This window comes from Mesoplodon densirostris, chromosome 17 (genome assembly GCF_025265405.1).
Source record: "Mesoplodon densirostris isolate mMesDen1 chromosome 17, mMesDen1 primary haplotype, whole genome shotgun sequence".
Classification (NCBI taxonomy): Eukaryota; Metazoa; Chordata; class Mammalia; order Artiodactyla; family Ziphiidae; genus Mesoplodon; species Mesoplodon densirostris.
In genome coordinates this window covers 2,252,915-2,314,638 of record NC_082677.1, presented here as the reverse complement: position 1 = coordinate 2,314,638, position 61,724 = coordinate 2,252,915, and the positions used below count along the sequence as shown (strand labels likewise).

General features: G+C 40.4%; 1 protein-coding gene across 3 annotated transcripts; it reads right to left on the bottom strand.

Annotated features, from left to right (window-relative positions):
* Positions 1-1,634: 1,634 nt before the first annotated feature.
* SGCG (sarcoglycan gamma) lies at positions 1,635-46,174 on the bottom strand. 3 transcript variants are annotated; one of them, XM_060079589.1, is made up of 9 exons: positions 45,928-46,174; positions 33,908-33,995; positions 23,265-23,459; positions 22,554-22,655; positions 20,932-21,019; positions 15,004-15,123; positions 11,135-11,207; positions 4,990-5,113; positions 1,635-2,429 (listed from the first exon to the last, which is right to left on the bottom strand). In XM_060079589.1, the coding sequence occupies exons 1-9, from the start codon at positions 46,089-46,091 to the stop codon at positions 2,253-2,255; spliced, it is 1,131 nt and encodes a 376-aa protein (XP_059935572.1). In that variant the 5' UTR covers positions 46,092-46,174; the 3' UTR covers positions 1,635-2,252. The 3 variants fall into 3 exon arrangements, with proteins under 3 accessions (XP_059935572.1, XP_059935574.1, XP_059935575.1); XM_060079591.1 differs by having other exon boundaries at positions 1,635-2,426; positions 45,928-46,173; XM_060079592.1 differs by lacking the exon at positions 1,635-2,429 and adding an exon at positions 2,438-3,628.
* Positions 46,175-61,724: the final 15,550 nt, after the last annotated feature.

Genomic DNA, 61,724 nt, shown 5'->3' with positions numbered 1-61,724 from the left:
AACAACTTTAGTGATGATTCTCCATTATAGCAGAGGAGCAAAAAGATCTGATTTACACCTTTTGTTTAAAAGGTTCTATTCCCCATACTTCGTTTTTCTCGACCTCACTTTATCATCGGCGTCATTTTTTTTGACAGGTACACGCGTTCTATGAGAACCAAACTAGTTTAGAAATGTTCCATGGTGATCCTGTGTTCCATCTACATCAACTGGGCTGGAAGACTTTTTCCTTTTGCACAGACATGGTACAGGAAAGTACATAGGACACAAGAACGGCAACATTATTTACTGTGACAATAGGAACGTCAGAGCAAGAAAGCAGACATTCATTTTAAAAATCAGGACTCAACTAAATGGAAAAGGCAAATACCAACTTATAATCTAAAGCCCTCCCCCGCCCCCAGAAGCTAGGAGCATTATATTCAGAGTTGAGTTTGCCCTTAACTGCTTAGGAAACACTGTACTTTTGTTTTGTAATCTCAAGTGTTTATGACACTAGTAATTTAGAAGTCGCAGAGTTGTCAGAAGTGGGCTGCACTGTTAACACCTTGTCAAAACAGCACTGGAAATAAAGACTCACTTTTCTCTCAGTTCTGAGACTGTGGAAAGTGAAACTGAAGTTGTGTGTATAGTTATAAATCCTTTAATTAGAAAGTTGCAGTGCTGGGCTTCCCTGGTGGCGCAGTGGTTAAGAATCCCCCTGCCGATGCAGGGGACACGGGTTCGAGCCCTGGTCTGGGAAGATCCCACATGCCGCGGAGCAACTAAGCCTGTACACCACAACTACTGAGCCTGCGCTCTGGGGCCCGCGAGTCACAACTACTGAGCCTGCGTGCTGCAACTACTGAGGCCCACACGCCTAGAGCCCTGCTCCACAACAAGAGAAGCCACTGCAATAAGAAGCCTGCGCACCGCAACAAAGAGTAGCCCCCGCTCGCCGCAACTAGAGAAAGCCCGCGCGCTGCAACAAAGACCCAACGCAGCCAAAAATAAATAATAAATTAATTTTAAAAAAACCCAAAGCTGCAGTGCTGTTGGTCCCACCATGTCTTGTGCCATGTGGGGATTCTAATGCTAACAACTGGTAAACCACAAACCAAAACCGACACCCACGGCTCTGGGTGCCAAAGGGTATTTTACAGAGTGAGTGAGTGGCCTCTACAAAACCAACGTGCTCAGGGGTTCAGTGTGCCCACCAGATGCAAATACAAATCACACAGCCGACGGTGAGTGTAAGAGGCTGACTCCATGAGGTTCCACCTGGTGCCTCACCTGTCCCATCAGGTGAGCATGCCTGCGGGGCAGCTGGGAGCTCCTGCCTACTCGCGGTGTGATTCTGGTGGATGACAAACCCCTTTGGACTTTAGTTTCTCCACTTGTCAAGTGAGCACCAGCCCGTCTACGCAGGTATCAGGTAGATTGGTGCCGCGGATGGAATGAGACACAGTTCAAAGTTGTCTGAAGTTAAAACCGATGTGGAAATGCAGGGTCACAGTTTAGTTTAATTTTAACAGATACTGTGTGACCTTGTGACTTGTCTCATCTGAACCTTTTTTATCACCAGTAACTGGGGGAAAAGTAGTACCTACCTCAAAGAGTTATGCGGATTAAAGAAAGTAAGACAAACTGTGAAGTCTATGAAAAATGTAGGTTGATTTTTATTGCTCATTGACTATATAAAGAAAGCATGGTTTTGTATAATTTATTCTTCTGACTACATATTGAAAATCAAATCAACCTTAACATCCCTTCAAAACTTGAAGATTTTCTTGTGAAACCTGGCACACGTTGCATTAAAATGAAGAGAGCACTTACAGGTTTGAGCGACACAGAGGAAAACCTCACGGCACCTCAGCAGGACCACGGCTACTCTCATGGGGAGTCAGATACCCACAGCTGATATTCCACACAGCAGTTCAATATTCCACTGTAGATCGACACGTACAAGAAAGGGAAAGTCACAATGCTTCTGATGGAAATGAATCAGTCTAGTGGAATCAACACATTCTCCTGATATTCCTTTGACTTTTGTGTCTAAGGTCCACCCGCCACTTTGAGATCACGTAGTTTCATGGGAACACTTGCACTGGTATATTTTTCTTTCTGAACTCCTTTCAAAAGCAGGTCCTACTTCCTTCCCATGTGCCAACTCAGCTTTACTTTGTCGAGTTGCTCCAGGTGTGAAGGCTTGAGGTCAGCACTCCAAAGCTCACCGAAACGAGGCAGGTAGCTCTGTGGAAGATGCCCCTGGTTTAGAGGCAGATGTGACTGTTCTCGTGGCATGTGGTACCCACGCCGGCCACAGACAGGTAAAGCTTCCCATCTGGACACGCACAGATTTCGTAGAGTCCCTGCAAGCTGCTTGCGGGACCCTGAGTCCCCTGAGCCAACTTGGGTAAACATATGGTTTCAGCATCGAGCACAAGCTGCTTGGGAGAGAACGAGAGATGAAGTGGTCAAGGAGGAATGAACGCAACAAGCATGAAATTGAATGCTCAAAATGTTCCAAACAAATTCGCTGTTCCTCTGCAGAGAAAATGAAGTAGGCACCTGGCTTGACTGAAATCATATTACAATTAATCTGATTCTTTAAAAGCCTATTTCTAGTTTACATCCAGGCAGGGGATAAATAGTCCTTAGGAACTGGAGGGAAGTCATTTTTTTCTTTTACTCATTCTGCTAGGTGAGCTAGAAAACTGTACGATGCGACACTTTTATGAAGACCTTTCAGAATTATTTGACCAAAATCATACAATTCTTTGCCTGATTCACATTTACCTTGTGTTCCACTTTGACCTTCAGCTTCTCCTCCCTATTAGGATAAAGTATTGATACAAGCCACAGAAGTAGATTCATCTTAGTCATTTTAACATGTGATTGTTGGAATTTCTCCTGATTTTATTTTCCTGTGAGAGGCAATTAAATTCATCCTAATAGCTGTCAACCATTTCCCCAGCCTTTTTTTTTTTTTTTTTTTGCGGTACACGGGCCTCTCACTGCTGTGGCCTCTCCCGTTGCAGAGCACAGGCTCCAGACGCGCAGGCTCAGCGGCCATGGCTCATGGGCCCAGCCGCTCCGTGGCATGTGGGATCTTCCCAGACCAGGGCACGAACCCGTGTCCCCTGCATCGGCAGGTGGACTCTCAACCACTGTGCCACCAGGGAAGCCTTCCCCAGCTTTTAAAATATTATTTGAAACTCTACTGCCTTCTATTAAATGCAGGAAAGCAGCAGACACACAGACAACTAAAATAAGATGAAAGCCACTGGATTTTTTTGTTCCTATCGAGGTTTAGTTGAACTGAAATACAAACAAATGGCCATTTATTGAGATCTGGTAATCTGACAGCTTAAGAAAATAAGTGTGGTCACACAGAGCTGCCAAGCCTGACCAGGGCACTCACTTATCAGAAGGAATTAAACCATGTTTGGGAAGGTTCCATGTTCTTCCTCGCCAACAAGGTTGGACCCCTCCTTTGTTTTACGTGGCTCTCATCCTGTATACTCCAAGCTTTTAATAAACTGGCGTCTGCGTCTGTGTCCCCTCTCAGGATGCTGACCTCTTCATGGAAGCGGTGGGTGACAGTACACATGCGTGATAGGCAGGCTTTGCCCTGGGCTCTGGGTCACTGTCAGAGGAGGAAGTCAAGTGGGTTTTTTTTTTTTAGCGCAGAACCTATTTAGGTTATCGTCTAATGCTTTGGGTTCTGCCCAGTTCTTTGCTTTTCCCTAACTTGTTGGCTTCTCCTCTCTCCTTTTTCCTGGTTAATTGGTTAATTTTTTTCTAGTTATTTTTTTTCCTGTCCTTCCGGCAAACTCTGGTCACTGATGGTCCATATACTGCTTTCTTGTTCATCTTCTTTTGCCTTTTTGGGAGAATATTTTCTGGGAGGCCAGACATCTCTTCACTTTGAACTAGCTCCCAGTGATAAGGGGTATCAACTTCAAGTACGGGTCAGGCTGAGTGCTATTTTTAAAATGACACCGAATTCATGAAAATAAGTAATATTATTTCAAAACTAAGATCAGTATAGATTTTTTTCAAGGCAATATGCTTTCGGTACATAGTGACATTATGATTTAGTAATAAGATTCCAAAATTCCTGGCTTCCACTTTTGCATTTACCTGCTCCATGCATCAAAACTTTGTAAGTTACAACCTGCAGGGGCTTCGCCTGATGACCTTGGTTTCCCACCAGCGGGCTGCCCTCGAGGGTCCTGTGTACTCAGGAGCTGCCTTAACAACACCTCCCTCTTACTATTAAATTAGTGTCATTTCAAAGCTATCTTACCGCACTGGGGTCTCATAACCCTGTGACACTGTGAAGTAAACACTAGCTCCCGTACTTGACAACTGAGGGGGTAGGCCCAGAGAGGCCTGTTAACATCCCTGAATTCACACAGTAATTGGCAAACTGATCTCGCGCTAGAAAGGTCAAGAGCGGGGAGCCTGTACCCTGCTGCCCGTTATAGCCACAGTTCGTATCAGCGATGTTTTATTTCTGGACCTGAGGTTCCGGGTTTTTTCTTCCTGTAGCTCTTACTTTTCATATTTAATTTTCACTTACCCAGAACTTGGTGCGAGTGAGCACCCCTGGCAGTAACAGATGGCGGTTGTCACAGGTAACTCCTAGTGACAGCCCTACTGAGGGAAGTTGGATCACTAGGAAGTGGCATACTGATGTTCTCTGTAAGCTCTGAAAGTCTAGTATTTTTTCAAAGCTGAAAATAACAAGAGACTTGATAGCACAAATACCAAACAAAGCAGTCTGGATCCAACAGAGAATTATTTTAACCTTTCTTGGTCCTTCTTTCAGTGCTAAATTGTCTTTTCCTTCCTTTCACATTTTCTGTGCTATGCCTTTCATGATGTTTCTTTACAAACGACCATAAATTTACTCTGCTGATGCCTTAATGGACAAGCATGTCATCAGTGCTCAGGGGACTTGTACAACGGGAGGCCCACCCCGCCCCCATCTATTGGACTCACTGTCCCATCACTGCTGTGAAGAACGATGTCCATCTGGGAAAGGGCCTCCATTTTCCCTGCAGCAGCTTGAATATGAACGCCTTTCGGGGCGTCCATGCTGAGACTCCGTGTCGGGGATTCTAGTCTGAAATGAGGGAGAGAAACCAGGAAAAATAGCATAAAAAACAGCCACCCCCGGAATCCCCCAACAAAGGGCTTAGCATAGAAAATATAATCAGTAAGGTATATGGTATTTTCACTCATTCTTGAATGCTAACATATAGTACGTTACTCATTGATAAATCCAGAAATAAAGTGCAGTAAAGAATTTTAATTTCCCATCAATGGAGTCTATGAAATTAGCATCCTCTGAAAATAGATGCAAATATTAGACAGTCCTAGCCCTGTGCAGTAGCTTCGACGGCATGGTTGGCACTCTGGCACACCACAGCAGAAGAAAATGCTATTGGTGAACATCTCTGGAAAACTATTTTTTAGCCAAAATACAAACTTCTTCGGGAAAAAGAGAAATTTAAGGGTAACGCGTACATTTGCTAACACGTTCAGAAAATAGGATGTAAATTTGGACTCTAGGTGTTGTTTGCTTTTCTTTTCTTTTTCTTTTTTTCATTTAGGAAGATTACAGGGCAGATGCAAAGACTTCTTTTGGAAAAATACTGAATTAATGGAGTTGACAGGGTGGAGACTGGCCTCCGCTGGCGTTGTTTTTGTAAAATGTATTAGCATCTCCTTGTGATGTAGTCAAACACAGATACAGAACCAGGAACACAGGAGCAGAAAAATTCTCTTATTTGCCTCCGCCTGGAAAAGACTGAGTTTCCACCAGATGGCACAACGTGATCACTGGACAGGTTTTTCAGCTGCTCCAATCTGACTCAACCAAAAGTTGAAAGGGGGACTTCCTTGAAATGTGCAAAGATCCACAAGAAGGAGAACAGGATGGAAACCCTCCCACTGCAGGGTAACAGCAAGGTGGAGGTGGGTAAGAGACAGAAAGGGTAATGTTTAAGAGGAGAGAAGCGCCTGGTAATGAATTTGCTGCTGAGTTGACTGAGTGTTTGATCGACTTTTACAATTTTTTAAAATTGAAGTCTAGTTGATTTACAATGCTGTGTTAATTTCTGCTGTACAGCCAAGTGACTCAGTTATACATACATATATTATTTTTAATATTCCTTTCCATTATGGTTTATCATAGGATATTGAATATAGTTCCCTGTGCTATACAGTAGGGCCTTGTTTTTATCCATTCTATATATAAGTTTGCACCTGCTAATCTCAAACTCCCAATCCATCCCTCCTCCACCCCCCTCCCCCTTGGCAACCGCCAGTCTCTTCTCTATGTCTGTGAGGCTGTTTCTGTTTTGTAGATAAGTTCATTTGTGTCATATTTTAGATTCCACATATAAGTGATATATGGTTTTTGTCTTTCTTTGTCTGATTTACTTCACTTAGTATGATAATCTCTAGTTGCATCCATGTTGCTGCAAATGGCATCATTTCATTCTTTTTTATGGCTGAGTAGTATTGATTGACTTTTAAATCAGGTGGATTGTTCCCTTTGATCAGCAAGTTTCTTGTCTACCACTATTTGTTATGGAAAACAAAGCTTCCTTATGTACATCTCAGTATGTAAGATCTGATCTGTTACACATTTTAAAATATTACTTTGAGTGCGAGGAAACAGAGACATTCCTAGAATTTATCGGTCAAATTCTGTTGGGTTTAGGTGTTGGGGAAACACGCTGTATCTTCATGAGCCTGGTCTGCTGATCGCAGGCCCCTTCTGACTTTGCTAACTGCCTGCATTTCTCCTGCCAGGACTGATGAAAGAAAGGGGAGGGGAGGCAGGGGAGGGAGGTGGATGGGTGAGCAACTGCACAGGTCGGGCCTGTTTCAGGGACCCTGGTGAGGGTGAGTCTGCTTCAAAGACCAGTTCTCAAACCGCAAACGACCTCAACAGGCCCAGTGACTAGCTGTTAACGGCATTAGACTGCGATGCTCCTGGGAGAGCAACCTTCGTCCCCTTTGTGTCATTTCTATCCCTGAAGGTGAAACGTTTCAGTGCAGCACAGGTGTAGACACGTTACCCAAACGGCTGAGATTAGAATGCTCTGAGGTGCACCGCTCTGTGAACGCATTCAACAGTGGTCGGATATCAAAGAACTCACGTTCATGTGGAAAAATAAGCAACAGCAGACAGAAACGGTGAAAGGGAAAAGCTGCAAGTGTGTGTATGTGTGTGTTCTGTGTTTGTGTGTATTGTGTATGTATTCATGTGTGTATGTATGTATATGTGTGTGTTTTGGGTGTGTGTATATGTGTGTGTGTATGCATATGTATGTGTGTATATGTGTTTGTATGTGTACGTGTGTGCATGTGTGTATATATATGTATATGTATATTGTACGTGTGTACGTATGTGTACGTATGTGTATGTGTACATGTGTTTGTGTATATATGTATGTATGTGTACGTGTGTGTGTGTATGTGTGTCTGTGTGTGGCTAGCCCTACCAGACACTGAAATATCTTTTAAAGTTTATTTAAGTAACAAAGTTGGTACTTGGACCTGAATAGACAGCTGAGCAGGATAGAGTAGAAACTGCAGAAACAGACCCAGATGCACAGGGAGATCTTACATATGATAAAGGTTACATTTCAAATTGTAGTGGCAGTTACATAATAATGCAATTGCTGGCACCTGGTTGGCCAGTTGGAAGAGAGAAAATTAGACCCAGATTTTTGTATCTGTACCTCATACAAGAATAAACTCCAAATGCATCAGCGATCCAAATGTAAGAGAGAAAGCCATACAAGAAACGTGGCTGACGAGTTTCTCTTCATGTAGGGAAAGTCTTTTAATTATGGCTTAAAATCCAGAAGTCATAAAAGAAATGATTAATAAATTTCAGTATATAAACATTAAAAATTAATAGAAATATAATAGGAAAAAGGCTAATATTCTGAATATGTATATATTTTAATCCCTACAAATCCATTTTAAAAAGTAATTAAAGAAGCAAAGAGATGAAGAGTCAATTCACAGAAGAAGCAACCTTAATAACAAAATAAAAATATGAAAGATGCTTAACCACACTAGTCATCAGGGAAACAAAAAGTAAAGTAACACAATATAACACACATCAGGATGAAAACTATCATAAACTCTGACAGTGCCAAATATTGGTAAAAATGTGAGGAGAGACAAACTCTCACTGCTCATGAATTAGACATCACTGCAAGCACTCTGAGGTGTACGTTGGCCAAGTTTGGTAAAACTGAGTATGTTCATCCCCGAAACCCACACATTCTAAAACTTGGTAGAACAGAAAACCAAGCAGTGCTCTTCATGGCTGTCTTAAAAGAATTTTGAAAAACGAGGCACCCATTACATATTTTAACATCTAAATGTTTTATCATACATTTAAGTATCTGCAAAAGATGTAATTTCTTCCATATAAACATTGTTATTTTTTAAAATGAATCTAAAAATCATGGAGATTTGATACCTGCCAACCTTCAGTTGACTCCTGTGTTCCTTCTGACATACCCTCATTGTTTGGATTTTTGAGTACTTCTTACTTATTGGCTATAAGATGCTCTAAATTCACCTACCTTCCCAGTCCTAGAATGAGCCAAGGATTTCTCCAAAGAATGCTGATTCCTTTTGTTGGAGAATGGTGTGAGAAACCAAGTTCTGGCTGCCACTGATATTTTTTTTTTTTTTTTTTTTTTTTTTTTGTGGTACGCAGGCCTCCCACTGCTGCGGCCTCTCCCGTTGTGAAGCACAGGCTCCGGACGCTCAGGCTCAGCGGCCATGGCTCACAGGCCCAGCCGCTCCGCGGCACATGGGATCCTCCCAGACCGGGGCACGAACCCACATCCCCTGCATTCGCAGGCGGACTCTCAACCACTGCGCCACCAGGGAAGCCCTGCCACTGATTTTAATTACTCAATCTCTCATTCCTAGAACTTCTTTTTGTTATTTTCCAAATATTCCGTTTTCATCTTGTCTTTGCCTTACCTTTGTATTCAAGTTTTTTTTTTTTTTTCTCTTTGAGCCTTTTATTCATACCTGTTTTAAAATCTCTTTGCTTTGCTCTACTACTTGGAGTTTCAGGGGTAACTTGAAGTGGCTGCTAATTCTTCCTCATGGTAGTTCAATTCCTTATTCATTTGCCTTTTTCTTCTTCTTTTAGTAAGCTCATCTTCAGCAAGATTTTTTTTCCATCAGTGTTTTTATGCCATTAATATCTTCAGTGTAGTTTCTCTCTCTCTCTTTTTTTATCACTATTGGTTTATAGACTTGGTGCAGTTTTTAATGTTAATTAAAAACAGAGTTTCAGTTTTGCAAAATGTAAAGAATGCTGGGGATGGAGGCAGGGGATGGCTGCACAACAATAAGCGTACCTTAGACTTTTGAATGGTACACTTGAAAGTGGTTAAGATGGTAAATTTTATATTATGTGCATTTTGCCACAGTTGAAAAAAAGATATATCAACTTTTTTTGCCTATATGAATCCGTCAAGCTCTCGGTTTTATAACTTTCTTGTCTCTACTAACAGTGCACCTATTTAAAAAATGTAATGTAAATTGAAATGTTTAAGAATGCCTTTTGAGGGGCCTCCCTGGTGGCGCAGTGGTTGAGAGTCCGCCTGCCGATGCAGGGGATACGGGTTCGTGCCCCGGTCTGGGAGGATCCCATATGCCGCGGAGCGGCTGGGCCCGTGAGCCATGGCCGCTGGGCCTGCGCATCCGGAGCCTGTGCTCCGCAACGGGAGAGGCCACAACAGTGAGAGGCCCACATAACGCAAAAAGAAAAAAAAAAAAAAAAAAGAATGCCTTTTGCAAATTTCAAGCCCATATAAGACACCATCCTCTTTCACTAAAACGTGCAAATGTTTTGCCTCAGCTGATGCTCTTCAGGGAAAAACGAAGGGTTTGTGGACCACATGAATCATAACCCTATGGCATGTGACCTGAAGTGTGAGGACAAGCAGATATTCGTGGCATCTCCAAGGGAAGGAGGGCACCCCAGTCAGGTGGGACAACGTGTGTGCAAGTGTGGAGTCGGGGCCTGGCGGTGGCTCAGTTTCAGGACAGGTGAGGCAGGAGGCCCCCAGGGTGCCAACCTAGAGAGCCCCAAGGAGTCTAGGTCACAAGTCAAGTGCCCCAGTAGCATTCTGGACTTTACTCTGGCTGATGTGGAATCAATGAAACATTTAAAATAGCTGCATTTACACCCCCATGTCCATAGCAGCATTATGCACAATAGCCAAGACATGGAAGCAACCTAAATGTCCATTGACAGAGGAACGGATAAAGAAGATGCAGTACCTATAGACAATGGAATATTACTCAGCCATAAAAAAGAATGAAATAATGCCATTTGCTGCTACTTGGATGGACACAGAGATTATCATACTAAGTGAAGTAAGTCAGGAAGAGAAAGACAAATACCATATAATATCACTTATATTTTGAATCTAAAGTATACACAAATGAACTTATCTACGAAACTGAAACAGACTCACAGACATAGAGAACAGACTTGTGGTTGCCAAGGGGCAGGTAGGGTTTGGGAGGGATGGATTAGGAGGTTGGGATTAGCAGATGCCAACTATTATATATAGAATGAATAGACAATAAGGTCCTACTGTATAGCACAGGGAACTATATTCAATATCTTGTGATAAACCATATGGAAAAGAAAAAAATTCTTTTAAAGTATGTAAAGTATAAATATGTTCTGAACTGTACACTTAAAAATGGTTAAGATGATAAATTTTATATGTGTATTTTACCACAATTTTAAAAATCAGAAAAAATAAATAAAATAGCTGCATTTAGCCAAGTCCCTCAGATTTTCTGGAGGCAGGAACAGCTATTGGAACAGTACAGGCTGCACTGGGGCAGGGGCAGGGCTAGTAAAGAGCTCAGAGACAAAAGGACGGGACATACAGTAGGACTTCTAACCTCCTTTGGATTTTTGTAAGAAATGCCTTGTTATGGGCGGAAGTTCATCAGAATAAAGACAACTAATGGAATAAGAAACAACCTGGTAATATCTGCTAACGTGTTATTCTAGCACATAACCAGGTTATCTTCTATAAGAGAGTTTATACTTGAACAAAATTCTTACCTAAGGTCCTGGGTTGGGTCCGGTTTTATGAGGGGCGTCTCCACTGAATGTTCAAAAAGAGCCCCTTCAGGCCCTAAACACAAACCAAAGATGAAGCTTTTACAAAAGTAAAGTAAACAACAGCCAACAAATCGAGCATTTATACTGCATATTACAGGACACGTAGGTTCTGATCGTTGCTGAATTCGTACAGGTGTTTGAGTTGCAGGAAAAAAATAGGTATAACTGCTTTCCTGCTTTTCCAAGGATACCATGATTTCATTAGATGTCTATAACAAAATACGATTTTTAAAGCAGTTACAAATACCCAGGCTTATTTTAAAACCAGAAAGCAATATTAGCCCTCAAATTGAAAGAAATTTCAGTTGAAAACTGCATTAAGTCCATATATTTTCGGTAATAGTAATTTGATTCACTCTCTAGATTTTATGTGTAAAAATTGTATCTTGTGTCATCTGTTCTTAAGGCACATCAGGAAATTTATAGAAAAATCCAAATTTTGAATATTTAAAATTGACTTTCTAATTTGTACAAATCAGTATGTTCCCAGTTGTCTGGTTAGTCTGAGAACCTAATTATGTGCAAGACACGGTGTGGGTATTGGGTTAGGGTGCAGAGATTCGAAGGTGATATATCCTAACTTGCTTAGTACTCAGAACCCTACAAGGCAGGTATGATTATTTTCCCATTTTACTGAAGAGGAAACTGAGGAACAGAAAGGTTAATTAACTTGCCTAGAGTTACACAGCTAAGTGGCCGGCCTGTGATTTGACTTCAAAGCCCACACTTTTAACCTATGCACAGCAGGGTTATTCACAGATAAGTGCTCATCATGATTTACCTAGGTCCTTCTGCCTGGCCTAGACCACACCCTTGTCTTGGGCTCCACCAGTCAGTACAAAATGAAATTTCAAAATTACAAACCAGGGCTTCCCTGGTGGCACAATGGCTGAGAGTCTGCCTGCCAATGCAGGGGACACGGGTTCGTGCCCCAGTCTGGGAAGATCCCACATGCCGCAGAGCGGCTGGGCCCGTGAGCCATGGCCGCTGAGCCTGAGCGTCCGGAGCCTGTGCTCCGCAATGGGAGAGGCCACAACAGTGAGAGGCCCGTGTACCGCAAAAAAAAAAAAAAAAAAAAAAAAAAAAGAGAGAGAGAAATGCAAGCAATACGAGGAGAATTTAGGCTGGAAGGACAACTTAAGGAGCGCAGACCCCCAGAGGCCATCAAGGTCCTCTTATGGAAGTCTGGAGAAGTCACTGCACAAGGAAGTGACCCTTGGAATTGATGGGACCATTCACCACCACTGAAAGGTGAAAGTCAGGAAAGAAGCAGAGCTGGAGGAAAACACCGAATGAATCAGCCTGGAGACCTCCTGTGGGATCATGTATGTCCTTAGAGTTGACGCCAGTTTTAACTGGGCCTTTTGTTCCTTTCAGCTGAAGGGCTGTTAACTGATGGAGCAAGTCATCAACTGTCCACAGAGCTGCATGACTGGGTCCGGAGCCAGATGTGTCGAGCATGTGCTTGAAGGGTGTGGTGCTCTCTAAGCAGCTGCTAGAGATCCATCTTCACATCTTTAAGGGACATGGGCTCACCACCTGTGTTTACCTTCACTTCTTCTTCAGTGGCTGAAACCTTACTTTCCAGGTCCTCTTTTGTGGGTGGCTTTGTGGGTGACTCCAGAATTTCTGCGTCGTCACTTGTGACATATGTAATCCCATTTAGCTAATGAGAGAAGGATGAAGGGATTGAACTGCCTTATTGCTAGATTGTGTCTTTCCCCTTAGTGATGAGACTGGATACTCTTACAGGGCCCTGTTTTCCTTCCTAAATGTTGGGGAATGGACCCCGCCTAGCGAATCACTGCCAAGGAACTGAAGTACCCAACCATGCATCATCTTCCAGAAGCCAGTTCTGGCAACGGGATAAAATATTTTTTTTTGAAGATGACATTTTGATGCTGCTCCAACAACATGCTCTGCAACTGGGGTTAGTAAAAGAGACCTGCTGATTTTGGTCACTTGGTGACAATTCTATTTTTAGGGGGAAAAATGAGACTGCTGAAGGCCGAGATCAGTTTCAAACTGGGGTGGTGAAATTGTTTAATCTCCTCCATGAATTTGATTTTAAAATGATTTTTCAGTTTCCCCGTTGACTAGAGTATATATGGCAGCTGTTTAAGAATGGACGAGGGATTTCACGTTACTCTTTGCGTTCTTGAGACAAAGGCAACAGCAAGAAAGCACTTCTTGATGTGTGTTCAGATCAGGATGTACTGCAAGTCAGGAATCCGGAGGGGCCGCCTTAAAGAAAGACCACTGAGTCCCTTCCCTTACGCCCCATGCTCAGGGCAAGTGGCCAGAGGGACGAGTGTACAGCCAAGCATTGAATTCTCTTTCTCTGCCCCCAGAGTGACCTGGTTCTCTGTCACTTCTCACTCCTCTTTCCTTGGCTGTCAACTGCTGCTGCTTTTGCTGATCCAAGAAACTCCAAAGGCTACTTGAAATCAATCCATTTAAAACAGAGATCAAACTTTTATAGTACGTAGTGGAGAAAAGCTTGAATGGGAATTTACTTGCAAAAATTAACGTTTATAAAGGTATTCTTCTCGTATTTTATATATTTAACAAAACTTAACCATCATTGTAGCAACTATGGAATTGTATGACATAAAGAATAAATCAAGTTTTGTTTTTTGGTGCAATTTTCCCAACACAGTTGGAATTATATGATGGCTGTAGTAGTTTTCTATTTCTGTGTAAAGCCTTTGGGTTATACCAATTGGAAAGAGATAAAAGGAAACAATATGGTGGTGAAAAAAGAGTGGGTAAAGACTTGTGGGGAAGATTTCATTCTTCTAAGAGAGTATCAAAGAATTTCAAAAGAAATGCCATGAAGAAAAGTCAACAAATTCAAACTACGGTCCTTTTTCTTATCAGCCTGAAATATTCCACAGTAAACTTGCCAAAACTACAGTTTGCTTTTGCAGAAGTGCCCTCCATGGGATACTGTTTTTCTTAAGAGTTACTACAGATGAATGGATACAGAAGATGTGGTATATACACAACGGAATATTATTCAACCAGGAAAAGAAGGAAATCCTGCCATTTGCAACAACATGGATGAACCTCGAGGGAATTATGCTCAGTGAAAAAAGTCAGAGAAAGATAAGTACTATATGATCTCACTGATACGTGGAATCTAAAAAACAAACAACCACAAAACAAAAACTGAACTCACAGACGTAGGGAACAGATTGATGGTTGCAAGAAGTGAGTGTTGGGAGGTGGACAAAATGGGTGGAGGTGGTCAAAGGTACAAACTTCCAGTTATAAGACAAATCAGTCACGGGGATGTGATATATAGTATGGTGACTACAGTTACCACATATTGTGTATTTGCAAGTTGCTAAGAAAGTAGATCGTAAAAGTTCTCAGGCTTCCCTGGTGGCGCAGTGGTTGGAATCTGCCTGCCAATGCAGGGGACATGGGTTTGAGCCCTGGTCTGGGAAGATCCCACATGCCGCGGAGCAACTGGGCCTGTGCACCACAACTACTGAGCCTGCGCTCTAGAGCCTGTGCTCCACAACGAGAGAGGCCCGCGCACCACGATGAAGAGCGGCCCCCGCTCGCCACAGCTAGAGAAAGCCCTCGCGCAGAAACGAAGACCCAACACAGCCATAAAAAAAAAAAAAAAAGTTCTTGTCACAAGAAAAAAATTTTAAGTATGTGTGCTGATGGACGTTAATTAGACTTATTGTGTGGATCATTTCACAATATATACAAATATTGAATCCTTATGTTGTACACCTGAAACTCATGTTGTTTGTCAATTATGCCTTAATTAAAAATAAAGAGCTACTACATACCAGTTACTCGAAGTTTATCCGTACCAACCACAACTGCCTTTTCATCAACAGTAAACAGTGGCTTGCTGTCCTTGGAGTTGATCTGAAACTGTTGACTCTGGACCTCTACCATTTTGGGACCTAAAGAATGAATTAAAACATTTTATTATAAAGTGTGTAGTCTATGCAGTGTTAAAAGCTCTACTTTTACACATGCCATGGGACCCAGTGGTACCAAATCACTAAACATTTAAGATTTGTTACCAGTAATTTTTTTTGATTCTGTGATTAAATTTTAAGTCCTAAGCCTAAATCCATTATATTATTAAAATTAATGTAGGTCACATGTATGTTGATCTATATCAAACATATGTATGGGGCTTCCCTGGTGGCTCAGTGGGTGAGAGTCCACCTGCCGATGCAGGAGACACGGGTTCGTGCCCTGGTTCGGGAAGATCCCACATGCTGCGGAGCGGCAGGGCCCGTGAGCCATGGCCGCTGAGCCTGTGCGTCCGGAGCCTGTGCTCCACAATGGGAGAGGCCACAACAGTGAGAGGCCCGCATACTGCAAAAAAAAAAAAACAAAAAAACCCCCAAAAAAATGTATGAATGAATTATATAAAAATTAATTTTTTCAGGTTTTTAAAACTTGCCCCAAATAATATGATTCTTCTATGCAGATTACTGAAACTGGTATTCTTTTGAGTATTAACCAACGGAGGAGTTTATATTCTGAAATGTGAGATTTGTGAAAGACCATCTTATGAATGGCTTCCTTCAATGGCCAAAGTTAATGCAGACAATGAATGAGTCAAACTCGGATTCTTGTCTCTGCCCTGATCCTCACCTCCTACTCCATGGAGCAAAGAGACATCACCATGGAAACACACGCTCAAGTTCCTGCCCTTCACCTTCATCTCAGGCACTTCTGTCTTCTCCAGCCCTTCTTTCTACTTCAGGAACAGGGCATCACTTTCTCCTCCAAGCTTACTCCTTTCACATGACCTTTTTCTGTTTGTTTGTTCGTTTTTGCCATACAGCAGGTTCTTATCAGTTATCTACTTTAGACCTATTAGTGTATATACGCCAATCCCAATCTCTGACCCACTGGCTTTTAAATTACGACTGTACTCAGCAGATGTTTAATGTGTGCTTCTGTGTGCCAGGCACTGGGGACGCTGTACCTTCAGCGTGTGAGATCTTGTTCAATGTCTCTCATTGGTACACTTGGGTATCCATCATTTTATGTTTTCTGATTTCTCCATGCTTCCTGTCCTTCTAACCTTAGCAGCATAATGGATTCATCTCTCTAGAACATAGCGCTCAGCATTTGCTTAAGGAACTACAAGTGTTCCTTCATTCTTTTGTTAGTTCTATTTTCTTATCTAGAAAAGTAAGTTTATTGTGAAATGGATACTTGCAGATTTTGTGTATGTGTCCCTGTGTCCCTCACAGTACTCATTCAAGTTGATTGGTACCTGCTAGAAATTAAATAGAAGCTTTTCAACTAATACATTAATCCATTTTGGATATTGTCAGCAACATATTCTTATGTTTTTTCACTAATTTGTGCCTCAGAATCTTCCAATGATTCTTCATTTAAATGTGTGTGTGTGTGTGTGTGTGTGTGTGCACATGTTACAAAGTGGAACACATTTTTTTCTCTATGTTTTATCTCCTTTCTCTTAAGGAAGCCTGGCTTTATTTTTTGATAGTTGCCTGTATTTTTGCTCTCCTGGGCTTTCACCCAAACTCAGTTATCCTGTGATTCAGTGTCACTATTTACCTCTTCTGGGTCACTGATATATCTTACATATTTATCATACAAACACTGATTTGCATTAAGTGATGAATTTGAAGTTATTTGAGTTTAGAATCAAGAGAAAAAAACTGGACTAATTTATCCAATAAGAGTTCACTGTTTAGCTCATTGGAGATTCATATGACAATTCGAGGAGAATTTATCAAGTGAAAGTGGTTAAACTAAATGACATTTTTTCTGTAACCATTGTTTCATATACATTGATGAAATATTCAACAAATGAGTTTAGCTGCATAATTTTCATGAGTAACAAAGCTACATAAATCCTCAAATCAAAGAATATTCAGGAAAGTGAGCCTCTTCCATTCAACACAAATTTATTGTATGCTTTTATGTTCAAGGTTTTGTGCTAAGAATTGAGGCTATATAAAAGAGATGCAGTTCACAACTTATAGGATTTCATAGTCCACTGAAGAAAAAAGCATATAAGTCTAGTCCCAGGGCAATTTGATAAGTGCTGTGATACAAGCATGGACAGTGTCCAGTGAGAACCCTGACAAGGAATTCCTGTCCCTCCTGGGGGGTCAGGGATGATACCTCAGGGAAGAGGATGTCTGGGCTGACCTGGAAGAGTTCATGTTTCCCTGATGAAGGGAGAATGCGAGATTCTAGGTAGTTTTAAAACACCAAGTTTTAAAAACACTGTTTTTTAAAATTTTATTTTATTGAAGTATAATTGATTTACAATGTTGTATTAATTTCTGCTGTACAGCAAAGTGATTCAGTTATAAATATATTCTTTTTCATATTCTTCCCCCACCCCCTCGGCAACCGCAGTCTGTTCTCTATGTCTGTGAGTCTGCTTCTGTTTCATAGATAAGTTCATTTGTGTCATATTTTAGATTCCACATATAAGTGATATCATATATTTGTCTTTCTCTGTCTGACTTACTTCACTTAGTATGATAATCCCTAGCTCCATCCATGTTGCTGCAAATGGCATTATTTCCTTCTTTTTCATGACTGAGTAGTATTCCACTGTATATATATACACAATGTATATATCTATATTTTGTGTGTGTGTGTATACCACATCTTATTCATTCATCTGTCTATAGACACAGGTTGTTTCTATGTTTTGACTATTGTGAACAGTGATGCTAACCCCTTGTTTTGTACTCCTGACTTTCTTTATTGAATTTCTCTCTTCTGTTTACCTAAGAAATTTTGAGTTTGTTTCCACTCATGACCCCAAATCCCTCACAGCTGTGGCTCAGACTTATACTTGAACCCTTGTCCACTCTGGAGCACCCTGGACAGGCCATCTTCCCCCACCCCATCTCCTAGAACTCTCTCCCACACTTAAGCTGGCTTTCCAGCCCATCCCTTCCTACACAGTCTTTTATTCATTCCTCCATTCATTCATTCAACAAGTATTTATTGAATACCTCCTAAATATATGAGTGGCCTGAATTAAGAACTGTGTCATTGACTGAATGGAATAACCTAACTCCAATTTTTGAGTATTACATAATCAAATTATTGTGTGTGTGTGTGTGTGTATATATATATATATATATATTAAATGTACAATAATATTATTGTATATATACAATAATTATACTGTATTTACAATAAATATATTTACAATATAATTTTATAATTATATTTACAATTATATATATATATATATATTCCTTGGAATATTATGTAGCCATTAAAATAATGCCATTGAAATGGAAGAAATTAAAAAAACAAAAAGAGAGTACTATGTAGACTTCTATACAAATAAATTTGAAAACCTAGATGAAACAGAAAATTTCAGGGAAATAGGAATTGCCAAAATTGACCCCATTCAGCTAAAAAGTCTTATTTTGAAGCTAACCAGAATTGGTTTCTATTATTCGAAGTCAAAAGAACATTGACTGTAGTAACCAGAGCTGCATTTATAACTAGTAAGATTCCCCTGTTGTTCACAATTTGTTGTCTTTTAGTTCCAAGATTTGAGATGCTAGCTGTTGATGCTTGCTCTCCTATGTTTGATTTTTTTTGGAATTTAAGACTTTTGGCTTTGATTGTATTGGTTGCCAATTTTTTCAGTGGGCTTAGTAATAAACAATTATTCATTTAACTAAATGGGATTACTTTGTCTAGTTCACATAAATCACATTTTAATATCCAGATTGGCTAAATTTAACTTCTTCCAGGAAATGTGAGGCTGGAATGAGTGTGATTGTGGGAAGTCATTTACTGAAAATCATCTTGGATCTGGTGAGTTGAATATTTCCTAGTTCAGGATTCTCAATATAGCAGAGGCTTTCCAACCAAAGGTTTAATAGAAATCACTTATTTTAACTCTACTTCAGGTATGAAACACTAAGGTTAAAACTCAGAATTTGAGGTTAACAGTTTAAAGTAATTCTGATGGGAAACTTTTTTTTAAAGTGAATTCCTTGGTGACAAAAACACCACCATTATTTGCAGAAACAAGGACCATTCCTGGTGTGCAATGATTTAATGAAATCTGAGTAGAGAGGGAGGGTGGTGGAAACACCCCTGATGGAGAAGCAAGTCCTAAGGTGACTCCTGGTTTGGCTTCTCTACTAATGAGCTGTGTGTTTTTGAGAAAATTAGCTTTTCAGTGCTTCCATTATTTCATCTACGAAATTGGAGACAGATTTATGTTATCTTTAACTCCTCTATATATGAAACTCCACACTTAGCAAAAAATTAAATGTGAAAATGAGTATTTGTGTTAAATCATTTTCAGAAGAATATAAAATGAATCTTTTACTTTTGGAACTCCCAAAAAATAATTACACACTCTAAATGTTATTAATTACTTGACAGCATATAGAAAGTAGCACATAGTCATTCAGTAAATGTTTGTTGAATGAATGACAAAAGATGGGTAAAAATCCCTCAAACATTTAAAAACTATAGTCAGTTAAACATTTTTAAGAAATTTAAGAAATGGTAGACACAATTCATAATACAATATAATTTATAAAGAAATATGATTTGGTTTAGACAAGTTTCACGAACATGTATGCTGTGTAAGCTCAGGTTCATCTCTAGATTTATTGAGAATTTCACTGGACTTGGTCATAAAACAAGCTTCTAAGCAAAAGAGAAATACAATTTATCATTCAGAAAAAGTTATAAAGATTAAATCAGCACACAGACTATGAAACTCATGTATTACTGTAATAAAGAGGAATCATAAAGTTAAGATATGGCTGTACCTTCCAATGTAACATTATTGTTCTGTAACAACAGCCATTAAAAAAGGGGGACACGGAAAGTTACCTGCCTGTGTTGGTAGTACACTTGTCATCTATTTCCCCATAATCTGAAGAGCCAACCAATTTCTTAGATTTAGCAAAGCTATAAAGTGTTGATGGTGTACAGAAGGTATATTCCTTTCACCAGCTGTTTGCTCTTTTGTTATTTCTTCCATCGATATTCTTTCTTTCTAATCCTTTTGCTCTCTGTGCACGATTCCAAAGGACCCTTCTCCCATGTGACCATATTCTTTGGTCTTAGCTGATCGGATGGGTGTACATGGCTCAGCCAAGGGCAGTTGGTTGAACAGAGTAATTGGGCCAATTAGAGTACTTAGCTGTGAATTGAGAATGCATGACACTGAAGACCAAGTTGGCTGGTGTTGAGAACTACAGCCAATCGGATGAAGAACCAGAGAGTCCTGTAGAGTTAGAACTGGTGCAACCATGATACCAAGTGAAAATCATGGACAGAGATTCATGGAATGGAGGGGAACATGGCAGAGAGAAGGAGAGAGGGAAGGGGAGAGAGGGAGAGAGAGGATGAATACTTTGATTCTCTGGCCCTGGTCTTTCTTTTCTTGAGGGCAGCTACTTTGTTTCCTTTCCTCAGTCTCTGTGGGATTATTTTGTATCCTGCAACAATCATTGTTTCTTGTACTACCTTAAATGGTCCTCTTATTTCTTGGAACCAAAATAACTTCACTTAGAATACTTCAGACTGTCCTCCCACCACCTGAACTAGTCTCCATGGTCCACACAGCATGATATTTAGAAAACTCATACTTTGATTGCTCATAAATAACTTTGAATTCTCTAGAAGGAAAAAAACAAATGGATCCATTCAGCACAACTGTTCATGGACCACACACATGCAAAGCACTGTTATGAAGATGGACTCACCCACTTTTAATCTGCCTGTAACTTCTCCCTCTGGGTTGCGTGCATTTACAGTCACATTCTGTGTGGACTGCAGAAGTAGAGATGAGTCCTAAAAACAGATTTACAATGTGAGCCAAATACACACTATTTAAAATGACTATACCTTTGTATTTGTATATAAATTGAAGATTTACACAAAATAATTTCTCCAATGTCATAGATCCTGTGAACCTATAAATTTGTGGCTAAAACTATTTTTTAAACTTGGATTATATTGTGTGAAGGGGGTAAATGCATTATTTTTTTTCCCCACAAAATATAATAACCTCCTGGGTTTACAGAGCCTGTGTGCACTGGTTACAATGGACCAAGTCCGTTCTCAAGGTGAAGATCTGAAACAATCAAGATTTAATCCGTGTTTTGTCTTTTCCAAGGAATTAAAATTTCATTTCTCATAATTTATGCCCAGGACATGATATATTTTTAAAAGGTAAATCAGAGAGCGGTTAGCTCTTCTATAAATAAAGACCATATTACTTATTTTCAAAATGCAAAAGGCTTCTCACAATTTCAAGAGCTTTTAAAATCTGTTGGACGCCTACGTTTTTAGAGCTTCTTGTTGGAAGATACAGTGGCTTTATGAGCACGTAAGTGGGGTCACAGTCTGAGCGGAGGCTTTGTCTCACAGAAGATTGCTGGTTCTTCTGTAACAGTTTTCTTCAAAAGGAATGCAGTGATTTGGCTGCTGGATTCGGGTGGGTTTCTGTCACTCAGAGGGAACCAAGTATCTTCCCCAGTTGTGGGGTGTACTATGCTTTTGCAGAAGGAACGAAGTTTTAGGAGCGCTGTGGAGCTCTAGCAGGTCAGAAAGTCTCCAACTTGCTTTGTGGAAGCAGGTGGATGTACCACTCTCACCTTTTATCCAATGGTGTGACCTTACTACTTGTGTTCGCTGTGTTTTGAAATAACCAGCATGATAGTAAGAGCTAATAATTCACCAACGAGTTTTACCATCAGCCTCTCCTTTTACCTCCACATTTTGAAGGAGGTGGCATTACTCCTCACATACAGATGAGGAAATTGAGCTCAAAGAGATTAAATGACGGCTCTCCCAAAGTAACAGCTAGCAGGTGACAGTTCCATGACGGAGCCCGGTCTTCGGGCGCCAACTTCCAGGCTCTTTTTCTTTTTTTATCATTTTCCCTGAAAGGGAGGACATGGCCCAGGTCAGAGCTGTGAAGCCCACTCCCGGGCCTAGACAAAGTAAGCTGTCCCAGGAGCCACTCTGGTTGTCTGATCCAATGGATGCTCTCCAACAGTATTCTTTTTCTGGCTTCCACCTCAGGGGCTGCCAAGGTTAATTGCTTTCTCAGCCTGTCCTGCAGGGAGGGAGACCCAAGTGATACAATTCTGGTCAATGAGATATAAGCAGAAATCTGCTGGGGCAGTGCTGGGGGTTCCCAGGCAAGGTTTGGGTGTGACCATGGCGGTCACTTGCTAGGGCTCACCCAAGGCACATGGCCAGGGAAACATGCAGTGTCGACGCATGCACCCCTTTCATCAGAAAAGCAAACTTTCTGTGTTTCACCATTATTTATTTTTCATGAAACACAAATTATTTAAATGTGTCCTCATTTTCTTACCACTCTGGAGTGTATTTCTTTGGCATACAGCGGGAATAAAAACTCCGATTCCCCCTCCAGGAAAAGTCCATCTTCTATAACATACAGGTGACCCATCCCTCTCTGTTAAAAAGAGATTTGTTACTGCTTTCTTCTTCACTTCTTTTAGTATCAACTTAAATTATGTATGCATTTTCATAGATTTCCTATCGGCACTTTACTGTATTTCTCTTAAATACTTTATTTAAAACTTGAGTTGTTTTTATTCAATATTCAGTATTTTATTATGTCTTGTGTAAATACAAAGGAGTATTTAGGAAATGCATACAAGATTTAAATAATCACTTTATAACAAACATGCAAGAGCCCATCACGTCACAAAAAAAAATCTCACCATTACTACTTAAAATTTTTTAAAAATTAAGATGCAATAAAATGGACTCTTGAGGCTTATAGTTCTATGGGTTTTAACATATATAGATTCGGGTAGCCACCAGCACAATCAGAATACAGAACTGCAATGAAAACCAACACCCTATAGTTTGCAGTGAAATTATTTTAAAAAGCTAAAAAAGAAAAGTAAATGTTATATGATTTTTTGCTACTGAAAATCCTGATCCAGACAGGAAACCAACATTAACTGCATGAAAGGAAGCTTCTGTTGATACAATGTGGATGGAGTGACGGCACAAACAAAACAAGAACATGTTTATCAGGAAAAAAAATACTTACTGGGGAAAACCACATCACTTTAAGAATCCAAATTGTAAGAGCAAAATTCACAAGGAGGATGATGAGCAAAAGAAGAACAAGTAAGTAAAGGCAACGCTTTCTCCAGCCATAAATGCCGATTTTGTAGACAGACTGGTTCTCTGGACGCTCTATGTGGGTGCCTTCTGTGGTCGTGGTGTATTGTTCACGCACCATCTGCCACCGGGTGGGGGGCAAAGGAGGGAGGGGTAAAGAGAGGGGGTAGGGGGTAGGAGGGGGGTAGAGGGAGAGAGGGAGAGACACATGGCCAGAAAGAGAATTTGTTTGTCAATACTGATTGACCATTAGTCCAACAAAATACTTTTTACCCCAATAACAAATTTCCAAAATTAGTGATGTTTAAAATGAGCATTGGCTATTACTTTGAAACATGTCACTGTATTTCAACCACAGTGATAATCTGTCATGCAACATATTTAGATATGACAAATTCATTTGAAATCCAGTGATTATATTTTCAGATTTTAATCAATAAAATCAATATATATACAGCTTTCAAAATTCTGCAAGATTAAGCTTGGAATTGAAGCATCAACCTACAACAATCAAGTTATCATATTCTTAAAAGATTCAGTGGGAGGAAAATCAAGCTGGTACCTAAGAGCCTTCTGAAAAAAAAATCCAATTACTCAATTTTATGCCAAATGATTAAATTACATCTTCCTTCAGCTACTAAATTATTCAGAATTAAAAAGGTTCTTTTCAAGATACCTACCACACCAACTTTGGCCTATAATAAAGCTCCCAAGTACTGACCTACTTCAAGAAAGATCAAAATGTGTACGTGTACAAATGTTTACAAACATTCACTGTTTTATGTAAATCAGGTTAAGAGTTTTAGTAACAATTTCAACTCTATGAAGAGATTTTTAAAAGTTGCTCAATTTTCCCCTTTACACAAAGAAAAAAAGAACATGGTTTTAACTGTTTAAATTAAGATTAGAAATTATGATGACTTTTCTGATTGTAAATGTAGCAAAATGATGAATCATATAAAATATTCTCTTCTGAGATTTTTTTATGCATTTATTTTTAGGAATGATTTGGAGGTGTCCTTATTTAAAATGTTATGGTCAAAATAATTCTATACATTTCGTTCCAACCAAACAACAGGCATTTCCCGTGTTCTGGCTGATTGTATAAAATGGTGCTGTTCATCACTCAGTATTTTCAAACACTCAGGACTGACAATCTGCATTATTCAAAACCTAAGTGGTTAACAATTTCACGAGGGCATTCTTCACTCACTCACCTTTGACCCCTCCAGTCTTTTTTTGGATTAGAAAGTCCATCACCACCCACACAGCCCCACATCAGCTCTGCCTTCAACCTGCATCCCCAATCTGTCTACTTCTCTCCATTGCCACGGCTACCGCCCTGGTGCCAGCCACCGCGAACTGTCATCTGCACCACTGCAAGCCTGCTTCCCCTCCTTCCCCTCCGGAAACCCCTCTCTACCCACAAGCAGACATGTGAAATGTAAATCAGCGCCTGTCACTCTACAGTTTCACACCTTCCCGTGACTTTTCCCCACTGAGAACATCCAACCTCCTCCATCACCCCCCAGACCCTCCATGAGAGCCTCTGCTCACCTCTTCACCTGCAGTTGTTGGTCTTTTGCTCACAGCGCCCCATCCACTCTTTAACAGCCCAGGTGAGCCCTCAGGTCAGGACTCACTCCTGGGCATCCCTTCCACCTGAAACGCTCTGCCAGCTCCCTCCTCAGCTTCAGACCCGTTCACATGACACCTCCTCAAAGAAGTCTTCCCCGGACACCCACTCACTCCCAACACAGCACTCTGTTATATTTATTCCAAAGCACTTGTCATCTAAATAATGGTGGGAAAACCACACTTTCTGTAAAAGATAGGCTAAGAGTCTGCGATTGGATTGGGAAGGGTGGCCAGAGAATCTGAATTTAAAGCAAGTGCATTATTTTACAGTATTGCTACAGATCGATAAAAACAGCAGTTTTCTAAGTGTGTGTGTATACACACGCACATGTGCGCACGCACACGTATGGTTTCCACTTGCTACATATTTCTATTCCTATCTAGAGCTTCCTACTGCTGGTGTAAAGCTATCACAAACCTAGCTTAACCCATCATAATTTTATTATTTTACAGTTTTGGAGGTCAGAAGTATGAAAATGGGTCTTCTGGGGCTAAAAATCAAAGTGTGAACAGGGCTGCTTGAGCGGCAGGCACCTGGGCCTGAGTTTCGGTAACGAAGCCACGTTTTACGATTGCCCCCCTTAACTCTGTTGGTTAAGCTGCCATTTACCAGTGTTAGATGTGTTGCACTGAACAAGGATCTTACTCTAGACAGAGGCGTGATTTAAAATGAGGAGGCAGAACACGCAACTCCAGTTTTTTTCCCTAAAAAGTTGATGTTGTTATTTTAATAAATTATTAGCTTATATTCTAATGGTGACTCATGGTGGCTTCCATTTTTATTTGACACTGTATATTCAATTTTTTCTGGAAGAGACTTTCAGAGGCTATCAGGTTCAGCTAGCTTCCTTCAGATATGTGTTAAAATTAGCATTGAAAAGGACACCAGTTCTCTATCACTTCGAGGTCAGATAACTGTAAAGTATTAGTATTCATGCTGGCAAGAAACTGCTCTGGAACAACGCATTATGCTTTATGATCTACTTATAGACCCTTTACAAAAAATTAATAAGATAATATTTTATGTTAGAACTTAAAAATCTATATTCCAAGGTAAATAATTTTGAGTTTTACTACATCTTGAGCAAAAATTATTCTCATAGGCTCCTTTATTTAAAAAACAATTTATGGGGACTTCCCTGATGGCTCAGTGGTTAAGAATACACCTGCCAATGCAGGGCACACGGGTTCGAGCCCTGGTCCGGGAAGATCCCACACGCCGCGGAGCAACTAAGCCTATGCGCCACAACTACTGAGCCTACACTCTAGAGCCCGCGAGCCACAACTACTGAGCCCGCACGCCTAGAGCCCGTGCTCCGCAACAAGAGAAGCCACCGCCATGAGAAGCCCGCGCACCACAACAAAGAGTAGCCCCCGCTCACCGCAACTAGAGAAAGCCCGCGTGCAGCAACAAAGACCCAACACAGCCAAAAATAAATAAATTAATTAACTAAAAAATATCCCACCCCTTTCCCTGTTAACCGTCTTTAAAGTATGTTGATGGTATACTTAATTTTGATTAGCTTTAAATGCCTCTCTCTAAATATAGTTATCAATATTTTAATGCATAAGGCTCCAGACACGAAACATTACAGTATGTTTTGCAAAAATAGAAGTTTTCATATGCTCTTGAATTCACGGTTACCTATTTATTATTTAAAATAAAACCATCTTAAAGATAGAAATTCTGCCTTCTACATTCTTTGATTCTTGTCATAGTACATAGTATAGTAACTGAATACAGCGTCCACTACATAAATGTTTTTAAAAGACATTGTTAATTTTAACTAACATTTACTGAATGCCTGGTCGGATAGGCTGTTGCCAGGAGTTTGAGACATGGAAATGATAAATACATGGATGATGCTCAAAAGGAACTAATATAAAAGGATTTTTTAAAAAGGTGGGTTTGAAAAAGAACTAAACAGACTCCTCCGAAATGAGAAGTTCAGTTATATTTTAAATTCCAAAGAATGTGTTGTATAGCTTAAAGTTATGACATATAAAGACAATTTCCCTATATTTAACAGATTACATAGAGCTGAGAAGAGAATCAGTACATATAGGAAGACAGATCTTAGAAAACACGACAGAGTGATAAAAGGTATGGGAAACGTGAGGGTAAGTTTAAAGGACATGTCTGAGGAACGAGACGGTCTAAACATGTCTTATTGAAGCTCCAGCAGGAGTAACCAAAGAAGACATAGGAAAGACAATGATTAGAGGTAATTGACAAGAATTTTCTATAATTGAAGATATGTGAGATTGGAAACAGATACTGACTCCTGAGCAGGATAAATTAATTCAAGTCTATTAAATAAAATCACTTTGAGTCTGGACAACACCAAAGCAAAGAAGCTTCACGACAGGTATGGGCCCCAGATTTCAACTTTGTAAATGGAGAGTCGTGCCATGCAGCTGGTGAAATTGCCCCAGGGGAGACGTGATCAGGCTGTGGGCTGACTGTCCCATCCAGCCTCCCGGCCAGCACCTCCTGCTCGGCCACCGAAGCAAGCGGCCCTGAGCCCCTGGGCTTGCACAGTGATTCCAGGAAGGAGGTGAAGAGGACGGAGGAGTGACTCCAAGAACCCCCCGTGAGGAATCACCCGCTCTGGTGATTGCTGGTGGCAGAGCCTGCTCTGCACGACCCTGACACTGGTACTCAGCCACATCCACACCCCCACCTCCCACCCTTTCCCCAAACAGGACGAGAACCAGGCATTGTTTCCTGGGGCAGGAGCAAAGGACAGGAGCCACCTGACATTTATGCTGTATCTGAACTCCCATAATTACAGGGCACGTGACGATGGGGCACTGCTGTAATACTATGGATATAAAAATAAGCAAATTCATCAGGAGGCTATAAAATGCTAGACGTGTATGCCTCTCTCAAATGTCCTGATACACCTATGCCTGTTTCTATACCTCTTCATCTGTATATACGTGAGAAAAATGGAAGAAGAACATTAAGAAAAAACCGAGAAAGGTATTACCATAGTGGAAGACTTTAACATATTTCTATAGAAACCCTGGACAACACAATTAAAATGTGTTTCAATGGATGTGTGTAGAGCTCCATCCCTGAAATTGGGAAATGCTTACTTTTTTCAACCATGGGTGTAACCTTTGCAAAATTTGATAAACATTTACAAGGAAGAATGAAGAAATGCCAAAGGATAAATTTCATACAAATTCTTTGCTCTCGCCATAATTCAGTAAAATTAGAAATGCAATGGATAAAACAAAAATCAATCTCTGAAGTGTTAGGAGGACTGGGGTTATGCTCACTTCCACACATATGTCTGACAGAGGCTGTTTTCCTGCCATAAGCTCACTGGCTAATTTTAGCAAAGAGAACTACAGGCAGGGATGGAGGGGGTCCCGTGGGTGCTGCTTCTCTGGTCACCCCCCCTTCTTCAAGGGAGAGACTTCTGAGTGTTAGGGATGGAATTCTATAGCACTGAGTGAGGTCCTGCCAGGCCACAGGGCATGCTGACTGGGGCATTACCAAACCTCTTATAGCATCCATCATGTCCCTTTGAAAACTTCAGGAAAATTATTTTTCAGTTTCAAAAACTGCCTTTCATAGTCACCTGGCTCTATATTCAAGTAGCATCATTTCTATGACATAACCAGTACCATCATGTTACATCATCCATCAGAATGACAAGGCCACTCACATGCAAAGTCAATCATAACCATGTGACGACATACCATGACCTGCAGGAGTTACATGCACATAACAGGCCCATAGGCACTGAACAAATGAGTGTGTGAAGAGTGGGGCTTAACCTTGCTGGATGTAAAGCACCGTTTTATGCTATGGTAATGAAACAATGAGACAGTGACAAAAGGAAAGACAAATAGACAAAGAAAAGAACACAGAGTCGAGAACAAGCCCATACACAGAAGTGATAAGTAAACGGAAGGGAGAAATGAGAGACATCCAGTATTTATGGGTCGCTCTTCATATACTTTTTTTTTTAAACTGAAGTGTAGTTGATTTACAAGTATAGTTGAATTTATATATATTTACTATATATATTCTTTTCAGATTCTTTTCCATTGTAGTTTATTACAAGATATTGAATATATAGTTTGTGCTACACAGTAGGTCTTTGTTGCTTATCTATTTGATATATAGTACAGTGTATATTTTAATCCCAAACTCCTAATTTATCTCCCACCGCCCACCTTTTCCCTTTGGTAACCATAAGTTATTTTCTCTGTCTGTTCTATAAATAAGTTCATCTGTATCATATTTTAGATTCCACATATAAGTGATATCGTATGGTATTTGTCTTTCTCTTTCTGACTTACCTCACTTAGTGTGATAAACTCTAGGTTCATCCATGTTGCCGAAAATGGCATTATTTCATTCTTTTTTATGGCTGAGTAATATTTCACTGCATATGTAGACCTCATCTTTATTCATTCATCTGTTGATGAACATTTAGGTTGCTTCCATGTCTCTTATACATGCTTATTAAGTTAAAGCTGACTAGGTCAGGCTGGCACTGAGAATCATTGGACGAGTTTACCTCCATTTTCCTTTAGACTTCCAAGAAATAGCTAATCCCCACATTAAATAGCTAATTGTCAAGGTACTTCCTGCCTCACTGTTTGCATCACAACTCACAGCATTCCCAACTGGTGCCAACGTTTAGGAAAACAAAGAGCAGTGGGGAGGAGCTCACCCTGGTAGATGTGACAAAAGTACATCAACAAGGAACATTCAACAGCAGATAACAAATGGGGAAAATATTTGCCTTAAAGATAAGACAAGGTTATCACCCTTAAAAATATAAATAATCCAATAAAACCTGAACAATGCACATACATTAAAGAAACACAGATGATTAATACACACAGCAAAAGGTTCAGCTTCACCATGAAATGCAAATAAACACAAGTTCCATAAGCAGTTTTCAAAAATTAAGGGAAAATTAAAAACTGGTAGTAGCCATTATCGGCAAAGTGTTTGAAAAACGGGTATGGAAGTCCTCTGCTGTTTAAAGTGAAACTTAACATCATCCCTCTAGAAGGATGATGTACCAAGAACCTCAAACAAACAGTAATTTCAATTCTAGAAACTTATTCCAAAGAAACAATTAGGAATGAAAATGAAGATCCATGTTTAAGGACATTTATTTTACATCATGTGTGATGGTGAATGACTGGAAAGTAAATAAATGATCATTTATTAGAGTAATTAGTTCAGAATTAACTGCTTGAAAAGCATATAATACCTTAGAGAAACGCTAATGATAGTGTTGAATGAAAAAGACTATTGAAAAACTTATGAAAAAAATATATACCCATAGAAAATAGATGATAAAGAAATTTAAAAATGGTTAACAAAAATTTCCCCCATATTCCACCTTTTTCACTTAAAATTTCATTTCCCAAATGTTTTTCTGTATTTTTTCAGATTAAAAAAAAAAAAATATATATATATATATATATATATATATATACCTTTGGATATATATATTCCTCTGATAATAGTAAAGTTAATAGTAAATTCACCATACTTGTCCCAACTTTATGACGACATTTAGGATGACCAAATAATTTCAAAAATAATTCTGCTTCATCTTTTGGTCAAATTGCTCAGCATGGTCACTAAATATAGCAAAGTACACAAATTGTAGTTATCCATTTCATCCAAAGTTACAATCAGTACAATTCTCACAATCATGAATGCCCCTGCTATAAATACACACATGCGTGCACACACACACACACAATTAAAAGGTCATCAAACCATTCTCTCTTCTTTACAATAGAACTGACTTTTAAAATAAAATGGCAAACTGCCACTTTAAAAAGTTCCTTACAAAATACACCAAATCAACAGAAGAAATGCCCTTTAAGTAGCTAACAGTCCTGAACAGGGAAGAAACCTTTATTTAAATGAAAAAGTAACAAAAGGAAAAAAAACCACTCATACCCACTGTCACACAAATGTTAGCTCATAAAACTGTGGTTTTAAAAGGCATGTTTGCTTAGTTCAGATAGAGGCTTATTTTAAAGCAGTGTTAAGTTTATAAAAACGGGCAATTCAAATATATTTTCTTAGTGTTTTATTCTTGGTTTTATTAAAGAAAGTCAGAAATCTGAAGCTTTTACCATGTCCTTATATAGTATTTGACTAAAGGGTAATATCAAGGTCCAGAAGTTGAAGTTGGTGGAAATAAGGCCAAAATAAGGATGTTTTGTTCACTGTTTTGTTCACCACAATATAAGCAGCACCTACAGTAGTGCCTGGAACTGAGTAGGGGCTCAATTATACGTATTTGTTAAAGACAGGCAGGCAGAATGAAGTATATTCTCATTTACGATGTATTTGTGGAAGAGGTCCCCATGTCTAGGTCCAATGTTATGAATGAAAACCGAAATCATTCCATCTTTACCACACTTCATATATGTCTCATACCAACTTTAACAGAAACTCCATAAACTGCTAGGAAAATAACCGGAACCCATGGAACAAAAGGGGAAAATAATAGATTTATATATTGTTATTTTCCTGGCCCTTTTATTGTCATAATGATGTGATTGATGCATATGTCATAGTTTATAGGCTGACAGTTCCTGCATTTCACATCTCAGTGACCATCATACTACTTCATTTTCTACTAGGAATGTTAATCCATAAGCACTCTGTATTTCAACAGTGTATTTTAAGGTTCAAGATCACATAAAGTTCTACCTTGATAGATGAGTTGGATTTGGGAGGAAGATTAGCATCAGAAAAGCACTGTTTCTACCTTTGCTTTTCAACCATACTATCTTAGGTATTTCCCTTTCGCGATCATATAAACCAGACTGAGTTCCAAAGTCATGCCTTCTTAGCTCTGTGATACGATGATCAATTCTGTCCACCGATCAACAATCAGTTGGTCAACTGATCAACTCAAGTGGCCTATCAGGCTTCTTGACAGTGTGCCTTTTCAGAGATACTTCACATGTAAAACTCACTGAGAATGTTTAAAATACAGTTAAAATAGTCACAAAGGTGAGGCTGGGTTTTAGGTACGGTCTCCATGGCAATGACTTCTTCCTGCTGGTTCTCCCTTGGGGTCTGTTTTCCAGACCTCAGCTGAGGCCATCTGTCAATGTTTTACAGCTCTTCTCTCCTCCCTCCACGCCCCTTACCCAGTCTCCATGGCAACCAGAGTGACCTTCCCCAAGACTAATTCTACCCCAGTGGCTTCAGGACAAAGCACAGATGCCTTGGGCACACGCAGCCCTTGGGAAGCCCATCTCCTTCACCAGCGTGCACAGCACACCAGCCGGATCAAAGTCAAGTGGACTCGGGCACTGTGAGGGGGTTGGGGAGAAGTCTCAAGACGGACCCTTGCAGATCCACAGATCGCTAAAAACTCCTGCATCTATTTTCCCATAAAATTACCCAAGGCACAATAACATGTGAAATAGGAGATGAGCTTGGAGTCTGGAATGGCAAGGAAAGTGGGTGAGGAATTCTACAAAGCTCATGAGAACCCCAGAGAAAGATCTGGTCCTGAAGTGGGTCCAGAGAAGAACAACACTGGATGCTTTTGAGGCTGGGAGGAGAAGGAGGCGGGTAGGACAGAAAGAAGTGGGAGGCAGGTCCTGAGGGTTCCCCACCGGGAAACCACATTCATGGTGGGTGAGCAGGGCTGGGCTCGCTTGAGAGGAAGCCACGGGGAAGACCCTACCCAGGTCCAACAATATGTGCAAAATTAAACCAAATGGGCACCCATTCATAATTTACAATTATTCTTTGAGTTTCATCTTCAATATAATAGCAATCTAGTTTAGTGACTAGAGTGTATATTTTTTTAAAGGACATTATGGAACAATTTTATTTGCAGCATTTTAGCTGCAAGCTTAGCCAGCATGTTTGGGAAAATTGGATTTGTTAGTCTTTGGAATTTGATATTTAAATATATTGAAATACTACTTTTCTGTTGGCTTTGAGAGAAACCTCAGATAAATTCTAGAACCTCTAAGACTAACACCAACTGGAACCATGAGGTGGTAAGTGGCTCTTTGGATCCAAAATGTTTCCAAGAAAATAAGCAAAAAATAAACACAGTACGTTCTGTAGTTCATTTTGTACCTAGTGAGTTACTCCATCCTGCTGACAAATCTTCCAGCCAGTTGAGCTATTTTTTCCCCATTATCTTTCTTGACGACTTTCTTTACAAACTTGTCTTCTAAGGGCCCTAATTAACTTAGGATCCACCAGAAACAACAGACACTTTAAACAAGCCGAAGCATAGCGCAGTTTACCTTGATTCTACTTCTTTTTACTTTTTCATACATATTTTGAGCAGCACGTTATTTATTCCAGATTTAGGGAGACATACATTCTTCCCTTTTTCATCCAAGAAGGGCTGGGCAGCCAAACTTGGTATTTTGCTCTTGTTTTGCTTATTCTCAATGTATCAAACTACCTGGACTTCTGTTCTCATGAATTTTACCCTGTTTTTAAATGTCTGTAACAAAACTATGGACAAAATGTAAATCAAACGTAATTCTGCCACTAAAGCTTAAGAGTAGAATTAGCAGTAGGTGATCTTAAAGATTATCCTTTGTCTAGATTAATTACAGTATAACGATTGAATGCCTGATAATACAGAAATGCTATCATGGTATTCTATTGATACAAATTAAAACTATTAGAAGGACATAATCATGCTAAAAACAGGTAGCATATTAGTAGTCGTAGTAACTTGAAAGAAACTTGAAATGAGACGTTGACTAGTTTGTTGATACTTAATACATAATCATTTTGAGCTAAATTTATTCAACGTTTAAAATTCATTTTCTATTATGATACCTATGAAAGTAAAAAATAATCAAGAAGCCTCATACCTATTTGGTTTTTAAATTGAACATTATGATTATATAAGATCCAAGTAAAAACCGATTACTTACCTTAGATGTTGTAAAAAGCACACTGTGAATTAACTGCACCGCTCCAGATCCTTCTGAGACGGAGTGTTTCAGGCTGTCCCACGACTCGCTGAGTGAGAGGGGACAGTTCAAGTTCACCAACCAGCCTGGAAGCAAAGGTTCCCCAGCCTGGCCTTGTCTCAAGTTTCATCCCCGGTTGTTAGCAACAGGCGCATCTAATTTTACTTAGTGACACAAACAGCTCATATACCACACTTAAAATTGTTTGGGCACCAATTCCAGAACACAGCACTAAGTGTGCCAAGAGGAAAAAAATTCCTACGAAACCACCAGTTAAACCCTGAATCAGGACAGTCTTACGTAATTGTAACTTTCTAAAATGAACTTTACCTTAAATGAACAGCAAAAACTTCTGGGACAAGTTTCCAGTAGAATCAATGTTGACAAAAATCTCATAAAAAATCACTTCAAATTCACAGGCAACATTGAGAACTTGTAACTTTATTGGTATTAAATGTATACTGTTCTCCTCCAAGTAAACTGCATAGTCTCATGTAATAGTCACTCTTTAAAAATCACTTTCCTTAGGCTTCTTTTTAAGTGAAAAAACTTTAACATTTGAGAAAACCTTAAATAATGATCATCATAATAAACAGAAGGTAAACTCTACATGTTAAAATTATCAGTTATTTTCTAAGTAAACTAAATTTATATTTTGTTTAACAAATTATGTGAATGTAACAAGGTGATGTTGTCTTACCTTTATTTAAAAAGAACAATAAGAAGATCATTCAATTTTTATAAGGTGTAAAGAACACAGAGCAAATATCAAAATTTCAAATAACCTTAATCTTTTATTTTGCATTATTTTTAGAGTCTGAATTAAAACTGACTAAATTATATATTTAAATTCACATTTTAGCACTAAACCTTAATTGTGAGAAGCAATGTAATGATAATCCATATAGTTAATTTTTATTTTCTTCTCAGGAGACCTTTTCTCTTATTCTATTCATTTACGCTGTAACTTCTTTTGAAATTTGATGCTTCTTAACACCAACAGCTGCAGGTCTTAAATGAAAAGCTGATACAGCTTCAACTAATCGTACATTTATTTATAAGACATTTAAAAATCTTCCATGAATTCTTCGCACATTACTATTCTTCTTATCATGGCAATTCGTTTAGACATAAAACCATGGCACAACTACCAATTCTCAACAAAAATATCTACTATATTTAACAGTGATGTTATGAGATGTACTTTTGTATTACTGTGTCTGAAAAGTCAAAATTTGAAACTCCTAACTCAATATGCTGGTTGAAATGTCACACTGAAAGGTTACTTACTGAGGGACCTTTCAACCATCAGTTAACTGGTTTATAGCAATGAACTTTTCAGCACTGGGGGCTGCTTTGTAAGGCCATTAGTCAAGTTGTATGTTGGATCTCCATTCACATTCACAGATTCATTTAACACTACTGACTTCCACTTTTGGTCCTGCTGGAGGATGACTTCGAGGAAAAAAAAATCTTTTGATTTTTTAGCATAGCTGAGATTATTGAAACGAGATCTTCAAAGTTTCCACTGTAGGTCTAGTTCGGGTTTGTAACTCACATACACGTCTCATCTGTTTTCAACAAAATCATAACATCTTAAAGCTATAAGGGGCCTTAAAGAAAACTAGTCTAACCCTCCACTAGATGTAAAATAGTTTGTTCAAGGTCAGAGCTGCTAAAGGCGTGGAGAGAAGTGACTTTCAGATGAAATAATTCAGGGTTTGGAAAGAACCGAGAAGTCTGGTGTAGTTGCCTTGAAGAGTTGGCAGGAAAGTTACTAGTGAGACCTATTAGGCCACGTTCCGGGCTCAGCTGAAGTTGATGAATACACAGTAGCCCCATTTTAAACAGTGCCTGTGGCTTTATACGCTAACTGCAGCTGTGCACACCTATATGGCAGCATCTCCCCAGACCAGGCCACACTTTTCTCATCCGCCCAGACCCGCTCTTCCGTCCACCCTCCACAAAAACCAGGGGCGACAGATCTGGGAACCTCCCTCGCTAACCAGCCTGCCAGTCCCTAAGTTCCCCAGTGCCTGCTGCCTTGCCTCCCTCTCCACCCATCAGTGGCCCTCTGACTGCGGCACCTGGTCTGTGTGTAGCCGACCTGCTTCCCTGCTTCTAGGCACCGCTGTGCTCACCTTATCCCCTGCAGCTGCCAGAGAGACGCTGAGGACAGGTGATTCTGTCCTTGTCACCACCCTGCTTCAAGCCCTTCAGCAAGCCGTCAGGATATGGTACCAGGTTCTGGACAGGCACACGCCCCTTTACGGTGGAGCCCTGCCCATCTCACCTGTCCCCTTCCTTTGGGCTCCATAAGAAACCACAGGAGTCACAGTGCTGTCGGCTGCCCGGCTGTACCTCGGATTAGAGTCACCTCTCATCTTTTACCTTTCCAGAGCCAGCCTTGTATATGGATTTTTAAATGTATTATAATTGTTTGTATTTACATTGCCATCATTGGTTTATAGACCTGTTCTCTCTACCGGACCACGAACTGCCCGCTAAGCACCTGCCTAGAGTCAACCCTCAATTAGTTGAACTTTGTAGTTACACCAGACTCTGTTTTTTATGATATCAATTCTGTAGTGCACAGTAACATTAAAAAAAAAATAGAGCTAACATATACAATCAGGATGACATTACAAGAATTATCCAGAAGAGGTCAGTATAACAGCAATAAGGGATGGCTTTCGGGGCAAATGAAATGTGAAATCAAATTAAATTCTTTGTAAGTAATAAACTTTAAACCTTTAAAAAATACCATGTGAATTATTTGCACTTTCAATTGAAGCTATATGTCTTCAAAATAGGTGGCCACAGACTTTTCAAGTAAGCAAAATGAAGTGATCAAATGATTCCATACACAACTGAAAACTCAGTTTTCATCTGGAAAGTAATTAATGTAATTACCTGGATGATTCTCACCCAGCCTCTCTGATTATTTTTAAATAGGGATGATTCTCACCCAGCTTCTCTGATTATTTTTAAATAGGGATGATCCTAGTGTATGCATTTTAACAAAGATAATTCATATTCCCTTCAGAGTAGCCATATCAATAAAAAATGAAACTGATTACTAGACTACTGAATGTAGGTATTTTATGTTTTTCATGGTACTCTGGGGGAATTTAGAAGTCAATATTTAGTATAAAGGGCTAATTCAGTGTTTTCAGGGAAGACAGAGGAGATAAAACCATCGGGATGCTGGAGAAGTAAGAGATAAGAAAAGGAAAGACTAAAAGGAATAGAAAACTTTTAGATTTCAGAAGAGAAAATGGAGCATGACCTGAAATTTCAAAAGTTACTGATGGTAATGCCTGAAGTGAGTCATAATCATTAAAAAAGTATTATTCCATGAACATATAACTTTGCATAATTATAGGGAACAGATCCTGCAGCTTCCGTAAGTACAGAGTTTTGGGGCAGAGAATGGAAGTGTGGCGTGTGCCCATCAGAATGACAGGAAACCCACTGAGTAATTACCAAGGCAGAACCGGCACACGCTGGAGAGGAAATCCATCAGAAGGGCTTGTGATAAACCCCGACGTCTCCCGCTTCTCCCCGCCATCTCCACATCCACTGGTCTGAGGTCACTACTTACATCTTCCTCCCCATACTTACCCCTGACCTTCAAATAACTTTCTATTGCTATAGCTCGATTTACTAACTCCAGACTCACCCTGTGGGTTGAGTTCATATACGTTATCACCCAGTAGCCTTCTTCTCCTTTTCTCATTGTTGTTTTACCCGTGCTCACGTCTGAAATTCCAGTCTATGTAAATAAGCATTTGTTTCTTGGTCCATAATGACAGAGCATCTCTCCACCCTTCTGCTCTCCAACCGAGGACGTCAGCATTTCCCCTGCCTACTTTTACATGATCAAACGGATCACATTCACATTCCATTCCAAAATGATCATCACCTGTATCTCCTACAATTTGACCAGATGGATTCAAAATGTAAAAATGCAAAAAAACAGTGTTCACATTTTTTACTCTTCTGGAAGAGTTTGAAAAGAAATTGCATTAATTCTTTAAACGTTTGGTAGAATTTACCTGTGAAGCCAGATCTGGTCTGGCTTTTCTTTGTTGGGAGATGTTTATTTTGATTCAATCTCCCTACTTGTTACTGGGCTCTTCAGATTTTCTATTTCTTACTAATTTGGTCCTGGTAGGCTGTATTTTTCCTGGGAATATATCCACTTCTTCCAGGTTATCCAATTTGTTGGAATGTAATTGTTCATAGTAGTCTCTTATGATCTTTTGTATTTCTGTTCTATTGTTTGTAATGACTTCCTTTTAACTTCTGATTTTGTTTATGTGAGTCCTCTCTTTTTCTCTTAGTCTAGCTAAAGGTTTGTACATTTTAATTACTTTTCAAAAAACCAGCTCCTAGTTTCATTGATCTTTTCTGTGGTCTTTTTAGTTTCTATTTCATTTATTTCTGCTCTGACATTTGTTATTTCCTTCCTTCTGCTAACTTCGATCTCCTTTTCTAGTTCCTTGAGGTATAAAATGAAGTTATTTATTTGAGATCTTTCTTTTTTCTTAGTGTAGGCACTTTTGCTCTCCACTTTCCTCTTAGCATGGCTTTTGCAGCACCCCAAAGGTTTTATGTTGTGTTGTCATTTTCATTTGCCTCAAGGTATTTTTTCATTTCCCTTTTGATTTCTTCTTTGACCCATTGGTTGTTCAGGAGTGTTTTGTTTAACTTCTACATATTTGTGAATTTTCCAGCTTTCCTCCTGTATTGATTCATAGAGAATATTTTTTTACCTGCCCTATAATCCTCTGTGCTGTCTGTTCATCTCTTTCACACCGCTTCCCTGCATCTGGCAACCTCTGCTCTTTTTTCATTGTCTCCATAGTTTTGACTCTTCCAGAAAGTCTATTTATTTTAATCATACAGTATGTAGCTCTTTCAGATTTCTTCTTTCACTTAGTAATATGCATTTAAGTTCTTCCATGTCTGTTTGTGGCTTGATAGCTCACTTCTTTTTAGCACTGAATAACATTCCATCGTCTGGATGTACCAGTTTGTTTATCCATTCGTTTACAGAAAGACATCTTGGTTGTCAACAAATTCTGACAATTATGAATAAGGCTGCTATAAACACCTGGGTGCAGACTTTTGTGTCGACACAGGTTTTCAACTCCTTTGAGCAAATACCAAGGAACACAATTGCTGGATCATATGCTAAGAGTGTGTTTAATTTTGTAGAAACTGCCAGAGTGTCGTCCAAAGTGGCCGCACCATTCTGCACTCCCACCAGCAGTGAATGGGAGTTCCTCTTGCATCACATCCCCGCCAGCACACTGCTCAGGTTTTACGGGACACTCTTGCTACTCTAACTTACACACAGAAATAACCCTCATGTGTGAAACCAGAGGCATGTGAGCACCACCACACTGAAGTCATCTGCCTTTGGAACAAATAGGCTACCTGTGGGATTCTCTGGGTTCTGCTGTCTTCTCCTGTCCTAATCCTAGTGAAGCACACCTGCAGGCCTTGCATTTACTTTCTAAATCTAATAAAAGTCGTTTATTTAGTTTACTTGCAGGAAAATATTCTTAATGAAAGTATATACAGATACCTTCCCTTTCATCACCCTGGGCATCTATTTTATTTGGAAAAAAAATCTACAAATAACCAAAATCTGTAAGTTGGAAAATATCTCCCAACTGTTTAAGGTGTAGCAAATAAGGGATAACATCACTTTTCAATATGTAGCTAATATTTTTAAATTAAGCAACATAGAAAAATCTGGAATCCTTTCCAGTATGAAACTAAGAACATTTAGTCTAATGAAATTATAAAATCTTACACATGCCAAAAAGGCAAACTTTATAAAATATTTTTTAGGGTTTTCTTTTTTTTCTTATTTCCAATTCTTATTTCCTGCTTATTTTCTTAAAGAACAATTACTCGTCTGGCTCACCTCATTTGATTATTGTATGAAGTAATAAAAATATAAAATCAAAACTATGCACATGATCATGGTTTACTGATAGGTACAATGCAATCTCCCCTTTAAAGTGTGGGTCACTCATATAGTTTTCTATGCTGTGCATTGTTGCAACAGTTTTGCAGAGTGATGGAACTCAGGGATGATTCTTAATGTAATGCAACATGTATAGTATATTCCCAGTGATGCAGCTACTACAGTATTATTTTTCAAAAAAAGAGAAACGCTTATTTGTACTAATTTTTTACAACCTGGGCATAGTTTACAAACATTAATTTACTCAGTTTGAATTTTTAGCTCCAGAGAGGAAAGCAACATTTTTTTTTTTTTTGCAGGGGGGCACAGGGGTTGTGTATTATCTCATTCTCTGAAGCAAGAGGCGAGAAGAGAAAGCAAAGTCAAGGTAAAAGGGACTAATTCCTTCTTTGCCAAATCTTTCGAGGATGACTAAGTAGTATTTTGTATGAGGTGATTTCTCAAAAAAGAATGTCTACATATATTCCAGTCTATGTTGAAAAATATTTCACAACTAAACATATTTCTTAATAATTGACTGTTTTCATTAGTATGGGTCAGGGTTTGGTAAACAATGGCCTGTGTGTCAAATAAGGCCTGCCACCTGTCCTTGTAGGTAGAGCGAGACCAGGTCACAACCATGCTTATTCTTTTAGGGATCCCCATGGCGGCCAATGCTGCAGAGCTGAGTAGTTAGTTGTGACAGGGGCCTTATGCCCACAAAGCCTAAAGTATTTATTACATGCCTCCTTACAGAAAAAGTTTTCTACCTCCTGATACAACCCACTGGAAATAAACTGTATTGTGGGTCATGTTTTACTTTGGTTTTACTATTTTAAAAATAAATTTACTGTGTCTAATTAGCATTGTCAATTCAAGAAGTGAATCTGATAATTATATTACATTCTTACATCCCCTCCACCTTCAAAAAACTAAAATCAACTGTACTCAGCCATAAAAAAGAATGAAATAATGCCATCTGCAGCAAAAGGGATGGACCTAGAGACAATCATACTAAGTGAAGCAAGTCAGAAAGAGAACGACAAATATCGTATGATATCACTTATATGTGGAACCTAAAAATATGATACAAATAAACTTATTTACAAAACAGAAATAGACCCACAGATATAGAAAACAAACTTATGGTTACCAAAGGGGAAAGGTTGGGGGGAGGGATAAATTAGGAGTTTGGGATTAACAGATACACACGACTATACATAAAATAGGTAACCAACAGGGACCTACGGTACAGCACAGGTAACTCTACTCAATGTCTTATAATAAAAGATAATGAAAAAGACGCTGAAAAAGAATACATATATATATATATATATATATATATATATATATAAAATGTATAAATGAATCATTTTGCTGTATACCTGAAACTAACACAACATTGTAAATTAACTATACTTCAATTAAAAAATGATTTAATTAATTAATCAAAAAGTATATACAGTCAAACTTATAGGAAAGAGTGGAAAATTCTCAAGGGCTAGAAATTTGGACGGAAGTCCCAGCCAGAGACAGTGGGAGGTGAAGCGTCACAGGCGCGGAGGCAGTAGGTGATGAGCCCCACTCTTGGGCCCAGAGGCCCAGCCTGAATCTTTGTGCCCAACAGGGATAGCTGGCCTCTGGGCAGAGCAAGGCCAGAGCTCCTGCCATGGAAGGAAATACAAGGAGAGGCCCCTCCCTCCTCAAGGCTGTGGACGAAAAGACAGCAAAGTCAGAGCCCGTACCAACCACGAGCCTGCACCGTGTGTGGGTGTGAGTCTGACCAAATTTACAACAAATATGTGCTCTAAATCCCCCCATGAAATGTACAGAAAAACTGGTCTAGGACCCATCAAGAAAGGACAGGAAAGGAAAAAAGGAAGACAAGCAAAAATGGGGGAGTAAAACCTGATCCTGTGTGAAGGATGACAGAACTGTCCCAGGCAGACTAGGATAAATGTTAATAAAATTAAAATCTTTCGTAAAAAGGAAGTACAGTGGGCTAGACCACCCTCTACTATACTCAACTCACCTCGATACTTGCTAATAGAACACTGTGTTAATAAGATATTATTCCATCGATCTCCTGTATTGACCTGACTCACTAAAAAGTCAAAGAAATACACTTAATGAGAGGAGGAAGACCTAAAGGAGGTGTCTACAGAGTTTCCAAAGACAAATTCTGTGAGGTTTTAAGGGCGTGAAGGTTAGTGGTGCTTATTTTTTATACGACGTCACTTTAACCTTAAACGTTCGTCTTCTTTTCCCTTGATTCAAGGAATTACTAGCCCTAGTCATATGGACTGGCTGTTTGAGCTGTTTTGCATCCATAAGAAGAGTGAAATGCAGGGCTCGTGGGAAGGTTTTCCTGGGCACTGTGCTGCAGTGGGAACCACGGGTTTGGAGGCAGATCTCTGTTGTTACCCGGCTCTGCCCAGCAGCTACCTGGGCCAACGACAGCCTCTGTGGCCCAGTTTCCGTCTGTGTAAAGGGGGGCCCTAATCACAGGGTGCTTGTGAAGATGGGATGAAATGGAATTCCCAAAGTGCCTGGGTTAAAGCAGGAGCTCAATTGATGGCATGGACACAGCCCTTTTGTTGTTAAGGCAAATGCCAGAAGACAGAGGTAAAGGAGCAAGCTATTAGGGGTACATCTGAGAAGGAGAGTCTCTGGAGAATAATTTATTGGATATTTCCCTCAATTCATTCTGAATTAAGAGATTTTAAACAAATAGACTGAGTCATGAATCTTAAAGGAGAAGGATACAGAGGAGGAAACCGTGTCTACCAAGAGGAGCCACTGGTCAGGAACCTGAGTTACAACACAACCCACAGAATTGCACCTAAATAGCTCCACGATTCATATAGGCATTCTTTGTAAGAATATAACTTGTATACAGCCCTAGCTTTTTCATATCTGTTTGCTCCTTAGGTCTTTGTCTTCAATGCAATATGATTTTAGTTGAGTTTTTCAAATTTAAAAATTCTTCCTTTTCTCATTCAGAGACCTTATTTTTGAAAAAAAGTGTTTAGCAACAAACATTAGACAAAAATAATAAGCACATTTTTATAAATTAATACCTGGTTCATGTTACTTTTCCAATTAAGTTTTCATTGTTTTATTATTAAGGTAATTATTAATGCAGTTATGTTCTGATATGATGGAATGACTTAGGGTTTTGTATGTGCAGCAACGAAGCCTACTGACATGCTAAAAATCTAATTTAAGTGATCTTGGTCGGAGTCCAAGACTGGGCTTAGAGAGCTGTTAACCTCTTGAAATTGAATCCAAAGTTGGTGTCCATGTCCAGGCATTTTTCTGAATAGCACACCTATAACTATCACCGTGGGTCCACGGCCTTAAAATACTTAGGAAGCGTCTCTTTACTATCTCCTTGTCCTGCGGCCTCCTATTCCAGTACAAATATCTCCCTCACATCTAACAAAATGATATGCTAAAAAGACAAGGTGTTATATGTAGTTATTTTGTTTCCTAATTTGGAAGGTGTCATGTTCAGAAATTTATATGCAAATATACTTCGAAGGAGGGCTGTCTATACAGAGAACACTGTATTTGTATCACTGAGAGCACATAACCAGTTGTGTTTACTTCGTATAAATTTAACTAAGAAGACAATGAAATGGGCATTTTTTAAAAAAAATCACAAAGCACCATTTCCTAAGTCTAGAAAATTAAATGTTTGGGTTGTTATACTACAATGATCATTCCCACATAAATCACTTTCTAACAATACAATTCTGGAGAAAGAAATACAATTACCTTTTTTTTGCTTAACTGTAACTATGTCTGTAGATACTTGCAGATGTTATCCACAGTAAGACAGGAGCTCTTGCAGGGCACAATCTTAAGTAGTAAAGACTAAATGAGGGTCTGATAAATTAAAAAAAAAAAATCATCATCATCATCAGGACTTCCCTGGTGGCACAGTGGTTAAGAATCTGCCTGTCAATGCAGGGGACACGGGTTCGATCCCTGGTCCAGGAAGATCCCGCATGCCGTGGAGCAACTAAGCCCGTGCACCACAACTACTGAGCCTGAGCTCTAGAGCCCTCGAGCCACAACTACAGAGTCTGAATGTTGCAACTACTGAAGCCCACGTGCCTAAAGCCCATGTTCTGCAACAAGAGAAGCCACCGCAACGAAGACCCAACGCAGCCAAAAATAAATAAATAAAATTAAAAACAAAACAAAACTCTAAGTAATCTACAGGTTTATTTAAAAAAAATCAGAACCAAGAAAATGAAATGGTGCCGATTAAAATGTAATAGTACATATATATATTTTAATATAATATATTTAAAATATGATCTAGCCACAGGAATAAAATGCCTCTTTAAAAATGAAATGAGGGCTTCCCTGGTGGCGCAGTGGTTGAGAGTCCGCCTGCCGATGCAGGGGACACGGGTTCGTGCCCCGGTCCGGGAAGATCCCACATGCCGTGGAGCGGCGGGACCCGTAAGCCATGGCCGCTGAGCCTGCGCGTCCGGAGCCTGTGCTCCGCAACGGGAGAGGCCACAACAGTGAGAGACCCGCGTACTGGAAAAAAAAAAAAAAATGAAATGAGTATTATCCTCATTATCTCTGGGAGAGGTGTTTTCATAGTTTAAAAAAGCAAACAAATTATTGGTTAAATGTGAGTTTGTTCCTTTTATAGTCTGCTATGTAGTTCTAACGAATTTAATTTGTTCAATGGATTATTCATCACTTTGAATAATTCATCATTTTTTAATAAATAATAATAAAAAAATTATTCATCATTTTTTTCTGAGATTAAAGAAACATTATTCATAGATTACAATTGTTATGCAGGGCACCTTCTAAGCCTGAAGTGTAAGTGTACTATCCGTGTTAATGATTTATGTGCAATATCTACTAAATATTGTGTTGAATGTCTGATTCAGCTCTAACAAACACTGAAAATGGAAAAACCATAGGATTCAGAGAAAGTAAAATAATTGAAAACATGATTTTTCTACAACCTCAAAAGTTCACTGCAGGATGTTTTACACACGTGGACTGGAGGCCACTTTGCAATCATTTTGTTTGGAAGCACATTTTTCCAGAGGAAGTTTTAATACCAGACACACTGAACCTTCCAGTAAAATAGTCCATCACCAAGAACCAAGAGATCAGCTTAAGTAAATATTTGAAAAATACTGTAAAATCTATTTTTCATAGTTTTTAAATAACCTGCTCATATTCAAGGAAGAAAAGCACAAGAAGAGCCATAGAAAAAGGCTTACTTTAAAAAATACAATTCCCTTGCTTTACACAGATTTACCCGCTTTAAGGGACACCCAGCAGCACTAGTAAAACAATACCACGCATCTACACAGAGTGCCATCTCTGTAACATCTACTCCTACGACAGCAGGAATCACTGGACGAGCAGCTGTTTCCCAGAAAAACCGTACGTGACTGTCCCAGCCAACTATCCAGCAATGGCTCCTATCAACTTTCTAATTAATCCCGATTTAACCAAGTGATAACAAGCAGATATGTACCTACCAACCATGGGTACTCGGTGGGTAGTGGCTGAGGCTGGAGGGACCACCCCAGGGAAGCGGGTGTGAGACCCGTGACTTCAGGGCTCTCTGTCTCCACCCCCCGCCCGCCCCGCCCCAGGAAGCCCAGGTCAGCCCCCAGTGTGCTCGCGCCTAACTCCGGGGACGGGGACGGACAGGTCAGTAACCCAGGACGACGCGATGAGCAAAACCAGTGCACGGAACACGAGTCACTCCCCCGAAGTTAAGTCCAGTCCGAGAGCGGCTCGGCCGGCAAAACTCTTTGGGGCAAAGGCAGGCGGACGGTCCCAACTACACTGCGTGGCTTCCCCCGGACCCGCGGGCCGCAGCGGCGGAAGGAGCAGGTGCGGGGCTGGGCCGGGCTGGGGGGTGCCTGACCACGCGCGGGCCAGCTCAGGGGCTGGAAACCGGGCAGGTGACGGCGAAGCGGTGGCCCACGGCTGCGCTGCTTACCTGCGCTGCTTCCCGCGGTCCGGGGGCGCGGGCCGGCGCCTCAGGTCCCGTCGTCCCAGGCGGAAGGGCCTCCGTCTTCTCCCCGGACAGCGCGGGCCGCGGCTCCGTCCTGCGTCCTCGGCGGGCGCCGCGGCGACTGCGCTCCCCGGCTGGGGGGCCCACATCCCGGCGGGGGGGCCCACATCCCCGCGCGGGCTCGGGGCGCCCGGGACCCGGGGCCTGGCGGTCGGCGGCAGCAGACCTCGGCGGGGCGCGAAGGGCCCCCGAGGCGTCCCGCCCGCCCCCGCGCGCGTGCGTGCGTGCGTCGACGTGCCAAACCCGAGTCACGTCCTCGCGGGTCGTTGGCCCCCGGCCCGTCTCCTCAGCCGCCGCGGGGGCGCCTTCCAGCCGTTCCTGGTGCAGCGGCGTCGCGTCACGCAGTGCGGGTCGGAGCTACGGTGTTCCCGCCTCGGCCCTCGGCCCACGAGGTACCAGAACCGGCGTCGCCCCTTCCGCGCGCGCCAGGGCGGCCCTGCTGGGGACCCGGCCTTTCGCGGACTCCGGTGTGTCCCTCGGCCTGTCCCCCGCGAGCCTCTGCGGCTCCGGACACCGAGCAGGGCCGGGGCCTGGCCGCTGGGCGGCCCCCGCGGGGTTTGCAGAAACTCTGGTCGCGGCACCAAGGGGACTGCGCGCCCGCTGCTTTGAAGAGCAGCTGTACTACGATTTGTTTTCTTTTTTAAAGCCTGGAGCGGTTCGCTCAAATGATGATAAGGCACAGGGTTTTCCTGGTAGTGCTTCTGTGTCTGTCATTTGTTTACTTGTTGACACCTCCGCACGGGAGAGTGACTTGGTTCCAGCAGTTTTGTGTCTGGGGAATGGCCGGGGTGTCTGCAGATGTTTGGTGAACGTACTGAGGAGGTAAATTATCAAACACATTCCCGAAAGGGTCCTACTGGTGTATTCTGTGAATTTTTAAATGGAGATAACGCTATTTTATCTGGAAGCAAATAGAAACACAAAGACGCTGGGGTATTTAAAAATGTTTTTCACGTAACCAAGTGGATAATGGCAAAGCAGAAATGTTTACAACTCTTACATTACATTTTATTTTAAAGCAGACTTTTCACAGGTGGAAATCAAAAGCCATTTCCCCAGAAAAGTCCAATGAAATTTTTCATTAATTATTCTCCACCTCATAGGTGATAGTGACAACCATTTTTTTAAAAAAATTTACTCTCACAGGGATAAGTAAGATTGCTGTAGATTCAGATGTACTATAAAAGATGGGTTAATAATTCTCCACATATTTCACAGGCAGCATAATGAAAAGAATTGGGAACTGTTGCTCTAAAAATGTCCATACTATCCAGTAAAGGTTGCTGTTTTTATATTTGTGTCAAATAGTGTAAAAGTTATTAATGTATTCTACTTGCCAAAACTGACACGATCCCAGACCAGCATCATCTCTCTCGTTGGCTTAGGAAAAAAGAGCTGGCAAGAGTTTCCTGCTGGGGATGGTGTACAGCATCAAGGACCCAGAGCACGTGCCGTGATTCCCCTGATGGAAAAGGTAAATATATCCAAAGTGGAATGTGGAAAAAGCCAGGGGTGTGTGCCAGGTCTGAACTCTCCAAATGGTTTTGATTGAGCACCTTATCTGAGAGATTTTGATCAACACAGGACATGTACAGTTATTTGCATCTTATACATATTTATGAATATATTACATGCAGAAAAATATATTACTTAGATTGTAAAACACAAAGAGAAAATTTAAAATGAATGATAAAAGTGCATATAAGTAGAAAACGTATTGGAATGGTGATGTGAGGCTCTTTGCAGACCCTCTCCAGTGAAACAATCAAAAGTGCGTGGTGAAAATTATTTTAAAAACATTTATTTAAGGTCTCTGGAAATTGTCCTAAGGGCATACAGTAAATGGAGAAACATTCATTCGTGAGAATCTACTAAATCTTGGTAAGAACAGCAAGAATCTGGGTATTCGGTCTAGGACTGAATCTGCGCCACCCCAGCTCCGTGTGATGCGCTGTGTGGGTGCAGCCGAGAAGACGGCCTTCCTCTCCTCCAGTTCCCAGTCTGCGTTGCTGGCTTCTCCTTAGAAGGGGCAGGCCTCCAGCATCCTCAGCGCCCCCCACCCCCGCCCCCCGCAAGCTGCAGGCACAAGCTTTATTCCAGGCAAGTGTGGCCGACAGGTCTGGGACTTCCCACTTACCTAGCCACCACTCTAGGGTGGAACCTCTCCCCCAGGTGTGGCAGGCCAAGGATATGGGGCCACTACTGTCCCCATCTTGGCTCCCTCGTAGGAGGCAGTTCCACACTCGGAGAAGAGAGGAGACTAGGGGCCGCAGTCCCTAATCAGTCCCCTAGTCGTAGGGTGGGAGGTCATGGTGAGAGAGGAGGCCGCAGTGCCCGCCTCTAGCTCTGGAGCAGTGGGGCGAGGTTCTGCCCGGGGCAGAGGCAGGCTAAGCAGAGAGTTCTACAGCCCTCCCTGAGGAGATGGATTTTATTTGGAGGAGATGGTGGGGAAGGGCACTCTCAGATATGGTGGAGAGCTTGGTAATACGCAATTGAGAAGAGGCTGGTAGCTCCATGATAGCAAAGAGCTCGGTGGTAGACTAGCTAGAAATTTAACAGAGAAAACCAAGGATAAAGAGAGAAGAATGCTGTGGTAAATAGAGACTCCATGCGTAAAGAGTGCATAACGTCTCACACGCTCCAGGACCCAGGGCAGAGCAGTAACTTGGAGGGAGCCTGGGTCAGACCCACTTGCTAATCTTGGAGAGCCTCGCAGAGAGGCAGGAAGTAGCAGGCGCTCAGCCTGGGATGAGGACTCTGCAGCAGCCACTGTGCAGAGCTCATCCCACCACAAGGATGCTGGTGTTGGTAAGCGCCGTTTTGAAATCTTTCCTCTAGAGCCAGAACCCAGCCCCACCTACCAGCCGGTCAGTACCAGTCTTGGGCTGCCTCAGGCCAAGCAGCTAGGTGGGCAGGGACACAGCCCCACACGACAGCAGGCCAGCTGCCCTTGGACTGGCCCTGCCCACCAGAGGGCCCAGAACCCAGCCCTACCCACCAAGGGGTGAGCATCACCCCTGGAATGCCCTGGGCCCTTGTCCCACACACCTGAGAGCTAACACCGACTCCAGGACCCCCAGGGTCCTGCAGCTAGAGACCCCAGGACATGGCCCCATCACCAGCTCCAGGACGCCATGGACCCTGCAGCCAACCATGACCGGACTGGCCCAGCCCACCAGAAGGTCACCCCCTCATGACAGCCCCACCCGCCAGCAGGTTGGCACCGGGACCAAGACTCCCCTGGCCCTGTATCCAACCATGCCAGGACTTGGACCTGCCAACCCACGGCCGGCTGGCAGCCTCCGCACAAGGCAGGGCCTGGCAACCAACTGGAACAAAGGTCAGACAAGCCTACTAGCATGCCCACAGTAGTCAGCCTGCTACAAGAGAACAGCCTGGGCAGCCCACATAGGAGGAAGCCCTACAGCATATAGCTCTGGTGACCATTACTGAAATTGAATCAATAATTTTAAAACACCCAACAAACAAAAGTCCAAGACCAGATGGCTTCACAGGTCAATTCCATCAAACATTTAGAGAAGAGTTAAGACCTGTCGTTCTCAAATTATTCCAAAAAATTGCTGAGGACAGAACATTTTGGAACACATTCTATGAGGCCAGGATCACCTTGATACCAGACAAAGATATCATAAAAAGAGAAAATTACAGGCCACTATCACTAATGAACATAGATGCAAAAATCCTCAGCATAATATTAGCAAACCGAATTCAACAATACTTTCAAAGGCTCATACACCATGATCAAGTGGGATTTAATCCCAGGGATGCAAGGATGGTTCAGTAGCCACACATCAGTCAATGTGATACACCACATTAACAAACTGAATAAAAACTATGTGATCATTTCAACAGATGCACAAAAAGCTTTTGACAAGATTCAACATCATGTATGATAAAAACTCAACAAAGTGGCTCTAGAGGGAAATCCATCAACATATTAAAGGCATATATGATAAGCCCAAAGCTAATATTATACTCAGTGGTTGCATTTCTATACACTAACAAAGAACTACCAGAAAGAGAAATGAAGAAAACTGTCCCACTTACAATCATATAAAAATTAATAAAATAACAAGGAATAAATCTAACTAAGGACGTAAAAGACCTGCACTCAGAAAACTATGAGATGCTGATGAAAGAACTGGAAGATGACACAAACAGATGGGAAGATACACTGTGCCCATGGATTGGAAGAATTACTGCTGTTAAAATGACCATACTGCCCAAGGCGGTCTACAGATTCAATGCAATACCTACCATGTGTGATGGATTTTGATCTGAGACTAGCTTTTAAGTGAAGCCTGCAACACACATCTGTCCTAACTGTTGTCAGCTACCAATATTTACCAAAAAGAATCTTGCTGCTACCATTGCCAAGAATGCCTTTTACTAGCTTCTTGACCTGGAGCTAGTATTCATTTTCGTATTGTAATCCTTACTTACATGTGTTAGAACCAATCATTTACTTCTCATCTATAAATTTAGTCCAGGTTTAGAATTAAATTGAATTCTTATTGCAATTGCCATCTTAGTCTTTCATGGTTTAATTAACTAAGCAGATTTTAATATAATATTTTTAGTCTATCATTTCTAAAAATTACCTTCCACAATGTGTTAAGAATTAAATAATTACTGTCAAGTTGCTGCAAAATTAACTGTTACCATTTTAATATGACCACACAAAACAGGGAAAAGCTACTGAGTCTTAAAGTGCTTCTTAAAAATTTTAGTTAAGAGATTCATCAATGCTGACATCTTAATTTTATTCTACTCTTCAACCGGTACATTTATTTTTATGTAATTATGAGCTGTCAGAGGTCCTTTTCATAACAACAGGTTTTATTTGCTTGACTGAACTTAATGAAATCCATGTGCATGAGTGAATTTTACAGATGTATTTAAATTCAGTACCTGAAATCCTTGTTTCTTATGGTGTCTAATATTTTAAAATATGTGGGCTTTTGAAGAAAGCAAATCATAGAATCACAAGAAACAAGTTAAATGATACTAAAGAAGATATTTAGCAGATTTTGATAACTTCAATTGGTTTTATACGTGCATCATTTTAATCTCTTGTATAACTAATTTTGCCTTAACATTTCCAGAGAAGATTCTGCAGTCTTCTTTGGAAATACGTCCTATTGTCAGAAAGAGTTTTCTAAGAATTAACAGGTTTGTTTTGGCTCCTACATCACCTTAGAGGAAGTGTTTGGGTAATTCAGTGTCTTCCATAACGTGACCACTCACATTAAACGTTCTGTGAGTTTTAGACCAATCTCAAGATTTGGGGGTTCTGAGGAAGAGATACTGTTACCGAACGCAAGTTCGTGTGCCCAATGCACAGTGAGGCCAAACAAACTGAAACGTCAGAGTTTGGAGCAGAGAAAGGTTTATTGCAGGGCCGAGCAAGGAGATGGGTGGCTCATGCCCCCAAAGCCTCTAACTCTCGGAAGGGTTTCAGCAAAGCATTTTTAGAGGCCAGGTGAGGGAGGGAGGCGGTTAGTTGTTGCAGACTTCTTGGTGTAGGATCCTTTGTTCTTGCAGCTGTCAGGTAGGTCAGGCCATGATGTTCCTGCTGTAAACCTCCAACCAGACAGTCTGCAGCTCTACCTCTACATGAATAGACTCTTAAAGGTCGGAGCTTTGAGAATGGGCTGTCCTTTGTATTTCAGGTTCTAGGCAACGTTCTTTCACAAAAGATGCAGAGCCAGCCCGACTGAGCGCAGGCAGCAGAGCCCAAGGGTTAAAGTGAAAGGAACGGATCTCACACGGAGTCAGATTCGTTCTTCCCTGTTGCAGTACCTGTGCAGAGTGGGGTCCTCCTGCCACCCCGCACCCCGCCCTCCTCCTCTTCTCCCACCTCTGTCCTGCCCTTGCCCAGTCCTCCCTTGACTCCAAATACTTGTCCCGCCTTGTGCAGATTGGCGTCCACTTGCTTCTGAAACCTTGGCCCTTCTACTGCGACACCTCTCCTTCTCTGAACGAAGCATCATCTGAGCACGGTCCATCTTACTCCAAGAAGATCTCGGTTAAAAAACCGAGATAATATTTGTTCCTTTTATAGTTACCTTGTGGCAGACTTTTATTTTTTATATTTATTTATTAGCCGCACCTCACGGCATGCGGGACCTTAGTTCCCTGACCAGGGATCGAAGCTGAGGCCCCTGCAGTGGAAGCTTGGAGTCTTAACCACCCGACTGTCAGGGAAGTCCTTTCTCTTCTCCTTTTTTTTTTTTTTAATATTTATTTATTTTCCTATATGGCTGTGTTTGGTAAATAAATACCAAATATTTATTTATTTGGTTTAGTTGTGGCACTTGGGATCTTTCAGTGCAGTGCGCAGGCTCTTAGTTGCGGTGCATGGGCTCAGTAGTTGCAGCACGTGGGCTTAGTTGCCGTGTGGCATGTGGGATCTTAGTTCCCCGACCAGGGATCGAACCTGCACCCCCTACATTGGAAACGTGCAGTCTTAACCACTGGACCGTCAGGGAAGTCCTATGGCAGACTTTTATATCATCTTCACATTTTCACTTAATTGGTTAGATTAAGGTGTGTTAACCTTAGCAGCAGTGTGACTTTTTAGACCAATATTTATTTCTGTGCCAGGAAACCCATTTCTCCCCCTCCCCCCCTTACCTCCCTCTCGTCTCTGCCCCTCCCCCTCCTCCCTTCCAGCAATCACTTGATATTGATGATCATGCTCACTTTATACATTTACTTTGGCCACTCATATGCCTAGGCTATCACTTTTGATGGTTTGTTTTGGTTGTTTTCTACCACTAAATGTATTATGCTAGAGTTATTACACCTATCATTTCTGTCTGGTTTAGCCTTTATTCCATAGCTAATGAGAACTTTGAATTGTAATTCTGCGTTTTCTTTCTTGTCACCTCTTCTGAGTTTGAGTGCAGTGCAGGAAAAAAGCATTGAACTCAAGACAGCACAGGCTTGGGTGTCAGGCTGGCTTGGCCACTAAAGTGTTGAGTCCTGGCCCATTCTGGGCTTTGGTTCCCAGTAAGGGGACTGAACTAGGTAAGGATTCTTAACCTGGGACCTAAGAATTGGACTTCAGTATTCTTTGAAATTCTTAAAATTGTAAGAAGAATTTTGTGTAAGTGTGCATTTGTTTTGACAGTGTCTGTAACCTTTATGAGTCTCAAAAAGATTCCTTGAATAAGAAAACTTCATGGTCACTGTGTCAGATTCTCCTTCAGATACCTTTGTGTTCTAATAAACAGTTTCAAAAAATGTATTAAAGTTTTGCAGTCTCTGGACTGTGCTAGAAATTTAGAAAGTCATATGGCTTAGCACACTGGAACAAACATGAGAGGCCCTAAAATATTTTAAGGAGGTATAAGAACATGATTACATGTGCTCACTCAGAAACTGGCACTAGACATGGTAGAGAAGAAATAGTTGTCATGCTCCTCACTGCAACTGCAGTCTTTGTCGATGAAAATATCTGTTATGGGTTTACATATCTATAAACTTAAGACATAAATTAACTTGAATTGGAAGTCAGGGTTTCTTGGCCATGGGATTTCAAGCTGTCACGCTCTGTAATATGCAACATGTAAATTCGGTGAACCTAAAACTGCTTCACCATGAATAGTCATGAACAGATTTCAAGAATAACATCATCATTTCATATTAAAACTATAGTCTCAAAGGTTCATTAAGTTTAATGATGAGAAAACTCTGAATTTGCTCAAACTCCTGTATTGTGTTTTAAAATTTTACCCTTTTGGTCTTTGTTGGTTTTGAAAAAAAAATCATTTAAAATGCTTTGGAATAACCTGTAATAGAATAATAAGGACTTTTTGGATGGAAGAAAATAGGTATTTTATAGTTTCCCTGTCATTTCATTGGCTTCAACTTTAGTGATTTAAAAAATTTTTTCCTTCTTAAACTTTTATGAACATTTAAACTTTGATTTTATATCTTCAGTTAGATAAAATTAAACAAATAAAGTAGTACCTACTACATATCAAAAATTGTGCCAGCCAGGAGAGGAAAAACAAAGAGAAACACATGGGAAATTTCTTAAGCGTGAATTAAACAACTCACTTTGGAGTGTAAGGAAATGAGGTGGTATCAGATTTCCCATAGGAGTTTCTAAAAAGAATCTTGTTAAGATTTTATGCACTGAGAAAAAGTAAAGTAAGAAGCATACGGAGTATGATTAGATTTAGTTGTTGAATATGTTGGTTTTGGAGTGTACAGTGTTTTAGAGAAAATTTTGTGCTGTTCATGGGAACATGGCTGTGAAACAATTTGTTATTACTCAGCTCTGTCTTGTTAGATAAGTTAAAGGAACGATACAGATATTCAGAGACCTCACTTGGATCCCATAACTGTCTCCTTAATAATTAAAGACAGGGTACTAGCAGCAGTGAACTCATAATCTCTGAGGGAATGGTCACTGTCACATCCAGTGTTGGCAGCCTTCATCCTGATGCAGGTCCCTCAAACTCAGGCCAGTCTACCGGGCCCTTGGGGGCATAAAGAATCCAGTCTCTTCTTTTCCAAATTTGCCCTTTACACTTAATAAATTGGGTTTTCTTTACATTTTAAACTGCCTGGTATGGAATTCTCAATTTAATTGGATCATGAGGTTGGGGTAGGTGCACAGGGGTTCCAATTTCTCCACATCCTTGCCAACACTGTTTTTTGTTTTGTTTTGTTTTTGACAGTGGCCATCCTAATAGGTAAGAGGTGACATCTCGTTGTAGTTTTAATGTCTATTCCTCTAATGATTAGTGATGCTGAGCATCTTTTCATATGCTTGTTGGCCATTTGTATATCTTCTTTGAAGAAATGTCTATTAAAATCTTTAGCCCATTTTTTTTTTTTTTTTTTTTTTTTTTTTGCGGTACGTGGACCTCTCACTGCTGTGGCCTCTCCCGTTGCGGAGCACAGGCTCTGGACGCGCAGGCTCAGCGGCCATGGCTCATGGGCCCAGCCGCTCCGCAGCATGTGGGATCTTCCTGGACCGGGGCATGAACCCGTGTCCCTTGCATCGGCAGGTGGACTCTCAACCACTGTGCCACCAAGGAAGCCCCTTTTTATTTTTGAATAACATTTTTTATTGAAACAATTTGTTTTTCTATTCCCCTATTGATGGACACTGGCTTCTTTCCAAATTTTGTCTCTTACGAATAAAGCAGTTATGAACGTTTCTATACAAATCATTCTGTGGACACATACTTTATTTCTCTTGGGTGAATACCCAGAAGTAGAATTGCTCGTCGTGGGGTAGGTGTGTGTTTAGTTTTTTAAGACACCATCTTACATTTTTCCAGAGAGGTTTATCATTTTACGTTCCTATGCATAATGCATGAGAGTTTAGATTCCCCTCATCCTCACCAACGTTTAGTGCTGTCAATCTTTTTAATTCTAATGGGTGTGTAGCTGTATCTTATTATAGTTTTATAAGCATTTCTCTGATGACTAATCGTGCTCAGAAATTTTTCATGTGCTTGTTGGCCATTCATATATGGTACTTTGGGAAGTACCTATTCAAATCTTTTGCACGTGTTTTGTTAGACAGGCTTTTATTATCGAGTTGAAGGTGTTCTATATAGCGAGTCTTTGTCAGATAAACAGATATTTCCTTTCAGTATGTACTTTCTTATTCATTTTTTGTTTGTTTGTTTGTTTTTTGTTTTTTGTTTTTTTCGGTATGCGGGCCTCTCACTGTTGTGGCCTCTCCCATTGCGGAGCACAGGCTCCGGATGCGCAGGCTCAGCGGCCATGGCTCACGGGCCGGTCGCTCCGCAGCATGTGGGATCTTCCCAGACCGGGGCACGAACTCGTGTTCCCTTCATCGGCAGGTGGACGCCCAACCACTGCGCCACCAGGGAAGCCCCTTATTCATTTTTAATAGTATCTATTTATGAATTTGTGAGTAGAGTTTTTCATTTTGATAGATTAACTTTTTCTTTTATGGCTTTACATTTCTATGTCCTATTAAATAAACCTTTCCCTGCCTCTTAAGTCATGAAGATATTCTGTTATGTTTTCTTCTAGAAGCTTCGTAGTTCTGGCATTTAAATGTAGGTCTTTAATCCATGATGAGTTGTGTTTGTGTTTGTTTTGAGGTGGGCGTTACAGTCTGTTTTTCCGGACGGTGTTCAGTTGTTCCTGCCATCCCTATTGAGAAGGTTCTCCTCTCTCGTTGCTTTGCTGACTTTGCTGGTAATCAAATGTCAGTACAGATGTGGGTTTATTTCTGGGATCTTTTCTGTTCCATTGATTTATTTGTCAATCTTCATGCCAGCATCACCGAATCCTCATTACTACAGCTTTATAATAAGTCTTGAAATCAAATAGTATAAGTCCTTCAACTTAATTCTTTTCAAAGACTGCTTTGGATATGCCAGATTTCTACACACTAGATGGTTTCATATTAATTTTAGAATCAGCTTGTCAATTTCTAAGAAAAAAATGAAAAATGCCTGGTGAGATTTTTATTGGGATTGCATGTCATGTAATTAAGTTTTAAAAATTGATGTAATAGCAATCAAAATACTAATAAGTGGAACTTGACAAACTGACTGCAATTTGAATGAGAAAACAAAGAACCATTAATAGTCAAGAAAAGTTGAAGAAGAAAAATGAAGGTATATCAAACCAAATATTCAGGCTTAACTTATTTATTAAGTTGTTAAAATAGTGTTGTATTATAGCTGGAGAGGCCATAAATAGACCCATAAATATAAGGAAACTTATTATATGGCAGAAGGACATTACAAATAAATAAAGAAATCTAGACTCTTTAACAAACTGTGCTGGGGGAATTGGCTTGTGATATGAAAAAAAGTTAAAATAGATTTTATTCTTACCCCAAACTATGTACTAAAATAAGTACCAAATGGTTTATGACCCAAATGTAGATACTAAAATTTAAAGCATTTGGAGGAACAGCAGAATATGACTTTTGGAGAGCACAGATTTTCTTAAAAGAGAAACAAAAATCACAGTTCATGAGACAAAGGCAATAAATTTAACTATATTAAAACCAAAAACTTCTATGATTTGAAAGACTCTGTAAAGTGTGAAAAGACCAGCCACACACTGGGAAGTGGCATTTGTGACGCATAAATTACAAAGAATTATTATTATTATTATTTTTATTTTACATTGGAGTACCGTTGATTAACAATGTTGTGTTAGTTTGGGTGTATAGCAAAGTGATTCAGTTATACATATGTATGTTATCTATTCTTTTCAAATTCTGTTTTCATTTGGGACCTACTGTATAGCACAGGGAGCTCTGCTCAATATTCTGTAATAACCTAAATGGTTAAAGAGTTATTTTTTGGGAGCGATATATAATTCCTATAAAATTAACTAAAACAATTACAAAAAGGCAAGCAACATGACTGATAAATGGACAGCCTTTGAAGATGGCCGTGGCCAGTTCCTTCCTCCCCTCTCTGTGTGCCTGATGCTCTGTCTGTTTAGAGGTGGACTCTATTTTTCCTCCCCTCAAGTCAAGGTTGGTTTTATGAATTACCTTGACCAATAAAATGTAGCAGATACGGTGGTGAATAAGCAATTGGCAGAAAAAGAAATCTGAAAGGCTAATACGATGAAAAGATATCCAGCCTCACTAACCATCAGGGAAATGAAAACGGAATATCTGATGATATCATCTCACACACATCAGATGGTCACATTCATCAAGCCTGACAATCAAATGATGGGGAGAGTGTCACTCACTGCTTGGGGTGCAGTAAAAGTTGGTACAAACACATTAGAGAACAATTTTGCGAGATCTAGACAAATTGGAGATGAACACTTCCCGAATTCTGTTCTCTGTATATATCCTGGACTGATTTTCACATAAACCTGTGGAAATATGTATGAGGATGTTTGGCTTGGCATTGTTTATTAAAGTAAAAGATTGGAAATTAACTAAATGATTATCATCAGGGGAAGCATATGTGACGTGTTTGTGCAAATGAAAAAACAAGTTGCAGATCAATAACTTACATTATTATAATAGTGTTTATTTTATTTTTACTTGTTGACAGTTTGCTTTATTTATTTATTTATGGCTGCGTTGGGTCTTCGTTTCTGCGCGAGGGCTTTCTCCACTTGCAGCAAGCGGGGGCCACTCTTCATTGCGGTGCGCGGGCCTCTCACCGTCGCGGCCTCTCTTGTTGTGGAGCACAGGCTCCAGACGCACAGGCTCAGTAATTGTGGCTCACGGGGCTAGTTGCTCCGCAGCATGTGGGACCTTCCCAGACCAGGGCTCAAACCCTTGTCCCCTGCATTGGCAGGTGGATTCTTAACCACTGGGCCACCAGGGAAGCGCCCGGTACTTTAAACTTTTTAATAGGTACTTTCATTTCTAAAGAGAAGGGTTTGTATATGAAGATTATCACGTACTTTGTCAATATAGTTTCCATAGAGATTTAAAGAGACAAATCAGGAGGATCCTTCCTATTTCTGGTTAATTGCCTTGGAGTTTGCTCAGTTTTTCTCTTGCCTCTGTATGTGCGATTATGAGATGAAACATTGGTATATAAGAAAATCAGGATTAATCTTAGCTTTGTATATAATATATGCAAACATTGCATTGTTTAATGACCTTGGTCAGGGACAGTGAGACAGATTCCTTCCAATACCTTAATGAATGCCTGATACTACTAAATTAAGTTCCTCTTTAAATTCACTGAAGTGCAACTGATAACACTGCAGCTCCTCCAGGCTTCTCCCAGGAATGACCCAGGCAGGGCTAGGGTCTATCTTCTGAGACATTACAGAACTCTAAGTTCTATATTTTTTCAGTGGCTCAGCTCTCAGAAGATTTCCAAAATGTTTGATGAAATGCCATTTTAAAATATCTTACGTTTTAGGCGATGGTATAATCAAAATTTTGGTGGCTCAACATTGCCTAGAGGAAGAATGCTAAACCCACAGGGCCCTTCAGTCTGAGGTCACCCATCGTCCCAGTCTTGCCGAAGCATTGCCCCACATTGTCTGTCCCTGATTAAAGTGAATCCACAGCATGGTCTTGCTTCCAGGTTCCTGAGCATCTGTTTTCTGTGCTTGGAAAACCATTCTTCCTTTGCCCTTTGGGAATCCTCTGTGACCCAACTCCAGGGTCCTTTTCTCCACAGCCTAGCTGCTCATCTTGCTGTGTCCCCCAGAGCTTTGGACATACCTCCATCATAGCACCTGGATGTTGCATTTTAATTATTTATAATTACCTCATCTTCACACGTCGGAGGCAGAAACTGCATCTCAGTCATGCCTCAATCCCTATCGAGCAACTTATACAGAGTTGGCATGTAGTAGGTGATTGATAAACGTTTCTTTAATTCATTACAATTTCATATGGGTTTTTCTCAAGATTTTACAAATTTAACTGCTAACAGTCCATCCTCTCTCCTCATCTTGCAAAGTACACAAAGCACCTACTAGGTCTCTGTCGCTATTCAAAGGCTTTACGTGTGTTATACCATTTAATTCTCAAAGTGCCATATTACGTGAAGTACTATGATTTTTCTAATACAATTTTATAATTATAAGTTCATTTGCATATATCTTTTAAATAGCATCTCAAAATATTTTACTCCACTACCAACTAAGTCTAGGTTTCACCAAATTATTCTCTGATATGTGTATATACTGTAGTATGTAGAGTAATTATCAACCAGAGAAATTTCCTGCAACCAAGACTATTATGCCTTAGGTCACTTCTGCCTCACTGATACATTCTTTAACTTGTGTGAAAATACTTTCAATTATCAAATTAAAAATAGTGATCTAGTTAATTCCTTTATTCATTTGCAAACATTTGTTGAAGACTTACTGTGTATCAGACACTAGGATACAAAAACAAATAACAGTGGTTCTTATCTTCCTGAACTTAGCACTTTAGGACTGGGAATAGCTTCTACGTTCAGAATAGATTTAGGAGAAGGTAACAGGTCTTTGCTCAGAAGTTTGCCCCAGTGTGAGAGATGTGCTTCCTATTGCCGGCATGGTTAGATCCAAATGTAAATTTGAAGGAAGAGCTCTATACTGTTTCTTAGCTTCTTCAATGTTCACTCCGTCTTTATTAGCTTATTTAAAATCATTTCATAGATGCATAGCCACATTCATTTTCAAGACCACAATAGAAATGTTAAGCATAAAAAGTAAGAGCTCTGGAAATGGTTTGTTAGCTTATTAATTTGCTCTTACTACGGTTTAGTCCTAGAATTTGTATCTAATTAATCCTAGAAATGAAATACGATCAGCTCAACCCAGGGAAGCTTTTGGGGAAGCTGGCTCAATATAGCGGTGCTATAAACTACTGAGGCTATTTTTCAAAGTAAAATGATAATTTTATAATATGTGTAATATTATATAATCACAGTAGTAAGTGTATACACACTGGAAGGAAAAGTTCTATATTTCTGAAAACTAGGGCAAAACTTAAAATGTCTACAGTGTATGACAACTTTAAAAAGGTTATACTGTGAATAAGTGATTCAAAACAAAAGACATGATTGTGTTTCTCATGTTCTTCTTGAGTCTAAAATCTTAACACCCTAGGGAAGGATTTCAGAACCAACAAGGCATCTACGGTGATAATATGCACTTTGAGTTTTACGGTTGACACTTTTCCTCCCATTTGCCAAATTGCTGTGTTCAGAAGGACGCCAATTTATCCTAAATGGATTTACTCTTAGATCTTCTATCCTCCTGGCTTCTCACAGTTGGTGCTTCAAGATAAAGGGAAATGTTGAAAATAGATAAATAGAGTTATTTTGTCAACTCAGGTCTCTTCATATAAAGTCATACGTGCACCTGCTTGGGGTCAGGGGGATGATGTTAAACACTGACCTGCCCTTAGGGTTTAGCTGTTTGGACCTGCTCAGGATGAGGATATTTCAAACTTTTCTCTTAACATTATAGAACCTTAGTAGATGGACTGGGGAATGATTTGGTTTAGTCATGTTCTGTGGGGTGATAAATTCACTTCTCTTCGTGGTAACACATTTCCTCCTCTTAAGAGGGAAGTAAATTATTTGAAACATGGTCTTATATGTCTGTCTCCTCCTAGATTGTGACTTCTTCGAGGGTACGGACAGCATGTATTTCTCTCTCCATCTCTGACATCTAACATAGAGCAGCCCATGACATCGACACGCAATACATTTTATTGATTGAATTAATGAAATGGAATAACATGGCACCAATGCATTGGGCCATCTGTTTTTCCTTCTGAATACTTCCTCATTTCAATTAGCAGTAACTCCATCCTTGTAGCCGTGCAAACAAAACAAACAAGCAAACAAACAAAAAGCCAGGACCAGTGCCGTCAGCAAAGCCCCGGAGTCCTCCTTGGACCTCACTGCTTCTCTTACCCACATCCCATCTCTCAGCAAATCTAGCTGGTTCCACCTCCATCCTGGCATTCCACCCTTCCGTCTCTCCTGCTACCAAAGTTCCTTGTCCTCCTTTGCTGGGATTATTAAAATCCCTTCCTCACTGGTCTCTTCTGTCCTTGTATCCTTTGGGTCTGTCCACAACATGGCAGCCTATGTGATCATTTAAAATCTTGAGTCAGATCATGCCATTCTTGTGCGCAAATCATGCCCGTGGCTCCACCATGTTCAGAATGAAAGCCAGCATTTCAACAGGACTCCGTGAACCTGGGCCATCTCACCTCTAGAACCTCACCCCTACCTTGTTTCCCT

What these genes read in the sequence shown, in the direction of transcription:
- SGCG (XM_060079589.1), bottom strand. Translation starts at nt 46,091, where the DNA reads ATGTGGGCCCCCCAGCCGGGGAGCGCAGTCGCCGCGGCGCCCGCCGAG. An exon ending in GACCGCGGGAAGCAGCGCAG is followed by an intron (nt 33,996 to 45,927) that starts GTAAGCAGCGCA and finishes CCTCTCACTCAG; the next exon opens with CGAGTCGTGGGACAGCCTGA. An exon ending in AAGTGATGTGGTTTTCCCCA is followed by an intron (nt 22,656 to 23,264) that starts GTAAGTATTTTT and finishes TCTTTTTAACAG; the next exon opens with AGAGGGATGGGTCACCTGTA.